Source organism: Juglans microcarpa x Juglans regia, chromosome 1D, assembly GCF_004785595.1.
Source record: "Juglans microcarpa x Juglans regia isolate MS1-56 chromosome 1D, Jm3101_v1.0, whole genome shotgun sequence".
Lineage (NCBI taxonomy): Eukaryota > Viridiplantae > Streptophyta > Magnoliopsida > Fagales > Juglandaceae > Juglans > Juglans microcarpa x Juglans regia.
The window spans coordinates 16121450-16193538 of NC_054594.1; the positions used below are offsets into that span (position 1 = coordinate 16121450).

A 72089-nucleotide genomic window follows, 5' to 3' on the forward strand; every position below is an offset into this window, starting at 1 on the left:
TCATCAACATTCTTCCTTTCAACAATATAATCAAGTACATATTCATTGTCAACATATTTATGGCGAGCTATCCAGATTCCATCTCCAACTGGTAACCGTCTAACCCATAGAAGAGTCAACATTTATGACAAAATTTCAAAGATACATTATGAACTAATAGGTAAGAGGATTCAAGAGAACTCATCTCGATTTTGATTCTGAATTGAGTAAATATATTCTCGATAATGCTGAATTGACCACACGCCTCTGCATGTCCATTCAAGCACTAATTTCTAGGGTTTCTAGTGAAGGTTTTAGGGTGTGTTCAGAGATTAAAGAAGTAGAACAAGAAGAAGAACAAAATGGCACTCAGGCATTGTGACTTATGGGGTCAGGAATGCGACGGGGAATATCATGGTAGATCCTGGAACGGGGGAAAGCGACGGGGGAATGGAAAAGGAACGTTAGGGTTAGGGATCGTTTCAGATGGGGGAGGGACTGCGACGAATTAGGGAGGGGTTAGGGTTAGGGATGGTTTCAGTCTTCAGATTGGGGAGGACTTGGAAAACATGGGGAGGAGATGCATACAAAAACGAAACGCACCGTATAGTTGATTCGAAAATTTTTTCCCTCTCCAGATGCCCCAAAAGTCTCTCTTCAATGAAACGCTCCGTTTCATTTTCCACGTAATCGTTCGGTGCGCAATCGGTCCGCAAATTCGCTTGATTGAAGAGTTTTCCATGGTTAAAAACATGCCCCTCATTAAAACTTTTGTTACATCAACCTCAACTATTCTCAAAAAGTTACCACACCCTATACCTCTCTCGTATCTGTCTGAACTTTTAACACCCTTCCAACCTAGTTTCCAACCTCTAGTGTCATACTACCAAGTGGCATGTTGTGGACTTAGAGCCAAAACTCCTCCCGGTTGAAATGGACTTCATTGATAGACATATGGCCTTCAAAAGCTTGTAAACACAGTAGCCACCTATCAAAGGACCATGGCCTACCTTTTATCACACGTTGCCTATCTTCATCTTTATTGAACTCAATAAGAAATTTATTGGTTCCTACTTCTGAGTATTGAATCCAACCTTCGTTCCTCCACACCTTTGTCCCATGTTTCACCGCATTCTCTATTGTATTATGTGAAAGAATCATCTCCTTTCTTTCCTACTCAGTAAGGTATAACCCTTCCCATTGCCTTACCAAATCTTCCTCCATGACACTCTTCAAACCAACCAACACTGGTCTAAGAGATTATCTAGCCTCTCTTCAGAAGAGACAAGAACCTCACCCCCCCAAGGAGAGGATGCGCCTCCAAACCCTAAAATCGATTGCTTCACTACGTACACATTGCTTAAATGTACTAACCTCAAAGTCATATGGGCGGTAGGAACTGCCACCCCCAACCTTTTAAGGATAGGCTTGGGGGTAGGAAGCGTAAGAGCCACAAGAACCAAAGTGGGAAGTGTTGCGTGGAGCCATTGAAAGCAGAGAGAAGGGCAAAGGTGAAGAGAAGAAAGAGAATTTAGGGTTTAGAGGAGAGTACATTAACAAGAATCGACAAGGGTTTCGAGAGAGAATATGATGGCAGAAAAAAAAAAAATATGAAAAGATAAGTTTAAATATGAGCAATGACGGTTAGATGGTCCCAGTGAGAATGCGACAAGTGTCACTGGTGCAAATAGAAAATGATCAAATCCCGTGACTTGCGTTGTGTGAAAGGACATGGGGAGTGAACCACCACACACCATCCTGAATGTGGGAAGGCATATCGATGAAGTAGGTACTCGAAACCAAAGGGAATAATTAAAGGCAAAATTGGAAAATCCTGCCGCATTCGTGTGACAGGAATTTGCAAGGTAACTTGAAGGTTGAATGGACCAGAGTGGGTCGAACCCATGACCAAGAAAGGCCCATGGGGTAGACAGCCCAAGGCCTCGTGACCCACGAGGAATGGGCCTCCAGTCACAACTATGTGTGTTTAGAACCTATGCAGTGCTTGTATGACATATATTATCTAATTGGATCAAAGCTTATTTATGATCATCCGCTTAATTAGGAAATATATATATATATATATATATATATATATATATATATATATAGCATTTAATTGGCATGTTAAACCTCCATGATTCTCTTCAAAGTAAATTAATCCTATTTAGGAAAAATAGGTCTATTTGGCAACACAACTATTTTTGAATATTCTAATATATTCTTAGATATTTCATTCCCAAACAATACTCAAATACAAAACACTTTTCAATTTTAAAACAAAACACAAAAAATAATACTACTTTTTTAAATTTTAAAACAAAAATTATATTAAAATTTTTTTTTAACTTTATAGTATTTTTATTCAACTTTTTCTTTCTCATTTCTCAAAATCTAATAAAATATTTTAACTCAAATGATTTCATTACTATTTATAGATATAGTAAAATATTCTAAGTATCCAAATAGCCCTAAGATCAAGCTAGGTTTCTTGTTATCTAGGCCACCACACAAGTGATCAATTGGGAATAAATGGATAAAATATATACAAGCTAGCTAGCTAGCTAGGTATATGATAAAGTTGCTGCTACATACTTATTATATATATAGTTCGCCTAATTATATATAGCCATGCACCCTCAACCTTGGGCAAAATCAACATGCTGGATAGTACTTGGATGAGTCGATGTTTAAAAGCAAAGAGTAAAAGGAAGAAGGCAATTACAAATCCCTCCAAAAGAAAAAAGGCAAAAAATTATTGTCTTTTAATAATGGAGGACGCGTGCATAATTTATGGCTTATCTTATAATTAATTGGTCAAATATGTCATCTCAATTACTACATATAAATTAGACACATGCATGCATCATAATGCATTATGCACGTAATTTGCTTTTCAGCCTAATTGGGCATGCATGCGTCATACGTGCACGTACGTTGCTTAAACGTACTTATACTACAAGAAAAATAGATATTTGTGACCATATTTTTGCGACAAAAAAGACTATTTGCGATGACTCATTTAAGTTGAAAATAGTCATTTTACTAGAAATAACTGATCGCAAATAGACAGTTTTCTTGTAATGTTATATGTACTGGTTATGGATTATTATATTTATTCGTATTCTTTTGTGTGAGTAAGAAGGATAAGAGGGCAATCGGAGGTGGCTTCTCTACCTAAATGTGACCATAATTTTATTCTGTTGAGGACACGTTTCGTAGTCTTGCAACTAGTTCTTACAACCCTGCAACTAGAAAATGAGAGTGGCTCGGGGTGGTGAGGGATACCTTTGATGTTTAAGTCAATAGAATTTTATTATATCATTCGGTGATATATTAGCTTAAGCTTTTTAGGTACGTACCTTGGTCGGTATTTATACTTGGCCTGTTGAGTTGCTCCTCTTGAGTTGCTCCTCCATGAGATGGATGCCTTTTGACATGATACATTACCACCCGCATTGCTTGCTCTATTGTTATGGCGGTGTCAGGGTGAAAAGCTTTAGTAACATAGATGTAACATGTAGATGCACTCCCAAATCTCATGAACTAGCGAATCCCTTTTACTCTTGGATCTCGTTCTTGTAGTACTGGAAAGCGAATGGCCCAACATATCCTATCTGCTGAGAACCCTGATAGGAGGGGCCTAGCTAGACGGTGAAAAGCTGCACTCCTTCAAGTCAGAGTTTGAACCATAGCATAAATCCCAATCCCACAAGAAAACTCAATAGATCCTTAGGCAGATCATTAATACTAATTAATAATTTAAGATGAATCTATATTTGGATTTGAACGTAAGACTACTACATGCCAAACTTAAAAACCATTGAGCCATATTAAGGAAACTACCGTCAACGATTGTGACAGCAATGATTGAAATCAAACCAAGCGTGATTGAAGGACCTGCAATATATTGTGCATTGTTATTTTTGTAAACATTTACTTTCCAACATTTATACTTACCTTGTATATCATAGAGACGTTAAGGGACAGCCTGTACTCGACTCCCATTTCTTGTAAACCTTTCTATAAATACATATCCTCTCGATGGTAGTGGCATGAGAGTTTCCAAGAATCTTGGTTTTGTATTATGGTATCCAGAGCCTAAACAAGACCATTGTCCTTTCTTCCAGACCCGATCCCATGGCCTCATCCTCAATCCCTGTCAACCCCAGTAATGTTCACAGTCTTGTTACTGTTAAACTTACCAAAGACAATTATCTCCTATGGAAAACTCAAATCGTCCCGTACTTGCGTGAAGAGATGTTTAATCATCTCCTTGCCTTTGAATTAAGGATTGAGCAGCACCAATTTGCTCTAGAAGCCATGGTTGGTTCCGTAAATGTGGCTACTCGAAATGATGGACACTCGCGAGGTGGCAGATCTAATTCACAGACACGTTCTCCACACCAATAGCAATCTAACGGCTTCAACTCCAACTATAGAGGCCGTGGACATAGCCAACGTGGGAGAGGTGGCCAACCACTGAGTACTTCATCAAACTCACGTCCTACATGTCAGGTATGTGGTAAAAATGGGCACACTGCCGTGCAATGCTTCTACCGGTTTGATCATGCCTACCAACGCACTCCTCCCAACATGGCAGCTTACTTGACCTTGCCATTGTCACCAACCGATGCCAACTGGTACCCTGATACCGGTTCAACAAACCACCTCACAAATGATTTCCGCAATATCACTGTGCACTCTGAGCCTTACAACGACACTGATCAGATTCACGTCGGCGATGGGGCAGGTTTACTCATTAAGAATATTGGCACTGCTACTCTCTCAACACCAAATAAGTCATTTTCTTTGCATCAATTACTTCATGTACTGGTGCGAAGGTACTAGTGCGACATAGAATAATTTTACTCAGCTTCCTCATTTATTGAAAGGCATGTTGAAGACTGACAAGTTGGGCCTCCCGTATTTAAGATCTGGCTAATCTTTTGTCTCCATAATAAGGTATCATTTGATTTATATGTTTTATATTATTATTTTCATTTGCATATGCTGTGGTTTTGTAGGTTATATTGGTTTTCTGGTCCTTGCTTGTTTGATTTGATTGTAATTTTAGACAGTTTTTTTGGGTTAGGATGTTTTAAATTTTGAGGTCTAGGTTTTGGGCTTTTGATTTTGTATCCCTCAGGCCTCTTGATGTAACCACGGTTTTCCTCCGCCACAAGTGAGGGCAATCAATAAAATTGAGGTACCGTCCTCTTTCTAAAAAAAAAAAAAATTACTTCATATACCGCAGATTAAAAAAACTTTAATTTCTGTGAGTTAATTTTCTCGTGACAATAATGTTTACATTGAGTTTCACTCCTCTTTTTTTTTGGTGAAGGACGAGGCACTGGGACTGTTCTGCTACACTGCAAAACTAGGGACGGACTCTACAATTTTCCATCCACTGCCACTCCCACAAGATAGCCTCAAACCTTCATGTCTCAACGTGCTCCTCTTGATGTTTGGCACTGTCGGATGGGTCATCCATCCTATCAGACTGTACGACATCTCATCTCCAAGTTCTCCCTACCTATTTCGTCCAATAAAATGTCGAGTGTATGCTCTGCCTGTCAGCAAGGAAAGAGTCATCGTCTTCCCTTTTCAAATTCTTCGTCTATTTCAAATTCACCACTTGAATTAATTTTCTCTAATATTTGGGGACCCTCTCCTGTAATGTCTACAAATGGAAATAAATACTATGTGTCTTTTGTTGATCATTTTAGCAAATTTATGTGGCTATTCCCTCTCTCAAACAAATCCGATGTTATGAAAATATTTTGCTCTTTTCAAAAACTGGTTGAACGTCAATTTACCTACAAAATAAAATCTGTTCAAACCAATGTTTTGAATACCATACCGGATGGCGTACCGGTCAAGGCACTGGAACGAAATATTTCGGTACCGGTACCGTTTCGTGTACCGTTTCGAGATAGTCGATATATGAATAAATTATATATATAAATATATATAACAATTATATTCTAAAATAATAGTTTATATATGAATAAATTATATATAAATACATACATATATATAAATTATAAATAGTCTAGTCTAAATTGGGGGTAAAAAAATGAATTTGTAGTTTGAAAAAATGAAAAAAAAAAATGAAGGTCGAAATATCAGCCGGTACAGGCCGAAATTTAGGCCGAAACGGCCGGTACTGGCCGATATTTAAGCCGGTACGAAATACAGGTAGTATCTGTACCGGCCCAGTGGCCGGTACGGTAAATATCGACCGTACCGGCCGGTACGAAACGATTTTTAAAACTTTGGTTCAAACTGATTGGGGTGGAGAGTTTCGCTCTCTACACAACTATTTTGCATCAATTGATATTCAACACCGAGTCACTTGTCCCCATACATCCTAACAAAACGGGTTCATTAAACGGAAACACCGTCATATAGTCGAAACAAGACTCTCACTCTTATCCCATAGCAGTGTCCCTCATGCTTACTGGGATGATGCGTTTCTCATGGCTACGTATCTCGTTAATCAGCTCCCAACCACTTCACTTGGAATTTCACCCTTTGAAAAACTTCACAAATGTGCCCCAGATTTTCATCTTTTAAAATTTTTTTGTTGTGCATGTTTTCTTTTCCTTCGTCTATTTAATTGTCACAAACCAGATTTCAGATCAAAATAATGTGTTTTTCTTGGCTTTAACAACATGCATCGTGGGTTCAAATGTCTTGATATTTCCAGTGGCAAGATATTTGTCTCACGGCACATTATCTTCGATGAACAGTCTTTCCCTTTCGCAAGCCCACATAATAAATCCATTGACCTCAATTCCTCGTCAAGCCCCACTATCAATCTCCCTCCATTCTTGTAAACGACACTCTCCCAAATACTCATTTGTCGTCCCTCACATCAAACGACACATCTCATACCAACTTAAATCCCACGACATCGTCTAACTCTTCTTCCTCAGAGTCCTCCATACAAGATCTTCGCCCATCATTGAAACCGTGCCTTCCTTACCAGAAAACACCGACCCCTTTCCCACCTCCACTGCTCCCACGTCTTCTCCTTCTCCGTCTGTAGAACATGTCGTTGCTGCTGCACCCTCGGAAACTCGACTTCATCAAATGACCACCTGGTCTCAGAATAATATAATGAAACCGAAACAGCTCACAGACGGTACAATCAGGTACCTTTTGCCGCAAACCTTTCTTGTTACATGTACTGTTCTTGACGCACCTTCTTCATATTCTGAGGCATCCAAACACTATGAATGATGCAAAGCCATGGACGAAGAATTTACTGCCGTTATGAAAAATGGCACCTGGTTATTAATCCCTGCCAGGCCAGACATGAACGTCATTGATTCCTGGTGAATTTTTAAATCAAAATGCAAGTCCGATGGTTCCCTTGAGTGGAGGAAGGCCCGATTAGTTGTGAAAGGCTATCACCAACAACCAGGGATTGACTTCGACGACACTTTCAGACCGGTTGTCAAGCCAACCACCATCAGACTTGTTCTCAGTTGTGTTGTTTCCAATCGATGGCAGGTTCACCAAATTGATATTCAAAATGCTTTCCTCCATGGGTACTTAACTGAGGAGGTATTTATGCATCAACCCGTCGGCTATGTGCATCCCAACTTTCCAAACCACGTTTGTCAGCTGCACAAAGCACTGTATGGGCTGAAACAAGCCCCGCGGGCATGGTACCATCGACTGCAAGAGCACCTCCTCTCCAATGGCTTTGTCAACTCTAGCTCCGATTCATCTTTCTTTATATACAGACAAGGTTCGAATACTCTTTTTCTCCTAGTGTACGTCGACGATATTTTAATCACTGGTTCCAGTTCCAACTCCATCTCTCAACTCATCACCAATCTAAGCAGTGCTTTTGCTGTGAAAGACTTAGGGAGCTTAAACTATTTTTTGGAAATCAAAGCCATTCATGTTGCCAATGGACTCCTCTTGTCACAAAGTTAATATATTCACAAAGTTAATATATTTACAACCTCCTTCAACGCATGAAGATGATTGATGTGAAGCCAGTATCATCCCCGATGTCTTCCTCCCAAAAACTCTTATTATTTTCGGGTGCCTCACATTCTGATCCTGCCAATTATAGGAGTGTTGTCGGAGCTTTACAGTATCTCTCTTTGACTTGACCGGACATTTCTTTTGCAGTGAACAAGGTTTGCCAATTCATGCACAAATCCATTGAGGAACACTGGACAACAGTGAAATGAATTTTAAGGTACCTAAAATTCTCCATCAATTTTGGTCTTTTCATTAGGCCTAGCTCCTCCACACAATTGTCTATTTACTCAGACGCTGACTGGGCGGGATGCCCCGATGATCGTAAGTCTACTTCTGGATTTTGTATTTATTTTGGTGACAATTTAATCTCATGGAGTTCCAAAAAATAAAAGACGGTAGCACGTTCAAGCACTGAAGCCGAGTATCGAGCAGTTGCGCATGCCATAGCCGAATCCCTCTGGCTACAGTCTCTAATGCGTGAACTTGGCATCTTTATTCCTCAACATCCAATACTATGGTGCGACAATATAAGGGCTATATATTTGACAACCAACCCAGTCTTCCATGCACGTACCAAACATGTCGAAATCGACTATCACTTTGTCCGGAAAAAAGTGCAACAAAAGACACTAGAAGTTCGATTCATTTCAAGCAAGGACCAGCCTGCCGATGGACTTACAAAACCCATTGTCTCGGCCAGATTTAATTTTCTCAGGGACAAGCTCAACGTGCATGTTTGTCCGATGAGCTTGAAGGGGCATATTAAGGAAACTACCGTCAACGATTGTGACAGCAATGACTGAAATCAAACCAAGCGTGATTGAAGGACCTGCAATATATTGTGCATTGTTATTTTTGTAAACATTTACTTTCCAGCTTTTATACTTACCTTGTATATCATGGAGACGTTAAGGGACAACTTGTACTCGGCTCCCATTTCTTGTAAACCTTTCTATAAATACATATCCTCTCGATGGTAGTGGCACGAGAGTTTTCCAGAATCTTGGTTTTGTATTAAGTCACCATATATCCTTGGTGGTCGCTGGCTGCATGTGGATTTAGTTGGGTGCAAGCCACCCTGTTCAAACAATGAAATATGATTCATATATACATATGTTGCTGGGTGCAAATGCAATTTAGACAAACAATGACATTTTATCATTTAATATAATTTATAAACGTTAGTCCACAGAAAAAAATATTTCATATAAAAATAAAATTACTTGATATGATATGTCAAGATTAATATCTATCACTTTTACAATTTAACATACCATATTAAATAATATCAGTTTATAAATCTTCTTTTTTTATAATTTTTGTTTTGTTAGACATAGCACTTATCATGTAATTAGGTGAGCATCATCCACTTTTTATTTTTTTTGAAGTCTCAATCAATCAATTAAGCATCCTCACCAAACCAGTTGGGTTCCCACATTTAGTGCATTAATGTATTGTAAAACCACTTGCATGATTTTGGGTAAATTTCAACAATACGTGGCGATCTTGACAAGAAAGTTTTGGGGACTTGGACTCGAAGATCACTTTGCTTAGTAATTATGAGAAAGACTCGTGATAAAAGGGCATACATGATCTATATATTATATGCAGAAATGGTAGGGCGAAAAGATGGATATATAGAGTGAATTTTCAAAAGTTTATTTTTGCTTTTCTAATCTTTCTAGTTGTCTCATTAACTTTTTGGCTTGTCGACGATTCGATTAAATATGCTTGTGGAGCATGTTCCTTCCCCCCTTGAAGGATGACGCCTATGCTGTCTATGCATGATTTCATTCTGTCAAGCATAGTGATCTGTTGCATTTTCTATTTTTTGTTTCTAGGAATCATATGTGGTACATATATTATATGGTTAACAGCGCCAGGATGTTTAATTTCCACAATACACACTATATGATAAGATTACGGCTTCGTTTGGATAGTGAGATGAGATGAAATGACATGGTTTTAGATGGAAGTTAAATAAAATATTATTAGAATATTATTTTTTAATATTATTATTGTTTTGAGATTTAAAAAAATTAAATTGTTTATTATATTTTATATTAGAATTTGAGAAAGCTGTAATGATGAGATGAGATGAAACTGTTTCTGTAACCAAACGATTCTACATAATCTATCTTAATTAATAATTAGACGTCACACAATTTTATCTCTTTAGATGGAACGCTAAAATCATGATGATGTGAATTATTTCATAAAGTAACGTTTGGTCGTTCCCTAGATATTTATTTTGCTTAATTTTTTTTTATATATATAAAAGAGAAACATTAAATAATATTTTTATTTTAAATTTACTATTTGAACTTTTTAAGATGGGAATAGTTAATTGATCATTTATGCCTTCATGTTCATGTGATCGCAGATAAGTTCATCCAGCTTTGCAGCCATTAAATTCATAAACCATAGTTGAATTACTCTAGCTATAGCTCACACACGCACAAAAGTTGATATATGATATAATCTGTCTTAAATTAAAACTTAAAAGTTGAGATGTGTTAAGTCTACATGCAAAGAAATTTAGACACTGATCACATTTTTAATATAATACGTCAGATCTACTTTATAATAATAAAAATTTTACAATTTGATAGAAAGCTGCGCTAGTTTTTTTATGTAAAATTTCAACGTAGACCAAACATTTTTTTAAATTTGGTGCAAAACCAAACAAGCCCAAATTATTGAGGTTTTTTCTTTTTTCAATTTTCTTGAAAATAGGCCCAAATTTAATGGGCCAAAAATTGGGTAATCAATTTGGGTCCAAGAATTGGATGATTGTACACCCATTGCCCCACAGAAACTATCCCGACCAAAAGAGTTAAATAAAACTTTGTCGTTTTATCTAAACGACGTCGGTTTCCCTTCTCAAGTGGTAACGAAACTTCCACCCATCGTCTGCTTCCTCCTCCCAAAACAACCAGATCACCCTCTCTCTCTCTCGCTCTCTCTCTCTCTCTCTCTCTCTCTCCAAAATGGATTTTCGCATTCGAAGCATGTTCTTCCTGCTTATCCTCTCCTCGCTCCTCTGCTCTCAAGCTAGGGTTTGTTATCTCCCTCTCCCTCTCTCTCAATCTGATATGCACCCATATATACATACGAGTATGTGTCGAAGGTATGGCTTTGGATCTGATAATTCTCTGTTTATGTTGCTTTGCTTTCGATCCAGGCTGAAGGTACTGGTTCCGTTTTCTTCATCGATAGTTCCGCTCGTCAATTTCTTCGCACTCCATCATCTAACGATGCCGTTGAGGTAATTCCTATAATTAATAACCTTTTATTTTCCCTGATTCGTTCATTAATTAATTTAGATCAGTATTTTCTGTTGTGGGACATTGTGTTAATCTTTTAGCTATATCGGTTGCTATTTTCCGGTTTCTGAGGAACTGTAATAATGGTAATAAGAAACTTTAGTTTGAATCTGTCTAAAGAACTCGAAATACATGTATATCGCAGGGTCAGGAACTTTATTAAGTTTTAATTTAGATGCATGTCGGGTCTAGCTACTATTGTAAAGAGCTAGAAATGTAATATTGAAACGAACTCGGATAGTTGGACCTGAACTTAGTTTGATTTTAGTGGTGTTCATGGGATGATTTGAGGGTATCAATTTCATTTCTGATCATTGTGGCGTAGAACATTTTTGAGTATTCGTTTGTTATCGATGATCAATTGTTCTATGCAAACACAATTGGGAAGAGTAATTTTATATTGTAACCTGAACTCTGGACAAGGGTTGTATATGATCCTATATTTAAATGCATTGGTCCCCCCCACCCCCAAAAAAAAAAAAAAAAAAAAACAAATATGATTGTCTCACCATCTGTGCCATCTTTTCCACTTTCACAGCCTGATTCAATGTTGCCCTCAGAAGTTGGAGCTGCTGTATCAGTCTTGCTTGGTTTTTTACCACCTTCAACGCTTTCGTCCGCTGGCTCATCTAAGGTTACTGAAATAATTTTATGAGTAATTCAAAATAGAACTTTTATGTTCTTTTGTGTCTTTGGTATTGGAAAGGTTGGTCTATAACAGTGTTTGTCTTTTTCAGTTAAATGATGTCCTCATGCCTAATCCATTTGATAGGCCTCGTGCTGTTTTTATGCTGGACGTTCAAGGGACAGGTTCTGCACTTGGTTTTAAAATGCATTTTGAGGACTTAACTCTCAGTTATTATTGTGTTATACTAATTTTGTTCGCCTAGTATTTGTTTGAATGCATTTATATGTGCAGATCCTAAGCTTGTGGTCAACTCAGCTAATGCGCTGTTCAGCAGTTCCTCTATGAGAGAGGTTAGTTTAGGTCTGGAGAAAGCTGCTGACATTCAACTTCCAGGTACCTGGTCATTTTTTAACATTTATGATTGGCTAAGTTATTGTGAAAGGATGAAAATCCTTTGCATCTAGATCATTTTATCATTAGATGCTGACATATCACTTGTATGAATTGTTACAGATGAGAATAAAGTCTCTGTCTTTTATCTGGACGAACTCTTCGTTGATTACACTGACAAAGAAATTGGTGAATTCGTGAGTCATGACTGACATTATCATCCTCTACATTTCATTCGCATGCTGTTTATCTCTTTCATGTTGCTGTTTCATTTTGTTCACATCTGAAGACTTAGGTAGTTAGGTTTCTATCTCATTATGTGTTTAGGCATCCACCCATCCCCGTTTATCTCTTTCATGTTGCATTTTCATTTTGTTTGCATCTGAAAACTTAGGTTTCACTTTTCTTTTGTGTTTAGGCATCTTGGATGGGTGGATCTTATGTTGCTGATTCCCTGAAGCCATTAAATGGAGAGTTAACCATCCCTTTGGCAGATGGTACCGCTGTGAATCTTCATATGTCTAAGGTTTACACAGGATTTAATATTGTTTTTTATTCTGTTCTGTTTTTTATTGTGTATTAATTTTATGATTTCTAGATTTGTACTGTATGTTATTTTCTTTAATAACCAAGTTTCTGTGTTTTTTTTTTTTTTTTTTTGAAAAAATAAATTTCAAACATTTTCAGAATGCAGACAGAGAATTCACTGCTAGTCTTCTGTCCCTCATTTGCAATTTCAAAAAGGCACTAGAGTTGCATGAAGATTTGGTGGAAAGCGCTCACAGTCCAGCCGAGTTGATAATGGGCTGTTTTGATGGCATTAAGGTGGTATATATAACCCCCTTTTTTGTTTTGATATATGGATGTTAGGTTATGCCAGCCAATTTGCTGCGTGGTATCATCTTAATTATCATATGAGTCTGAGTCACAAGAACATGGCATAAATATGAGTGTCCAACATGGATTAAGCTTTGGGGTCTTGGACACAGGTTTGATATGCCAGTTCTTCGAGTCCTTGAGACGCATCTTTTAGGACTAATGAAATGAAATGGAAAAACAGCACTAAAAAAGTAAACTTGAGCATCCATTTTAAATTGTGTTGCCTTTTTTGCCTTTTTAGGAGTAATGAAGTCAAACAGAAAAACAGCACTAATTCATTAACTCCCTCTGAATCTTGTGTGACAGTTACGGATAAGCATTCATGCACTTCCTCTCATTGGTGTTAGAATCTGGCTCTTTTTTTTTTTTTTACTCCCAGATCTGCTATCAAATATTTGAGGGCTGCATACAATATTTTTGAATATGAAAATTCAGTGTGAATTTTACCAAAAACTCACTGAAGACTTTGGGTAATCTTACTCATTCTTTTTTCAACCATGATGGTTACCATCTTCTATGAAATATTGATGGTAAACATTTGTCAGCCAAGCCCCTTATAGATGCTTTATCGTGACATGTTGTAGTTGTTAGATTCAAGAGGCTTGATCTTGGAAAAGTCCATTTCAAGGCTACACAATGTTGCACTTATTAAAAAAAAAAAAAGGCTGCACAATGTTGTGCCCTTTCACTTGTTAGGAGTGTCCCTTTGTCCCTTTAGGAAGAGAGGATTTGTGATACATCATAGGTTACTTTGTCCTAGTTGGAAAATTTGACGAAACCCATTTGTTTATCTATATTGTTGATGGCTTCAACTCGTCTTATATATAATTTGGCCTGGGGTTCCTGGATTACGTTGCTCCAATTACCTGCTTGGTTGGCTTATTAAATACTAAATCCCTAAAGAAGACTTCTTCTGCCGTTACCTTGTTCGTAATTATGGAGAAATTTTAAGGAATCAAATGATAGGGGATTCATATTGGGAGGAGCTCAATATCTCTTGGGGAATGTTTTTCACAATTTGGGATGAGCCAAATAGCAGTTTTGGTTGTTGGGGACTGACAGTTCTTTTTATTTTTATTTTTTTGTTTTTTTTTTGTTGGCTGATGTGCTTAAAATATTGAGCTTTTCAGTATTAATAGGAAATTCATTGTATCCCAATGTAGTATGATAAGTTTGAAGTTGAGTTATTCAGATTTTCTTCTTCAGCAAGCTTTTGAGATTATGAGTTCCCTTTTGTTTCGAAAGAAAACAAGTTTTAACAATAAGATTTCCCGGCATTTTGTACAAGAAGGAAACCTGTATGATCTTAAATTCATGGGATGAAAGTTTCTTTTTAATAAGTAACTTGGGGCGAAAGTTAATTAATTCTACAATCTTAAATATGTATGCTTTCTTCATATGTGGATATGTGTGCGTCTCTTACGCTGTAATTTACTAATTTTAACTTCTGCATCTTTTTTATCATTCATGTGTGAACAGGCTTTGCAAGAGCATTATGGATCTGAAGGTTTTGCTAGGCATGGAGTGGGTCTATTACTTGCTACTTTGTCCAAGATGTTTGATTCATTCCAAGAAGCATACCAAGGTCAATTATCTTAGTAATTTGAAAATTACATACTCATAAATATTTAGCATTGTGGCTATTCCGATGCCATGATGCTGTATCTATTCATTGCTGCGATACCAATTTAATTTGACCAAGACTCCTAATTTACATTATGGGCTCCACATGGTAGACACTGTTAGACTTTCTTATTCTGTTTCTACAATCTCCTTGAAGTTCTATTCATGCAGGCAAGTGGAATAGGAAAGTAGTTCGTAAATTTAAGAACCTAAACGTACATTTCATGCATGGTACGCCCTTTTGAAGTACATATTGCTGTTATGCGGAAGATATCAGCTGATTTTGAGGAAGTTTCAGCCATCCTTGGGATTTTTATTGTTGATTACGTCTTTGTAATTAATTGGTTGAAATTTTAATTCTTTTATTGTCATTTAAATTAATGCTAATTGATAATATGGCAGGTCAAATTGTTGGAGTTGTCTTCTTTAGTGGGTCATCTACCACCGAGTCAGACAAGATGTTGAATGTGGTGTATACTTCTCAGACATCTGCACGCTGGTTGGTCGATACAGAAGGATCCCACAACATGACTGATCCACGAGTGTTGTTGGTTAGGCGGACTCTTGCCTGGATCACTGGAATTATTCTTCTCATTTCAACTCTCTTCGGGGTAAGATTGGATATTCATAAAGGCCTAGTGGCACTTTTAATAGAAATAAAGTTTCAAATCAATACTGTCGCACTATGCAACACAGGATCTGTGTGTGCTAAAGGCCTAGCAGCATGCTTTATACAAATTAAATTGAAATCAATGTGTTAAATATGAAATGTGAATCTCCTTCTAGTTCGAGGGTGCAAACTGCAAAGTGTATTTATCCCAAGGAAATAACTTCAGCAATGTACACCCTCCAATGGAGAATTACGACATCAGCTTCACACAGAATATTCAAAAAGGACATCCGTCATGTGGGGTGGCTAGGGGTAGGCCACCACAGAGGGTTATAGGCAAGTAGGCATACCACCTCACGTGAGGTGGTTCTTCAGCCATCCTCATGGCGTGAGCCGTGAAGAGATCCACCAGGTGCAGGGTCATAGGCAAAGCCACCTTACAGGTTCCCCCTTCATGTTGGGAGATCCACCATGCGTGGGGTGTTTCTTGGTGACCGATCCCACCCCCCATCCAAAAAAAAGGGTTGACCACCCATGGGAGTGGCTGGGTGGATGAACCACCCTCTTCGGGTGGCTGGCCACCTCCCTTAAGCAGTGGTTCTTCCACCACCCTTAGTTGTTTCTTTTTTTTTTTTTTTTTTTTTTTTTTTTTTTTGTCAATGTTATTCAATAATTTTGTTTCTAAGTTACCCTTTTAAGAAGAGTTTGGATCTTGAGAGAGTGCTTTTTGGTTATTTTGTGGAAGCTAGCATGGCAGCTTTCCATTGGAGGAGAGTGTAAAAGACCCGGTGTCATTGAAGCTATTCACTATGATAATTTTGTTATGTTTTAACTGAATGGATTAGGTGGATGACATTGTATATTAAGTGGCAACATCATCATTTTTTGCTGCCTTTTTTTGTCTGCAGGTATACTTCCTTCTCAATATGCCCATTGCAAGGGACACCCTCCTGTATTCTAACGTCAAGCTCGACTAAGCTTGAAAAGGAGATGATTGATTAGGCCATGTCTTCCCTGAACCTATTTTACATGGGTGTTTTGTAGATGCATCGTTACCTATGTCCATGTTTAAGTTTATGGATACCATTCCTTAGTTATTATACGGTATTGAACCGGTTGCTCTAGCTAACAAGATCTCTTGGTTTATCTGTGGCGGCTAGATCAATGAAAGAGGGGTTTGTAGCCAAAAGAGAGAAAAAAAAAAAAAATGGTACAGTACAGGTAGCATGGGGTGGGAGGAGGACGGATGAGAATTCTATGATGATGTGCATTTAGGTATTCATGGAGATGATGCGTCGATGTGGTACTTGGTGGGTTATCTTCTGGATCATCTTTCTTGTTTCTGAGATTCTGAATAATGAAAATGCAAGTTTGATTCTTTTCTTATTTCCCCTTAATGATACATAGTCACGTGTGCATGTGCATATCCAAGTGTCTGATGGAGGGTGTCCAACCTATCTATCTTTTTATTACCTGAAACATTAAATTGAATTTCTTAGTAGAGCGTCATGTCATGTTAGCATTTGACCTTTTTCTGATGAGCCAGGTAGGCAGCACACCGGAGAGCGATATATATGAATTTTTCCGACCAGATGATAGATGTTATGCTTGGATATAGGGTTGGTACTCTTTGACATGGCCCATAAATGCGATATGAATAATAGGGTTAGAGTCCAGTATAATTAAACCTGAATCAATCTGAATCTGACACAAATATAATTGATCCAACTAATAATTATGTCACGAGTGGACCCAATTCATCCGTTTATTTGATACACAATTTTCATAATGTATCATTTCCTTTGAATTTCCTCGCAATACTTATAATAATGAATAAATTTTTATCCGAGTCAATATATGGCTCGGACAACCTCCACCCGGAGTTTTTATTTTAGTTGATTCAAGATCATCTTCTGACAAGTAGGTCAGGAACCTAAAGGTATAAGTTTCGATTTAAAGCCAGGAAGGCGAGAGTGTAGGGCAGTTATAGGTTCAAACCCGAGGGCCGAGAGTGGTAAGTTCACAGACCCCTGAGATGTGACGGTCGGTGTTGTTTTAAGACAAAATGAGTTAGATAAATAGATTCAATTCAACAATTAGTTTCAGGTAGGTTATGCCGCCTGACATAGTTAATGAGGAAGACTGTGCTTTTGAAGCATCAAAATCGTCTGTGTTGGGATTGTGGAAGATTCTAAAACTTGATGTTAGCACGATCTATCGAACCAATTGGTTTGAGAGATCTATGCATACACAGTTTTGCGTGCATACTGTTGCACAAACTTATGCTATTTCCAAAACTCAAGAAAAATGTTATTTTTTTCAAGAAAAACAGATAACCAAATTCTTGGAGTAAGGTTTTAGATATATTCATATTGGATCTATCCAAATTGCTGCCAAACCTTTAACAAGGAGAAGCATCAATGCATCCGTATTATTTTGTTTAAGGGATGCTAGATTCAATAATTTTGAAACAAGTATTCTCGGAATGATCCAATCATCTCTAACGGATGGACCAGTCCATTTTAATTGTTATCCTGATTTAACACTTGTTCTTGATGATAAACATATTTTAAAATGTTTGACCTTAAACATTTTAACTTCTGGATATGATATGCTTAAGGGTAGCAAACTCCTTACTTTGATTTACAGGATTTATTATCGTCTTTTAAAAACGAGTTTAAATCCAAAGGCAATTGCAAAACCCATCCAGGGAAAAACTCTTCTGATCCAGAGTTCAACCCCAGGTGTAGATGTTTCAACTCCAAAAATGATTTTTTGGAAAGATATAATTCTTCCCAAAGAATGGATTTTGAAAAGAAGTTCCTCCTATCCCTCGAAACCCTGTTGACGGTTACCCAAGTAACATTCAACAGTATTTGGATGGAACTATTAAAATAAGCTTTGATCAGACTAGATCTCCAGGGCTAAGAAGAAATTCTTTTGCTGGATCCAGTTCTTCTTTTGCAGGGTCAGAAATTCCAGTAAGAAGAGATCAAAATCTCAAATAATTTCTAGAAGATTCTGTTAAAACAGCCCAACCTGTTAATCCTGTTTTAAAACTGAAAGGACTTTCTACGTCCTCTCAGGTTACTTCTGCTTTTTATTCTGCACAGGATACTGGATCCTCTAAAAACCAGCCTATTCATAATGAAGCTGATAAAGAAGATGATAATTCATCTTTATCACTTACAGCTTCAGATATGGTAGCTCCTGTTACACCTCAAATTCATCACAGTCTAACTGTGCTGAACAAACCATTTGCGTTTGATCTTGTTTATCTTTTTGAAGAATATAAACTTTCCAAAAATAGTGTTAGGCGAAAAGCTTATCACTCAAAGTATTCCGAAAAAGAAAAACAACGTGTTAAACAAAAATGGAAAGAAGAAATGAATAAGTAGCAAAAACATATTCTTTTCTTTGATTTTGTTAAAAATATTTATGTTTCTAACAATACTTTAAATGTTGTTAAAACTGATTTTGTCAAGGAAGAAGGTAAAATGATAGTTCAGTCTAGCCATCCACCTTTGGAGACTGTTTTCATCACCCATAAAGGGGTTGAGATATCTGCTTTACCTTTCAAAATCTCGGAAACTGTTTCCAAAGATCCTGAGAATGACAAGATTCTTAAAGAAACAAAAAAGATTATTTCTCAAAATAACTTTGTGAATCTTGCTCTTCATACGATCGGACAACAGTTAGATCGGATTGAAGAAAATGTTGAAAAACCTGATCCTATTCCTTTGGTTTTGACTACAGATCAACCAAAGAAAATAATTGAAAAACTTTTGATCATCTTACCTGAAATTCAAGCCAAAATTGACTTTAAAAATCCACAGGCAAAGACTTTAGAAAAGATTGATCAAATGCTTAATGATCTGAAAAAGGAACAGCCTTCTACTAGTGTTTTGTCTAACAAAGGAATAGAAGAAGAAGTTCTTATTGAAACTACAGATGAGTCTTCTAACGATCACTCTTCTGAAGAAAAGAATCTTGATTTACTTGAAAAGAATTTTCAAGATATTGTTTTAAAACCTGAAATAGCTAGATTTTCTTCAAAAGGACCCAAACCAATGAGTCTAACGAAAAACTGGTATTCCAGGCCTACTCCTCCTGATTTACAGTTTGAAGAAAAAGTTTTTCAAAGCCAATCTTCTTACTCTGCCGACAAGGTCTACGAGTGGAATATTGATGGTTTCTCTAAACAAGAAATTATGAATACTATGAATAAAATATCTCTTGTGGCAAATGCTTATGTAAATAACAATATTAGGCAATTTGATATTGTTAAGATTTTAACACAAGGATTTTCCGGTGTTTTGAGAAACTGGTGGGATAAACACCTAACCAGAGATGCAAAGGAAACTATTCAGAACGCTGTCAAGTGTAATGATGAAGGATTACCTATTTTTTATGAATCCATTGGATCTGCCCAATCTAATGGAGTCAATACCTTGATTTATACAATTTTAAAGTATTTTATTGACACACTATCTGATATAACTAGTCGTATCAGCAACCAGTTAAATAATCTTAGATGTCATCAGATGTCTGATTATAGATGGTACTAAGATGTTTTTATTTCCAAAGTAATACTTCGAGATGATAGTCAGAAGCCTTACTAGAAAGAAAAATTCATTGATGGATTACCTCGCTTGTTCGCTTACAAAGTGAAGGATGAATTTACTATTGCTGGGTCTCTAAATTACGATACATACACCTATGGTGATATCTGTGCTGTAATTAAGAAATTTGGTATTAGTATATGTAATGATCAAAGAATGCTTCGTGAGCAAATGAGAAATAGCAAGAAAGCCAAATATGAAATTAGAACATTTTGTGAACAATTTGGACTTCCTGCTATAGCTCTCTCTAAAAGGAAGCACAAGTTTTCTAAACCTCATGGTGGTATCAAGAGAAAACCCCGTGATGAATTTTATAAGAAAACTTATAAAAAACCATTTTCTAAGCCATTTTCTAAGAAAAAGAACTCTAAAGATTTTTCTCAAGGAAAATGTTTTATTTGTGGCAATCCAGGACATTTTGCTGATAAATGCCCCCAGAAAGCCAGAAAAGACAAAAAACTAAAAAATAGGTTTAATCAGTTGAATATTGATAACAATGATAAAGAAGAACTATTTCAACTCCTAGAAATAGCTTCGTCTTCATCATCTGATATCCTTGAGTTCAGTTCTAGTGATTTAGAATATCACTCAGAAACTGAATCTCCAGATTCTACTGATCCTAAGTTAGGTTGCAATTGTAAGGATACTTGTTGCTAGACAAAGGGTAAGACAATTCATGTCTTATTTAAATTTGAATAACAAGAAAACCTATTGCTAACCTATAATAAATCTTGAGCTTAAGGAAGAATATCTTCTTAAATTAAGAAAGACTATGGCTCGCCAAGAACCAGAGTCTTCTAAGCAAAGGATTAGTTTTCAAGAAACCTTGGAAAGATTTCAAAAGAAAAAATCCAAGGAAATTTCTACAAATGATTTACAATATGAAATAAATCTTGTTAAAAAAGAAATCGTTGAACTCAGATCTGAGGTTAACAACCTTAAGTCTGAAAATGAGATTTTAAAACAAGAATTTCTAGTGTTTAAAATTGATAAACAACTTGATCAGGATATTCTTTCTGATAATGAGCAAACAAACGATTCTGATTCAAGCCAACATAAGTTAGCTACTGATAATCAGATTTATTTGATCCATCATACCATTCCTCCAAAATGGTTTTCTAGGCTCACCATTGTAGTCGTCCATGATTTTCAATTTTCTGTTGTTGCTATGATTGATTCTGGATCAGACCTGAATTGTATTCAGGAAGGACTCAGTCCTAGCAAATATTTTGAAAAATCCTCTGAGAGATTATTTTCTGCAAATGGATCTCAGATGAAAATCACATATGAGCTAAACAATGCTCATGTTTGTCAAAACAATGTTTGCTTTAAAATCCCCTCTGTTTTAGTTAGAAATATGTCTGATAAAGTGATTTTAGACATTCCATTCATTTCTGCTTTATATCATTTTCTGACTGAAAAAGACGGTATTACAACCGACCCCTTTGGTCAAAAAGTCAAATTCAAATTTGCATCTCGTCAAGAGATTGATCGAGATAAAAGTTTGAAATCTTTGCTCTTTGCAAAAGAAAAACATCTGAATTTCCTTCAACAAGAAATCAGATATAAAAAGATTTCTGAACAATTATCTTCGCTAATTTTAATTTCAAAAATTGATGATTTTAACAAGCGTCTTGTTTCTGATGTTTGTTCTGATTTACCAAATGCTTTTTGGTATAGGAAGAAACATATTGTTTCTCTTCCCTATATCAAAAATTTTGATGAAAGCACTATTTCCACTAAAGCCAAACTCATTCAGATGAATAGTCAAACTTTAAAATTTTGCAAAAAAAAAAAATTGCAGACCTTAAGGATAAGGGCATAATTAGAGACAGCATGTCCCCTTGGTCTTGGCCAGCCTTTTATGTACGAAAAAATGCAGAACTAGAAAGAGGTACCCATCGTCTAGTCATTAATTACAAACCCTTGAACAAAGTCTTGCAGTGGATTATGTACCCTATTCCCAACAAAAATGACTTAATTTATAGGTTGAATGATGTTGTAGTTTTTTCCAAATTTGACCTCAAATATGGTTTTTGGCAAATCCAGATAGCCGAGTCAGACTAGTATAAGACAGCCTTTGTTACCCCTTTTGGTCATTTCGAATGGAATGTAATGCCATTCGGTCTCAAAAATGCCCCTAGTGAGTTCCAACATATCATGAACGATGTTTTTAACTCGTTCTCTGCTTTTACCATCGTCTATATAGATGATGTCCTTATTTTTTCTAAATCTATTGATGAACACTGAAAACATTTGAATTCGTTTCTAGACATCATTAGAATCAATGGTCTTGTCGTTTCAGCGAAAAAGATCAAACTGTTTTAAACCAAGATCAGATTCCTTGGTTATGATATTTCTGAAGGGAAAATCACGCCCATCCAAAGAGCCATTGATTTTGCCGACAAATTCCCTGATATTATTCTTAACAAAAATCAATTGCAGAGGTTTTTAGGATCTCTCAATTATGTTGCCAATTTCTACAAGGATATGAGGAAACAATGTCGCCCTTTATTCAAACGACTTCGTTCCCATCCTCCTCATTGGACAGAAATCATACAAAAATAGTGAGGAAAATCAAAGCACACATTAAGACCCTTTCGTGCCTTGGTATCCCACTTCTGATTCTTTTAAAATTGTTGAAACAGATGCCTCAAACATTGGTTATGGTGGCATTCTGAAACAAACTGTTTCACTAGGTTCTCCTGAACAAATTGTTCGCTTCCATTTTGGAACCTGAAATCCTGGACAAGAAAAATATAGTACTATTAAAAAAGAAATTTTATCTATAGTACTATGTATTTTTAAATTTCAATCTGACTTGTTAAACAAGAAGTTTTTACTTCGAATTGATTGCATGAATGCTAAATTTGTTTTAGAACAAAATGTTGAAAACATTGTATCAAAACATATATTTGCACGATGACAAGATATTTTAAGTATTTTTTATTTTGATATTGAATACATCAAAGACACTAATAATTATATCCCTAATTTTCTTACTAGAGAGTTCTTGCAGACACCCAACCATGAGCGTGAGCAAGAAGAAAGGAAAAGAAAAACAGAGAGCAAACCCCCTACCTCCAATACCCAGTATAAAACTCATCAAGAATGAGTCTGGATCCACCACTGTGCCTAGTGCCTCAACAACAGCACTAGATATTGCTAATAGGTTCACACCTCTTGGTAAAATTGTGCAACCAGTGACTTTCACGTCTACGGTTTCTACAACTCTTGATTCATATGCGAAAACAGTGGCATCAAAAACACATGTTTTAATTACTCCTCTGTTTTTCCTCCCAAAAGGAAAATCTGAATATATGAAGAAGTTATTTATTACCCATCTGTTTTATATATAACCTAACCGTTCTAATTTAACAGATCCGTTTAAAATAGCTTCTTCCTATTTTCTCCCCAATTTCCACTGGAAACCTGAAGATTCCTCCAAAAATCTCTAGTATTATTCCAGTATTTTGATTCTCACTAACTCTCTTGTCATAAAACTCATTTATGATAAGAATGATTCCACCAAACTAATCTACCACAGTGCTTATATCCTCCGAGTCATGACAGAGGCCGAATGAGGAACAAACCCATGGACTCCCAAAAGACTCTTAGACTCTGCACTGAGTTATAATTACTTTGATTATATAACTGTCTGGAAACGTTTCATGTTCTTTTAGGTACCTGATATGAGCCATTCATGGTTCATCAATTTTGATACAAGATTCAAAGGAACTTTCCCTTATTGGTTTCTACAATGGTGGGACCAATTTGGATTAATTCCAGACAATCTTCCTGAGTAGCTCGCTAGAGCTTTTACATTCTACCAACAAGTTACTGGTACAAAATTAAACCGGCATTCAATGATATTTCCTTATGAGCTCCATTTCTGCAAGAACTACAAACTAACGTGGATCTTCAAATGGACTTATGAGAAAAATGCTAATATAATTTACCGACCTTACTTCACAAAATGGTGGGATAGGTTCGGATATATTGATAAAGTAATCAACCAGATGATTAAAGATTTTTCTTAAGTCGCCCCTGATTTACAAGACAAAAAGGAATTTCCTGCAATTAAATCTGGTTCACCTGTTCCTGAATACCCTTTAGTGATTCAGGCCTCTAATTTACCAACTGCTTCAGCAAGAGGAAAAGCCACTGGCCCATCCTCAAAGAAATCTTCTAAATCTACTAAAGATAATATCCTCAACAGACTTGGTAAAAAATATTTAATAAAATTGCTTAAACAACAACTGTCTAAGTCCTCGAGTAATAATTCTGAAGACAAAGAGAATTCAGAAGCATCCTTAGAGGTTTCATACAGTAACATATTTGGTCATGATTCAAAAGGCATTCCAAAGCTGGAAGATGATTGACTACTACTTAAGTTCAAATAAGATTAACCAAAGTCTACTTTGAGATAATTGTTGTCTAGTATCCAAAGCAACCGCCTCAAAAGACAGTTGGAAGACAACTAGACGACCAAATGCTATTTTGTCATCTTATGCCCAAAGCAGCTACCTCAGAGACAGCTGGAAGACAGGATGATAACACCACCTATGCCCGTGCCTAAACAGTTCCTACTGTTCACTCACGGATTGATTTACTGTTTTACTTTAATGATTGTAAACAGGAACTGCTTATATTATAAAAGGAGAATCTTACCTTGAGCTAAGGCAGAACTCACATTCGAGAGAAACATTTCTGATCCTCTCTCCCTAATCTTGAGTCTCCTTATTTACCCTGATTTCTGTAAGTACAAATTTGCACTATCTTGCACCTGTAATTACTTTAAACTTGCTAATTTTAATAAAGTTTATATGTTTATTACAACTAATTTTACATAATCATACATGCATATGGTTGGTTTAACCGCCTGTTTATTTTGTACTTGCATAATTTAATTTTTGTGTAATTTATTTTAATTCTTCTATTTATTTCCTTCTTTTCGCTGTTTTGGTATCATATATATATATATATATATGTTTTAAAAAATGAATCGAAAATACTCCATTGATCTTTTGTATTGCAAGATGCCTAAGGTTGAAGAGGAACAAGGAGACTAGCTGAATCAATAAGCATCCCAATTTTACCATCATCTTTTTATAATTACATGATTTGATATTAAATAATTAAGAAATTATTTGTTATCTTTTATTTGTCTGCTTAAAGAAAGGATAACGAGAAAATGATAATAAAATGAGTTTTGATACGTACAGTTATTTTACATACTTTTTATATATTATATTGATGTGAATGGTTAAAATAGTTATTTTATAATAAAAAGAGTGATGCAGACAATTATATTAGTGGAGAGTACAAAGAATATACAAAAATAACTGCATATAAAATTTTTGTAATAAAATTTCTCACTCAATAGACAAGAAGATAATCAATAGTCAGATTTCCTCTCGGGGACATCACGTTATCTATAATGAATATATTAGCAGCTATGCATATTTTAACTGAATTGGATGAAAATGGTGCTGCATTACATTAATAAAAAACTGGCTAAAATAACTGTCAGCTGACTAATTTTTTATTATTTTGCTTGCATTCTAGGTTCTTGAATCATCATTCTAATGGTAAAGTAAAGAAACTATCAAAAAATAAAATAATAAAATTTTAATGATTTAACCAAACTTGTAAATAATCTGTTAAACTTTAACTAGAAAAAACTTGAGTACAAGAGAATGCTACGATGGATCTTCAAAACTTTCAACTAAGAGAAGTGTACACGAATAATAGAGAATATAAAAATAAATTTATAAAATGAAATAATTTTATATGATATATAAAATTAAAAATAATTTTATAATTTAATATATTACGTTAAATTCTATTAACTTTTGTATAATTTTTTCGTAGTAAAAAAAAAAAAAAAAAAAAAAAAATTATCTTCAAACAAAATCGAAAAGTTTGCAATCCCAGGTCGATTAGCTCAGCCATAATAGGTTAGCTTCCCGCCACCTGGTACCAAACATGTGGTTCAAACGCCCCCTTCGGCCCTTCCCCCATCAAACAAAGATAAAAGGACAATGCTACACCCGCTGGAGTTCTAGATGTGTTTTCATGAATTTTTTTTTTTTAGTTATTTTTTATATAGATTTTTTTAATATTTTTAAAAAATAAAATAAATTTAAAATATCATTAAAAACACTTTCTTAATTAAAATGTAAAAGAAAATCATTAAAAAATATTTCTTTAATCGTGATTTTTTTAAGATAATATTTTTTAATAATATTGTAATTTTTTTATTTTTTTAAAATATTTAAAATTGTTAAAAAAATTTATATAAAAAAGACTAAATAAAATATATAATAAAACACATATTAGAGGCCAGCGGGAGTCAAAGCGGGAGCTCGAGCATTGTTCAAAATAAAATTCTTAAAATTCTCTTGATATCTATATCACCCACAACAAACACTAGCGATATCCACTTCTTTCTCTTCTTTTATTCTCACTCACATTTCCATGTATTCCTCTCTTTCACTCCCTCTGAACCCCAGTCTTCACTTCAAACCGTTTGCTCTTCCCCACACCACTCTCCTCCTCCCATTTCCCAAACTATCTTCGCTTTCGCCCTTCAAATCTCACGTTTGCCGCTCCACCAACCACTCTGACTATGACCGCGAAGAGATACGATGGCTCCGCGAGGAGCAGCGCTGGCTTCGCGAGGAGCAACGTTGGCTCCGCGAGGAACGGCGCTGGGCCGGCGAGCGCGACTCCCTGCTCTGCCAAATCGCTGAACTCAAGCTTAGAATTCAACACCTTGAGCACCAGAACTCTACGCTAGGAGGAGGGGCGTCGGTGTCTGAAACTATCTCGAGTATTGCGGGGTTGTTGCAGGTGCTGAAGGAGAAAGGTCTAATCGCGGAGAGCAGTTCGAGTGCGAGCCCGATGGTGTTGTTGGAGAAGGAGGATCTGAAGGAGAAGGAGGAGGTGGTCGTGGTGGATAAGGAGGTGGTCAGGGTTTCGGAGGACGTAGCAAAGAAGACGAGAAAGACGCTGAGGAAGGGATCGGAAGGAGATGAGGTTCGAGCGTTGCAGGTCTGCTTGCAATCATTCCTACTATGAAATTACAAGGCGAGTTTTGTGTTTTGTGCTATGTTTTGTGTGTGTTTATAGATGCATATACTTTTTTTATTTTTTGCGATTATAGTTTTCTTTTTTTGTATAAAAGAGATGTCTGAAGTAACAAGCACATTAAAATATCACGTCACTAGCGCATGTCAAAGTAAGGATTCTAAGGAAGAGTTAAACAACCGCCATGCCATAACTACATGAGGCTGTTATACTTGAAGAACGAATAAATGAACCAATTAAATTGATTCTAATTCGAAAACAGTCATGGTGTATTGTGATGAGGTTGTTATACTTGGAGAACAAGTAAGTGGACTAACTAAGTTGATTATAATTCGAAAACATTCATGGTGAGTTGTTCCCTATAAGAGGTAAGTCAATTGGTCAAGTACATATATTGCCGAATTAGACTGATGCTACATGTATTTGTTTGCTAAGAAGCCACCGCAATGCTTTGTCAACTAAGCTAGGGCCTTGAATTATCTTAAAAATCTATGCGATGGCCTTGGCTTGTATGTAATTGGCATATATGAAAATATTCTTTGGCACCTAATACCATGCTAGGAATTGTCAAATTAAATTCCCGTTTCACTTTTATATTTTTGTTCCTTCTGTCAAATACGAACGTTCTGAGGTGAAGTAAGGTGCCAGAGATTACTTTTCCAGAAAATAAAACGTAAGGTGCCAGAAATTAATATCCCTTTGTTGAAAGTTGGTAGTATCTTTAAATCTGGATCTTTGGCTACTTGGGGTACTAACCAGCAACAGATGAATAATTGATGTTACTAAAAGTTGCCTCCTTAATTTAGAGAGATGAACGCTACAGATTGTTTTAGTTATACTGGACGTAAAATAAAAAGTGTAATGCATTAGCAAGTAGAAAATGTACAGAAAGAGTCCAATCTCAATTGAAAAAGGGAGTTCGGAAAGCCGGAACTGTTCTGAAATGGTAAAAATTATAAATGTTTGCGAAACCCCGAAATGGTAAAACTCATAAATGTGGATTTGTTGCCACTCCTGAAGCCCAAAATGCTCCAATGTGCTGAAGAACTTTGAGTCAAATTGCCTTGACCGAAGATGAACTTGAGAACCATCAATCATACCAGAGAATAATATTGTGATCTCTTGCTTTAATCATCTTGTATTAATATATGGAACTGTCATAAAGAAAGAAATATAAGGAATGTTTGATGTATGATAATTGGCCGGTAGGTTACAGATTAACTTAAAACATCATCCTTTGAACATGATATTATATAATGATTATGTTATTTATTTTTGAAGCTGAACTTTGTGGTTTGAGATTAGTTTAAGTTTCTCTTGCATTGAAAAATCCTTCATTTTTCTCAGGCATCTCATCTTAAAGTAGAGCTGTGCACAGTAAATCCCCAAACCGTATAAATTTGTATTTCAAATTCTGGGTTGTTTGATGCGGGGCGAGTTGTAATGTTCATGCTTGGTTTTCTGCAGTTCTTCGTGTTCTACATCTTGCCCCATGCTGTCACAACTCACTTGTATTACTAAAACTGAAAGAGCATATCTTGTGTTCTGACCTGTGAGCATGACAGGAAGCATTACAAAAATTGGGATTTTACTCGGGTGAGGAAGACATGGAATATTCAAGTTTCTCAAGTGGGACAGAACGTGCAGTCAAGACTTGGCAAGTAAGTTGCAAATTGTCATAACATGGAACTTACATAGACGGAAAAGCTGCAGAATCATCTAGGATTAGATGAAGTTTTCCTAGTAGAATGTCCAACATGTAAATGACTTAATCGTTCATTTTCATGCTGTCTTTCTATTCTGTCTTATGGTTTTGATAATGTGTGGTACTGTTTCACAGTCCACACTAGGCGCCACTGAAGACGGGATAATGACTGCAGAGCTTCTTGAAAGGTTATTTACGGAGCAACAAATTGTTGGTGCTCGTTCAAACACAGATGCAGATCAGAAGGACAGCAATGTGTCTGTTTCACCGAAGGTATGTTGACATCTCTATTGATGAAATACTTTACTATTGTGCTTCTCTTAAGGCACTATGTTGGCTGAGTTCTCATTAAATTGCCACATTTGGCACCAATGCCTTTCTGAAAAATATATAGCTCTTCTTGTGCCCATGTGCCCATATGCTTGGGGATCCACATAAAAGAATGCATATTTGAACTGTTGGGATGATTCAAGCAGCAGGCTGGTGGCAACACACAAGCTGCATGTTGTGATTTCACAGATTAACCAACATTGAAGATGGCATGGGAGCACATGTTAGATGATAATGGACTGCCTTTCAACTACCTTTTATTTTGTGTTTATTTTGTTGGCTGGCTTAATAAGAGATTGATGCTGAAACCATATGGGAATTGGAAGGGAACATTGCTCTGAATTTGGCATAGGGGCCCAAAATGTGCAAAAACATATGCCCCATTTTGGAGTAATCTTCCTGAATGCCTCCCCCCACCTGTGGCCCTCTCTCTCTCTCTCTCTCTCTCTCTCCTTTCCTTTTGGTATGTTTTATAGTGATGGTGGCATGATGAGCAGATTAGTGACTGGCGGGTTAACATCTATTTTTTATTAAACTGAGCAACTCTCTCTAATGACAAACATTTATCATTTTTATTTTCTTTTCACCTATGTTTTCTGAACTTATCATGCGTGCAAAGATATTATTGTGCCCATATTGTATTAATAGGGAATCAAAGAACATATCATGAATTTGTGTTCAGATTTCTATTTATAGTCAAGGATCCTGCTGATTTTCAGGTAGGTGCAAATGGAGCTCCGGTTGCTGCTATAACTGAAGTTTCAGAGTTTCAGCAGAAAGTTGTGAATGAAGAAAGTGTTACAGAAGTAGAGGTATCCCAACACCGAGTTTTTCTCTTAGGAGAGAATCGATGGGAAGAACCCTCTAGAATAGCTAGGAGGAACAAACAAGTTGGTAATAGCAAGACAAAAGATGCCACAACAAAGTGCCTTACCTGTCGTGGAGAGGGCCGCTTATTGTGCACAGGTACATTTTTGTCACTGCCCAGTTGAGTCTCCATAGATAGAACAATCTTTTTCTTCTGAAAAAAAAAACAAAGGTTTGACAATGAAAATACTTTGAAGGGGCTCTTTGTCCAACCATAAATCCCAAATTAACAGCAGATTCATTAGTTGAGCGAATTTCCTTAAAGACTTGTCTGGGTCAAAAGTGATATTTTATGACTAGTATAGTGGGCATTAGTTGATAACTTATGCTTAATATATATATAGGACCAATGGAGAATCTTCAAGTTTGAAAATGATGAAAGGTCAATTGTTAGAAACAGGCTTAAAATTTAAAATTGTGGAGACACTTACCTCCTGCAGATGCTTATCATCTCAACATATGTCCCACCACAGCCATCCGATCCTCTGATGCAGAAGATCAGTTGCCTTCAACAGGCAGTTAATAAGTTGAGTGGGGACAAGTATGATGTTGCAGTGAGACGCTCCCACTATAGTGCATATCCTGTATCTAGGCCATCTGGGTCTGCAGGAAAATCTTTTATTTTCTTTTGTTTTTTTGGGGGGATAAAAAGCTATAATCTACTTGAAAATATTGGAAGCAAACAGTTATTATGTTATTTTTCCCACAACCTGTCAGGTGCGGCCTAGTGATCAAAAGGGGAGTTTGGAATGAGTTGTAGGGGTGGGGTCGTGTATTTAGGATTTGGTTTTCTCACAAAATGAGCTGAAGAAAACAATCCTGTCATGTACGTACATAGGAAATGCCATTAAAGACACTTATTTTTTAAGTTTACCTCTACTTACATGAAAAAAGGTTACAAATTTGAACTCCAAGGTTGGGAATTCTCTTTTGCAGAATGTGATGGAACAGGCGAGCCAAATATCGAACCACAGGTAAGAGGATTGATTACTGAGCCAGATATTGAACCAATATTATTATTTATTGTTTCTGATCTGATACCATCCATCCAGCATTATCAAAGACTATTATTATTATTATTATCTTATGATCAAACTGCATTTTATGATGCAGTTTCTGGAATGGGTAGACGAGGGAATGAAGTGTCCATATTGCGAGGGCGTTGGCTTTACAGTTTGTGATGTATGTGAAGGGAAACGACATACATGATATGCATTGTATTACCCTCATCTCCTATATTAATTATACATATATGTCTTATAGTGATTGTATTGTTTATTTATGAGAATACCATTTTTCCTATGGTAAATATCATACGACATGAGATATTTGAAGTGGAGGGAGGATTAACGAGAGTGTAATGAAAACAGCAGGCCACGTGATTCTGTATCCAACGAGAAGATGCATTTTTAATTTTTCTAAACCGGCAACGAGTGATCCAAACCATTATATATCATATGACACCCAAACCGGAAGGAAGGTGGATCAGTATAATTTTGAAATAAAATGGATGTCTCGTGATGGAGCATTTATTTATTATTAATGATAAAAGTTAAAATGAAGTCACGCAGATCAAGTAATTGTTGTAGCATATAAAGAGGATTGGGATGGAGAATAGAGCTGGAATCATTGAACTTGCCTTCTTTTTTATTATTACTTTTTAAGTTTGCTATAAATATTGCAAGTAGAGAGAGAACAAAATAAAAACCGACGTAACTCCCACCCCAGTGGTGGCAAAGGGATTATTCTTTGGTTATATTATATTAATTATATCTTATCTTATTACAAATGATAATAAAATTGCCAATATTCATTTTTTGGTAGTATTGCATTTCTGATTTCTTTCTTTTTCTTTTCCTCCAGAATTTCCACCTAGTGCTGCTGTACAGTCATTTGTTTTCCAGTGAAAAACATGGCAAACAGTCAAGAAGAGAGAGAGAGAGAGAGAGAATTATAAGTCCAAAAAGTGGGATATTGTTCTCTAGTTTGCCTTGTTCATAAAAATGAGGACTCAAACAAGGTGGCCTGAGTAATAAATAATATTGTAATCCCCATCAATCAGAAGATATGGGATTGTCGATCCAATCCAAAATTCAGCAGATGATAAAATAATCTAAAGAATAAGTAACATGGTTTTCTGCACTAAATTATGTGAACTCACTCACACTGCCATAACGTGGAACCAACACAGCACTTGCATATGCTTGACATCTGATGAACCTTTTATTGGGAGAGCAGCTGAACAGCGTTCTCTGTAAACGAATTCTGTACTCCTAATGAATTATGATTCTATTGCATACGATCATTGAGTATTTTTACCCCTTTCAACTGCATATTATCACTCTTCTTTCCTTCTTCATAGATTCATCATATTTGTATCTTTACAGATTAGTCTTCGGTTTGCCACTGGCGGCAATACGCCTTGTCACTGACCGCATGGTCACAAATTCCTCAGCTGCTGAAGGGTGTATTCCCACCTGTTGGATAAACACACAAAACTGTCTCAATACCAAAGGAGTCATAAATTATGAAATCGAAAGAGCAATTAAAATCAAGGGCCTTCTACATGAAGCCACGGGATTGAACTCTCACGAGAGATGGTAAAGCAAAACACAACGCCCGTGTTTAAATAATAATAATAACTAGAAAAGTCAATCATGACGCTGCGAATAATCATTTTGGTCTAAGCATTTGCTGATTAACAGACTGGAGTCTAGTTTGTTCTTCCCTTGGAGAAGAGAAGTGTTCCTTGGTCATATCTTTAATTCTCATATCTATCAACTACTTCCAGCAAAACACATTAAACATGCAGAAGGGAAATATGAGTAATGGAGTAACTTTGCTAGATAATTGCCAAATCACACTTGGCAAGGGTATACTGCCATGGAGTTGGGTATTAGAAAGGATATGCCCGCTCCCATGGAGCTATTTCAGGCTCTCATTACAATCAAAGATTTATGTCTCAGATGTTACCTAGCCTATTTTTAGAAATTTCTTGCAAGCCCGTCATCTCTCCATCATACCATAATATATTACACAATTAACTTGCACATCCTTTGCCAACATGCGCCGCTATCTTACCTTATAGCGGCCACACCATTTTATGGCTTGTTGCTTTTTAAATGATTCGTTGAGTGGCACACAATGTCATAATATCATCAATTATATCATGACCAGCATCATTTAGCCAAAGGAGAAAATAAGGAAAGAAAGCCAGCTCAAATGCTGATGTCTAAAGCTGTCAATAGAAATGGTTACAAATGGGAGGATACAACTTGTGTTACGAGCTCTCAGAAAGCTTTGAAATGAGAAAACCAAAAAACCGAAAAAAAAAAAAGAGGCTTCAGCTTACCGTGCTGTCAAATTGTTCCTTCGTTGCTCCACACTTAACGGCAACAGCAATGCCCTGTGGACACCCCAAAACAATATCAGGAACCATTTTTTTTTACAAGTAACAGATTTTATTAATCAGACTAGTCATAGTCCAAGGATACAGGGGGTATACAAGAGTTTACACCTAGTTAAGAGGAAGAAATAGATACAATAAAATCATAAAAATCTAGACCATTGCAATCTACAACATTCGCCCATAGGAACAAAATTTTAACAAAGAACAATCTTATCTCCTCCAATGTTCGCTCCTTATCTTCAAAAGCCCGTTCATTTCGTTGCTTCCATAGGCACCAAAGAATGCATATAGGCACCATCTTCCACACAACTGTGATTTGTGGAATTCGGCCCAAATTCTTCCAACTGGCCAGGAGCTCAACCACCATAGCAGGCATAAACCCAAGCTAACTCCAATCTTCTAAAGGCATCATCCCATAGCGATCTAGCAACCTCACAATGCAGTAGAAAATGACCCCCAGTCTCACGATTTTTTCTGCACATACAGCACCAGTCCACAACAATCACCCGGCATTTCCGTAAGTTATCCATAGTCAAAATCTTGACTAGTGAAGTTGTCCAAGCAAAAAAAATCGCCTTAAGAGGTGGCTTATTTCTCCAAATACTTTTTCATGGAAAACTATTGTGTTATGGGTTGATAAGGGTCTTATATATAGGAGCGGACAGAAAAAACGCCTTTTTCTAGCAGGCATCTACCACAATTTATCAATTCCTTGAGTGCTCAATCTCCATGACATACAAGGTTCTGAAAAAATCAGCAAAGCTACCAACTTCCCAATCATGAGCTGCCCTCAAAAAGTTCACATTCTAGTGGATTGAGCCACCGGACATCTCCATGAGATCCACCACTGATGTTTCCTGTTCACGTGCAATCCTGAAAACTGTAGGGAATGTCTTTGAGGGCTCGATCTCCACACCATAAATCCTGTCAGAATTTTATTCTAGATCCGTCACCCATCACGATTCTAGTGTGTCGAACAAACACCCCCCAACCTCTACGTATGTGCTTCCAAACACCACTCACTCCCCCCCCCCCCCCCCCCCCCCCCCCCCCCCCCCCCCAAATGCACATAAAGTAAAAAATATAAATATCCAATAAAAGAAAGAGAAAAAAGAGCGAACTTTCAGATGGAACTCATTAAATATTAATATACTTGCATTCTAAAAAAAAATGCTTTGCAACTTATATTCTGAAGTCTAGTTCCTCTATGAATTATGAGGATTTTATGGATAGAAGGGAGTAACTGGACATACAATAGTGTTGAACTTCCTTTAATTTCATTTATCTCCATGTTTTTTTTTTTTTTTTGATAAGTAAATTATCTCCATGTTTTTAAGATCTTTGCATGACTGAAGGTTATTTGAGAGTGCTCATCGTTTCTTATTTTTTAGAACTCCTTGATTTCAGATTCTTACATCTTGATAAATTTACAATCCACTATTTTTAATGAATTTGTTACCTAATAAAAACTGAGACCATTAAAAGAAAACAAATATATAAACGGCCCTTTACAACCTCCATCCATACAACAGAACCAGCCTCTCTTCTTTTGCAATGTAAAAAAGTTAATTTCACTGATCAAGACGGTCCCTTGGGCATATAAACATGTTTGGCGAAAGTTGCTTTGGCTCTCTCAATGGTTGATGAGCATCTATAGGACTAAATAAAGATTCATACTGCTCTGTGGAACTTATAAAAAAAAATACTGCTCTGTGGAAGATATTAATTGAACAGGGCAACTGTGTGAAGAGACAATGGATGCTTCTTTTCATGTTGTGATAAAATAAATAAGGGTAAGAAAGTGCATCCAAAATGCAGATAAACTTCAATAAACTTCAATAGCCTCTAAAATATGGTGCTACTAATAAGGTAAAAATGTTTCTAGAAACTTATTGCATGATGCCTTCACTTTTCTTTTGCACACCTTCTCGCTCAATACAAATTCAAGAACGATTCTCTGTCACTCAAGGCTGGAAAAACAAGCACCAAAATTGTTTCTAGCACAGTTTTCTACGGCATCTGCAATATCATAGTTCATATCTCCCACTTGAGGCTACCCGGGCCATGCTGTTCAGAGATTTGGAAAAATAGCAGCATAATGTAAAAACTAGTATTGAAAGCTGGTTGCCTTTTGATGCATTTGCTGGTAAAGGACATTTTAAATATCCAAGAAAGGATATCATCTATGCCTATCACTAATAATGACAACTCTAGTTTTACGGACAACTTCTACTCCATTCTATACAGCAATATGTACCTTCAGTGCTAGGTAAATCTGGCCATATTTTTTTTCAATTGTATCCACAGATATCCCTTATTGACTATACTAAAAAGTTCATATAAAAAGAAATGGTCACTACAACATGTATGCACCTATCATGCATGTTACCCTCATTAAAAGAATAATAACCGACATTGAAAATGCACTAGAACTTCATATCTAAACCATCAATGAAACAGAATAGCAAACCCATTGTACCTGTATGACCTCAGGTGCATCTGGTCCGCACATGGATGCTCCAATAACTTTATCTGTCCCAGCATCAACAACTAGCTTCATAACTGTCTTTTCTTGTCGTCTGGAGCACCAAAAATAAGAAAAAAATAGTAAGTAGACATTTATAGAGACAAACCCTTCAAACATCAAAGCCGTATTTGCAAAACTGTTTAAAACAATTTCTCTGTCTGCATTAACTATAAAATGGTAAGTATTCAATTAAGAAGCCGTAGCATGTGTGTGTTTAATGAAACGCCGAGTCATTGTGATGGATTGGTGTTGTATGTGGAAAAAAAGTGGGGAGTCCGTTGATCACCAATTATAGCATTGTGATGTGGCCATGAGCTTATAGAATGGCATCTTTGCTAGAGTGGGGTTAGTTTGGATGATGCTGAGAATGGTGGTTGATCTACTAGCAAGTTGGAGAGGCATCATAGGTAACTCTCACATTGCAGCTATTTGTAAGATAGTCCTGATTTGCTTATGGTGGTGTATACAGAGGGAGAGAAATGGAAGGAGCTTGAGGATTATAAACAGAAATTACTTATCCAAACTTCTGTAAGTAAATACAATTATAAGTCTTCTATTATAAACCTTAAAAGATGACTATCTTTGCTCATGAATCTCGATTCTCAACCATTCAACCATTAGGGTATCTCCTTTCATGAAACCAGTTTAGGAAAATTTATCTTATTTAGCTGAAGAAGAGGCAGCGGAAGGATGGCCTGAATTATGAGGAGAGACTAGATAATAAGATAACAAAGTTCAAGCACTCTAATCTATAACTATTTCATTTTATGGTCAATCGGATGAACGAGTTCAAACTTATCATAAAATTTCAGACTCATAGTAAAATTCAAACAGCTTAAAATTATTTATCTCCAGCATAGAGTTCCATTAGGGGTTTCTTAATACCTAATTCTATCACATACAAGATTCTTATCAGTTTCCACAGAGGAAAGGGATTAATGCTACTTCATAAAATTATAAACTTATGTGGAAACCCTAGGGGTTGGCTCATGTGGTAGGGTTTTCATATTAGTGATATGCTCCCTCCAGGTCTAGGGTTCAAACCGTTGGGTCAAACAATTTCTAGGGGTCATGTCCACCAGTAAAAAGCCAATAATTTACCTAATCCCTGTGATGGAATGTGTTTACATGGGTCCAAAGTTTGACTGGGTTAAAGACATGTTACTTTTGCATGGTCTCCGAGATTCTTCGTTATAAAAAATATACTTTTGTAGTGGAGTAAGACTTCAAATCATGATCCGTACCCAGAGATAGTGTTCTTCATTGGATTGAAGGTTGATGTGAAAACTGAGATGTCACCATTTGCTTGATCAATTGCCTCCTCTTCACTAAGGCCCACTACAGATAGAGGTGGTATGCTGCAAATTGGAAAGAGACGTGCATATTTAACATTCACAAAAGAAATTCAAATGGTAGTTAAGATGTTCTACTTATGTCGCAAGAGTAAAATAAAACAATAAACGATAGATAGGAAATACTTTTGTTACAATGTTGGGTGTCAAATATGAGCCGTTCAAAGCAATGTTAGGTATACAACGCAGGCAATTTTCATCAACTGAATATGGCTATTAGTTCAACCAGGAAACAAATGGCACTTTCTTAACCACTTCTTCCTAATGACCTTTTGATGCTTTAAACAAAGCCCAAACTTCCAAGGCTTCCAAAAACAATCCATGAATGCTAACATGGAAAACTGAAGATATAGATTTAATTAAAAATAATAGAAATAAGATACCAATTTAGCATTCGAAAAATAATGAAAATTTGTAAATATACAAACTGTACAATAGAGATCAAAACTTGGCTATTGCTGAAGCAGGAAATATCCAACCACAAAATCCAGAGGCTCCAATCTAAGCTACATATTTCTCATTAAACCTCTTGAGAATTTTCCACCTTCATAAGATATTATGGTGCCAGTACAAGTAAAATTTTTTGTAGTGCAATTTGAACAATAATCGTGTTCTGGATATTTTAGGTGATTATTAAGAAGAGGGGAAAAACCTACATAAACTGAACAGCACATGGTTGAGAAAGAATAAGGTCGAACTGAAACATATTTGCAACTTTCTCCAGAGGTCGAACTGAAACATAGCTTTTTGGGAAGGACAAGACCAGAAAGGATGATAAATTTAAAAAATTTGGAATAACACCTTTTTTAATACAAATAGAATGTATGAAATAATAATAAGCTATTTTACCTATTAAAAAAACTAATAATAAGCAGTTTTAAGAATATCTAAGAGTCTCAGGAGATGCGTGGCACCTGAACACTGCAACAGGCACATCTTTGTAGTCTGGTTTGGTAGGTTTCCCACCAAAAACAGTTTTCTGCAGATGAAACAAAATACATGAATACATTGAACAACATTGGAAGCAATCATTTGAAGAACAAAGCATACCAGATAAGTTAAATAAAGAAATTCTGAATAAAACTCATACTGCAAAGCATGTTGCCTCCATTAGGGCCACAGGGGTGAGATTCATTCTATTTGTAACATCACCTACAGCCCATACACTAGGTATGTTGGTGCGTGAGTACTCATCAACCTGAAAGAGAAATGGCAGCAGAGACCTCAGTGGCATGAGCAATTCTCATGGTGTATAAAATCGTTTATGTGAGTGGTGAAGGCAATAGAACAACAAAGAAAAGGATCAATGATGTGAGATTGCAAACCTTTAAGTAACAAAGCCAACATTATATGTTTTCATATGTTATTATAATTTTACTTATCAAAAATATGTTATTATAATTTTTCAATTTAACCCAAAAAAAATGGATGAGCATAGAACGCCACGAGCCCATCAGCTAGTTGGATACCAACCCAACTGGTTGCCAGTTGTCAGCCACAGGGTTTGTAGCTTCCAGGCTCCAGTAAAGGGTTTATCAGTGCCTCATTTTTTTTAAACATAGCCTTTCTACGAGAATGCCATAAACTGAATAACAGCATAAATCATCCTCTTTTGTGTATGCACTTACATATTTTGTAACAAACTTGCCCATTACATAATCAAAGAAGATTTCAAATGCCTTTGCACCAATAATCTCAAAGTTCTGTTCAGTGTAGAAATTGAAGTGCATAATAAATATTACTAAACTCAACAAACTGATCCCCAGTAATAGAAACACATTACAAAATGTTCCATAATAACATGCAAGAGAAGCAACTGAAAAAGCTAGTGACCTTCACAGCTCCTGTCTGGTCAAGTTCCACGCCTACAGCTTCCAAATTCAACCTCTTAGTATTAGGAGCCCGACCTGTAACCAACGAGCAATGACTAATGAGAGAATCTTTTCAAGGGTAAAAAAAGAAACTGAAAAAATAATAAAGAAACAGTTTAACCCCATAGTAATTATATGTAGCTTTATAAACTAACAAGTGTGGTGGAAAAGTAGTAGAGAATCGATTCACCATCTGTTGCTTCACTATGAACTAGCTAGTACTTCATGGAATAATATAAATAGATGGGGTAATGCCTTGTGAGTTGGGGGTCTTATAGGGTTAGAGTGTCAAAATTCACAAGGCATTGGGGAAGTTTTCTTATCACACTAGATTTGTGGTGGGAGACAGTGTTAGGATTAGGTTTAGGCATGATGAGGCTCTCAAGGAACTTTTCCTTGATGGATACAACATTGCACAAGCTAAAGAAGCTTCTGTAGCGGACCATATGGAGATATCTACTCAGCTTATCAGAGCGACCCCTGATTGGGAGATAGATACATTTACGACAATCTTTAATATACTATATTCCACTAGGTTGAGACAAGAGGGTGTAGAGACAAGCGCATTGAGCCCCTGCCCAGAGAGAGGTGTTCAATGTCCCCTTTTTTTTATATAATTTCCTGACTCCTCATAACAACCCCTTCCTTGGAAGAACATTTGGAGGACTAGGGCCCTTTCACAGGCTGCGTTTTCTTCTTGGACAGCCTTTCTAAACAAGATTCTCACCATTGGTAACCTATGGAAAAGATATATCGTAGTGGTTGATTGGTGCCATATGTGTTAAGAGTGGGGAGTCCGTGCATCTATTTTTACTCCATTGCAAGATTGCTAGTGCACTGTCAGTGACATCCTAAGACGGATTAGTTTGGCTTGGGTCCTGCCCAGAAGAATAGTGGACCTATTTTATTCTTGGAGAGCACTAGATGGCAGCCCACAATCGCAGCTGTGTGGAAAATGGTTCCTACTTGCATCATATGGTGTATTTGAAGTGAAATGAATAATAGAAGTTTTGAGGAACGTGAAGGAATGCTGAAGGATCCCAAAACTTTCTTCTTCAACATTCTCTTCCTTTGTGAGAAACGAGTGGGAGAAATTATAATTTTTTTCCTTTAAACCCTTCATCTTTAGGTGGTCGTTCAAACTTTTGCTTCTATCCCTAATTTTCATGATTTGTTTTCTTCTTCCTTTTATTGATTAGAAGTATCCCTCGTGTGCTTCCTGTGTACTCGGGTTTGCAGCCCTTTTTGTGTTTGAATAAAATCTTAGGAAAAAAAAAAAAACTGAGCAAGCAAGTAAAAAACCATACAATACAATATTATCACCATGCAGGCATGCTCCAAGTTTTGTGAAAACTTAAACCTTTGCAGGTTTGTAGCAAGGTATAAAAATAACAATTGATTGTGATTGTTCCAACCAGTAAGTTTTTTCACAAAATTGTGTAATATCTCAAAACTCTTAAATTATTGTGACAATGTCTAAGGTTGCATTTGCTTCAACATAAAATGAGAAAACAATAAAAAAAAATTGGTTGAAAAAATTTATATGAAAATCATATGTTTTCCGTTGTTAATGGAACATAAAAGATGTGCCAAGAAAATTTTCAGACTTTTATTGCTATGAAAATTATTTATAGGCCACCATCCACCCTAAAGCATCATGCAACCATTTTCTTGTTCTTCAACTACCACAAAACTGTTGGAAACCGTCCAACCCCGAGTAACATCTTGTCCCAAACGCTTAATTCTTATGTACATGAAGATGTTATCGAGGTGGGATTTGAGTAGGCCAAATCACTACTGGGCGAATCGTGACTTGGTAGGTCAAAAAACTTCATTCAAGAAAAACAAATATCACTAGAAACTCAAACTCAATCAACCAATATGCCTTAAACAATTACCAAAGATCTCTGAGCTCATTGATTCAAAGTGCCTTGTAAATTAAACTGAGTTTGTAATTACCAATGGCAAGGAGTACAACATCCGCAGTCAACTCTTCCCCTTGATCTGTGGTAACTTTTATGCCATCCTCTGTTTTAACCAACTAAAATTCGAGAAATAATAATCAGCACAATGGTAAATGTCAATAAAAAATGTGTCGGTTCATGCAATCCATAAAAAACTAATTTTATACCTGTGTCAAACATGTCCTTGGGTGCAAATTAATTCCCCTGCCTTCAAGATTTCTCGCAACCACTGCTCTCATCTCGTCATCGAAACCTCTGCCAAAGTATTCAGAAACAGTTGCATCAGAAACAGAATGTAAACAAAAAACGAGAGTGATTGTGGTTCAATAATTCCTGGAAAACCTCTTATTTAAGAATCAATGAAATGGAATAGGAAACATAAACTCCCCATTTATCACACAAAACAGAAAACTTCTCTAAAACGCTGGACTGTTACAAAGAGGTAACATAAAATATAAAATTTTGGGCTACTTCTCTTTAGGTCAGGGAATATAGCAGGAAGCAATTGACAGGGATGCCAGGGCAGACGCTTCCTTTGCCAAAACCAAAACCTCATACTACTACTCAAAAGCAAAAGAATAGCTTGAGAATCCCCTAAATCAGACAATCTCAAGATTTATAATTGGTAAATTGTTCATTACTATAGGGTTGATCATTTCCATTTTCAGAAAATTTTAGTCAACTCTTTGTCTCTCTCTTTTTTGAGTTTTATGTATTTGAGTTGACAAAAATTAGTTGCCCAAAAAGATTCAAGCATTTAGTAAAGCAACAAAAGTTTTGATAACCTGCTTCCATACCCAGAGTTCAAAGACATGTCCAGGAACATTTGACCAAATATTGTTCACATGCTTCCAGAACCAAAGACGGGTTCCAAGAACATTTGACAATTTCTTATACCCAAGGATAGATAATTCACAGACTAGGGTCTCAAAGTTGAAGAGAGTCTAAAATTTTTACAACCTTAAAGGAAGTTCCTTTCTGAAACATAGATCCACGGTCAGACCCATCCCCCTCCATATTGAAGCGAATTCGACAGAAATGTACCTGATGACATCAAAGGATGATCATTCTAAAACACTCAGAATGCACAGCTGAAGAGCAATACAGAATACAGATTCAGAGATAGAGAAAAACCCTCCCCCCACTATTACAGCACGCTTGGGTAACTCCTCCAAACTCAAAGCCTCGTCAGAGGTTATGGCTAACTCCTGCAATTATAAAGAAAAAGAAAGTAAAATGCAAGGAGAAAACACCTACAAATTGATATTAGATCTACAATTATATTAAATACTTCAATGAACGTTAACTTAAGTAGTCTATTGACACTTATAAAAAAAAAAGTAGTCTATCGATTAAGACATTGAAATATGTAAATCAACAGTTGCAAGGATGGCAGGCACTTCAAAGATCAACTCCATAAATCTAACTGAGAAAATTAAGGTACAAGACTCAGAAAGTCCAGGAAAAGGTACACAAAGGTGGTTCAGCAAAAGGGCTCATTGAAAAAACCATAAAACTAAGGCTGGTTTGTTTTCAAGACTAAAACCCAAAACTTTAAAAACTTTGAAAACCTCCCATCTCATCATTACAACTTTCCCAAATTCCCATACAAAATAAAATAAACAATTCAACTTTTTCAAATTCCAAAACAAAAATAATATTAAAAAATATATTCTAACAATATTTTATTCAACTTTTTAACTTTAATCTCAACTCATCTCATCTCTGAAAACAAACGAGGCCTAAAGCTTCAAAGAAAAATCAAGAAGTTGGAAAAGAAGGTTGAAAATATAAGTTCAAGAGAACCTATTGCACCTTCTATGTGATCAATATCACTTGGACTTGTAGCAGCACAATGCATTCAATCATGCATTATACAAATACTTATCAACCAAGTAGCAGAAAACTTCCAAGAGCTGTGCTAAACATGGATACAACTACAGCTTAGACACACCATACTAGCCTCTTTTTGTTCCTAGAGTGAATTAGGTATTTCCTTTGTATACTTACTGTGTACTTGGGCTTTGCATATTCTTGGTAATAAAATTCCCTTATTAACTATCAAAAAAAAAAAAAAAAAAAAACACCATATGCCACAGGGCACGAGTCAGGGTGAACTGGCACATGCTAGAGATGCCAAAAACTAAATAACGTTTTTAATGTTGAGAACTTCATCCTTTGATGGAACACATGGTTGACACAGTTTAAACATGTGAACGAGCGTCCATATAATATGATATTTTTACTTTTAACGAGAGTCATTAAACAAGCATCCATCATAAACACAAAGGTTGCAGCCCAAGTACACAAGGATACAAGAGGAGCACCTAACTAGAAATATAAAAGAAACTTGACCCTTTTTGGCTGGGTTAGTTACTTTGACTCTTTCAAGCAAGATTTCAAATAGGGTTGAGTGAGTTCATGCATACTTCCTGTATACTGGGATAATATTCCTTTCCTTTTAATAAAATTTATCTTGCTTATTAAAAAAAAAAAAAAAGAAAAAAAAGAAAAGATTTCAAATAGCTTCCTCTAGTTATAATTTAAACAATTAACCCCCTCCCCCCTCCCTAAATGATTTCATTATCGTTTCCTTGTGGTCCAGTCGTTAATTTGTGTTAGCTGAAGTGGATAGCCATGGCGTAACAATTAAAACAAACACTTTTGTTCTCATAACAATTTCCATTAATGTTTCACACATGCTTGGTAAAAAAAAAAAAAACAATTTGTAAGATATCCAATATGCTGAAAACTAAAAATTTTGGTAAAAATTGGAACTTCACGGTTAGAAGAACTTGGTTACTACCCTGTTGCAATTTACTTATTCAAAAAAGGTTTATAGATGGGACAACAAAAAATTATAAGGGAGTGGTTGGAAACTATAGAACTGGATCAAACATGGATGCCATAACTAGTTTTTAAATTTTGGGGTTTCCTAGATAATGTAAAATATGGACCTGTTTCTTAGTGCTTTTTTTTGGCATTCAAAACAATTTTGGATATATCATCCATAAACCTAAAACATGATTACTATGTACATCAGACAAAATGAATATTTTTTATTTTTTATTTTATCGGCACTGAGTGTCCAGAACAGCGTCCCAACTAATCCCGGGGGTGCACAGGCTCTCGGCAAGGAGTCTCCCGCAAGTGCACCTTGGGTAATTCAAGGGGAAAATCCCCTAGTCCGATGGCCCCTAGAGATTGTTTACACCCAAGGGGATTTGAACCTTAGACCTAGGGGGAGCCTACCCCAAACCCAAGGCCTTCAGCACTTGAGCCAACTCCTAGGGCTGATAAAATGAATATATTACCAAAACCAGTTCTCAGTTGAAGTAGATTTTTCCTTTTTTTTTTTTTTTTTTTTTTTTTTTTTTTAATGCCGAGCTCAGATGCCAGGCATGTAATCCGATTGAGAAAAAAATTGGATAGTGAGATGAGATGAAAATTTAATAAAATAATATCATTATTATTTACTTATAAGAAAAAAAGATTTTTCCTTTTAGGGTCCCAAATTGAACTAGTCTATGGTTTTTCAAAAAGCTAAAAGGTCTTTTACAATGGAAAATGGAAACATACTTTTTTTTTTTTTTTATAAGTAAGAATCTTTGTTGAAGAGAATGAAACTAGGCAATGTCCAAATACATAGGAAGTATACAAAGTATGACACCTAATTACATTCTAGTGAGCGAAAAATAAGACAGAAACTCATGGACATTCCCACCCTTCAGTGCAATAGCAGAAAACCACTATAAAAGAGAGAATACAAATAAATTCCATATTTCCCCCACTGCACGCTCCTTGTTGTTGAAACACCTATCATTCTTTTCAGACCATAAACACCACATTAAGCACAAATGTATCATTTGCCACACTGTTGCCAGTTGAGTGCTATTGTGCCTTTTGTTCCAGCACGCTAGTAGTTCCACCACACTCTTAGGCATCACCCAACTGAACCCAGCTCTATTGAGAATACCAGCCCATAACTCCCCAGCCACCTCAAAGTGTGGAAGCAAGTGATCTATCGATTCCTCATTCCTTTTACACATGTAACACCATTCCGTGACCACCATACCCCGTTTCCTTAGATTATCAACCGTCAATATCTTCCCAAGTGCAGCTGTCCAAGTAAAAAACGCAACTTTAGACGGCACTAAAACCTTCCAAATGCTCTTCCACAGAAAGAATGTGGGATGTTGAACTGTCAAAGCCTTATAAAAAGATTTGACAGTAAACTCTCCCCCCCCGGGCGGGCGCACGTGCATGTATCCACAACATATGATCACCTCCATTACCTCCTAACTTTGCTGAATACAAGTAGCTATAAAAATCTGTCATTTCTTCAAGTTCCCAGTCTTGGACATTTCTAGTAAAAATGACATTCCAGGTTACAATCCCATTTGCACGACACAAAAAATCTGAAACTGCAACTTGATGATTTTCTGCCAAATTAAAAACAACTGGAAAAGTAGTGTAAAGAGGGCTCTCCCCACTCCAAGCATCGAACCAAAATCGGGTTCTTACTCCATCACCCACCTTAAACTTAATATGTTTTTCAAAAGTGTTCCACCCCTTTCTAATATACTTCCATGAACTTACTCCATAAGACTCCCTACCCTTCTTAGAGTACCATCTCCCCCACCCACTACCATATACTTGTGATCAATAACCGCTCTCCACAATGAGTTCTCTTCCATTTGATACCTCCACAACCACTTCCCTAGGAGTGCCTTATTAAAAGTACTCAAATTTCGCACCCCTAGCCCACCATTCGCAATCGGACAACTCACCCTTGGCCAACTTACAAGGTGAAATTTAGTTTCCTCCCCCATGCCACTCCACAAGAATGTTCTAAACAACTTTTCAATCCAGTTTGCCACACACACCGGTAATGGGAATAAAGAAAGATAGTAAGTGGGGAGATTGGAGAGGGTACTTTTGATAAGAGTTAATCTCCCCCCTTTTGATAGACCTGCCAACTCCTCCCACAGAGAGCTTCTATCACTACCCACATTAGGCCCATACACCCCTGCAAAAACCCACCTCCACCCATCCTCAATATTCCTAAAAATTACAGCCATGGAATAAGACCCAGTACAATCCTCTACCATCCCCACCACTCTCTTATCCCACATCACCAACACACCTCCCGAAGCCCCTAATGAAGCTAAGTAGCACCATCCCACAAATGAACAGCCCCACAAACTACGAATAGTGTTTCTATCAATACCTCTCAACTTGGTCTCTTGCAAGCAAATGATGTCAATTTTCCAGCTATGAAGAAGAGATCTAATGCGAAGACGTTTATTCACGTCATTGATCCCTCTTACATTCCAAGACAATATTTTAGGCTTCATTATCAATGGTAAACTCCCTCCCTTTGGCTCTATCTCTCCCCGAAGTTCCCTCCTTATTGTCATAGTTAATAGAGCAATGCAGTCGTCTCAACGCTCTCTCCTTTCAAACTGCTGACTTCATGGCCATGGATTGACCAACTTCTAAAGCTACTAAAAGAGCCATGAATTGTTCTTCATAGCCATCACATGATAGTCCCACCCAACCTTGAAGCTGCTCCACTTTTTTTAACACCCAATCTGATGCTCTAGGTGTAATCTGGGGGGGGAAGCATCTATAACGGTGACGGACTACCCATCTCCTCCTCATCACTGTCTACTGCAAATACCTCCATCTGTAGATCCGAATCTACCACCTCTTTTACAGATTCTGTATGAAAATCTGCAAACACCTCCCAAGATTGTCTGCTGCCCTCAAAATTCAACGAGTGTTTCAACAGGCTAGTACCCTCATCCCCTAGCCTAATCTCCTTTCCCACAGAAGCCACTGGGGCTGTCTTTCCCAGTGATCTTTCCACCAATTCCCCTTCCTCAAAATCCTGCGCATAGGGCCCCACCGCTAGCCCTCCCGAGGCTTCCTCAAAACAAACGGGACTTGCTGAGCCTTGTATGGAACCATCGGCTTGAGAGTACTGATCGCAAGAGCCTCGAGACAACTTGCCGACCCATCGATTCTTGAAAACTTCTCTGCGTGTGCCATATCCGGCAAGTTGGCCCCCGTCGATGGTGCTACATTAATGAGTAACGGTACCATAAAACAGCTTCAAAATTCCTTAATTAGGTAATATTTAACTATTTCAGCCCTTGATAAGCATTAACATAACTACAAGGTAATCATACTCAGGTGTCTCTCTTGTATATGTCCTGTGTACATGAGCTATGCCTATTATTCTCATCAACAAACTATTTACTGCTAAAAAGAATATTATGGGAGAACGTTAATAACCAAACTACAAAGTACAAACCCAGTTCATATGAGCATTTCACAATTCATAGATGCCATAATTTTTTTTTCTTTTAAAAGTAATAAGAATATTCATAGATACCATAAATGAGATCTACATTAATATTCTGAACGGAATAATACACAGAACATATACAAGAATCCTCAACTTAGAGTCTAGCTGCACCGTGTGACCAAGTACTTCTTTGTTTTGATAAGATAGAGATCTTCCTGTGTATTTGGGCTATACCTTTTGGGTTTTTTAATAAAATTTTCATTTACTTAAAGTAAGTAGGGATTTATTTATATTTTCTCTTTTGCGCCTTCTTAATTGGGCATATAGTTGTTCTTGTATTTGTATCGGGCTTTGCCTAATTCTTTGATCAATAAAATTTGTTTACTTATCAAAAAAAAAAAAAAAAAAGTATCGATTTATTTATATGAAAAAAAGGGTGAAACCCTAATACATAGGGAATATACAAGAGAAGCACATAGCTATTGATATTAAAGAGGTCTAGAAAATTCTTGAAACTGAAGCTGGAAAGAAAAGTATGTACAGCCATCAAGTGATTCAGTGTTCTGAAAACTAATGGAACTAGTGCATATAATTTACTTGTTTCTTTTTCAGGTTCCTAGAATGTAATTAGGTGTTTTATTTTGTATACTCCGTGTACTTGGGCAATGCCTATGTCATTCTCTCCAATAAAGTTACTTTTACCATATTGAAATAATGTACTGAATATGTTTACCATATTGAAATAGGATCAAAGCAGAAATCTACCTGGCCAGGAATATCGGGACGTTGAGCCCTACTGCCAGTTGCAATCAATACATGCTTAGCCGTGTAGCTCAATTTAGTGCCATCTAGTTGTGTTACCTCAACTTCATTAGGACCAACAATTTTTCCCGCTCCTTCAAATATTTTAACCCCAGCATTTGTCAATAAGCGCTTGTAAATTCCATTTAACCTGAGTATTTCTTCTGTCTGAAAGTTTAAAGCAAAAAATACAATCACAATAGTACTATTATAAACAATTAACTGCATATCTAATTTCAAACTATCAGCATGACTTAAACTAATAATTGGAGCGATATGGAAGAATATTCAATAATGTGAACAAGAAATTAGTGTCCATGTTCCCGAAAAGAAAACAAAAATCACCTAACTATATTCCAAATATCCTTTGCCACTAACGAGTCCCCCCCCCCCCCCCCCCCCCACCAAAAACAAAAGAAAAATAAATTACAAGTTATGTTGTATTTTTTAAATAATAAATAATTTGTCTAAACATGCCCCTTACATGCTAAGACTTGAGATCAAATATTTAAACCAGAAAGAATTAAGATTATACTCCATCCTTAAACACCCATCGAAAGAAAATCTGGTTCGCTAGCCATTGTCAAACATCCCTCAAGAGCAACTACTATATATTTTCTGCTGAACTGTTAAACTCCAGCAAAAAAACTAGAGAATTCAAAGAAAAGGGAATCAGACCAAGCAAATAGCATTAATCAAGACAAATTATCATTTCCCTTCTTCATTGAGACTACAATGGTTCATCATTGCTAGAATAGAAAAAAAAAACCAAGTTATATAACACCACAACAAAACTTAGCGCTCTAGCAACCACCTATGCCACTAACAAGTTTTCCAATGGATGCATTTATGGTTATCCTAATTAGGTTTTTCTCTCAACAGGGAGTCATGGTAAAAGTGAACAGCATCATATAACAAGATACACCATGAATCTTTGTTTAAAAAAAAAAATACCTTCTTATGCAAAAGTTTCTTCCAGTTGAAGTCAATTTTCTCATTTAGCTCCCACCCAAAATTCCTGGAATCCTACAAAGCAAAAAGAGTACATTAATCATGAAGAGCACACAATAGACCAAAAGAAAAACTCAGTACATCACACTAAAAATGGGACAACTTTTTGTAGGTACTAAACACAAGGAACAACAATCTGCCAGACAAAAATTTCATTGCCAATCTATTGCTAGATAGATCCAAGAACCAATGAGTCTTAAGGCACAGATCACTGTAGGAGTATCAAATAGCTCAAAACAAATTCTGGAGGTCAACTCCTCGCATGTTTTCAATAAGTAAAGATAATAAACCAAATTTCAAGAAAACTTTGAGCTTGAGCCATGTCAATAGGAAACTTGATAAATTAACAACCTAGTTGCAATGAGATGATAACAAAGGAAGACTCCCACAGAAGAAAACTCCCACAAAATGTTATCTTCAATTAAAGTTCTGCCACTTGAAAAGGAGTAACAAGCAGAAGAAAGTATGATTCCAACAGTTTTTACTCATGTATTCTCAAAAGACTTCATGTACTACTGATACTGGATCACATTCTCACCTCAAGTTCACCACCATAAGTAGCTGCATATACCAGAATCTTCTTGGGAACACAACCACGAAGGACACACCTAGAAAACCAAAAGATGAAAAACATGATGTACACAGGCAATTTTGCTGCAGGAGTGCTACTCTCAGTAGGAATCAATCATCTCTTTTTATCAGAAAACAAGTCATCCATATATAGTATAACAGAAAAAAAGGAAAGTTCTGGAATAAACTAACTATATATTCAGATGATCTGTTACCTTACAGCCAGACGCAAAGTAGAAGTCACTACATTTTACCAACAGGTCTAATCATAACTCAATCAAAACTATTCATGCTTCACTATAGTTATGTTGATGTACCAAAAAGGGTAGCAGAAACTAAGTAGTCTATTCGATGTTTTTCTCAACAGAAGTTGTTACTCTGAATAAAAGTAATCCTTATTCAATGAACCGATGATTTGTAGGTCATCAAAACAATATAAATCATGAATTGAAACTTAGGATTCAATCGACCTTTTTGGTAAGATATCTGCCGACTTCTTCCATATAATTACTCTAATTTAGACTCCTGAATACAAATACCACCTTTACAATCAAAATGAACATCCAAATCAAGGAATCCATCAATAAAAAAAAATACAGCTCAGAAAAACTGATTTCTCATTTAGTTTGTGACTCAACTCGATCACTAGCATAAGGAAGAAGATCACCCAATGGTTCAACACTTCTTTTTTATAAGATAATACTGTGTTAAGAAGAAAAAAGGTTGTTAACCTAGTACACAATAAGTATACAAGAGATCCCCCTATATAGGATAAGGGAAAAGTGCTAGCAAATCCTAAAAAGAAGAAACGGAGAAATTTACACTGTTTTGGACCACCATCCAATGAAAGAGGGTGTAAAGGAAAGAAGACTTAGGCCTGGTTTGGGCATTGAGTTGAGATGAGATAAAAGTTGAATAAAATATTGTTAGAATATAATTTTTTAATATAATTTTTGTTTTGAGGTTTGAAAAAGTTGAAATGGTTATTGTATTTTGTTTGGAAGTTTGGGAGAATTGTAATAATTAGATGGGATGAGATGAGATGAGATAGTTTCACTAAACAAACCAGGCCTTAGGGTTTGTTTGGAAACACAACTGTTCTCAAGTATTCTCAGATATTTCCTTCCCAAACATCATTTAAACACAAAACATTTTTCAATTTCAAATCTTCAACTTTTTCATCTAATCATTACCTAATCATTACATTTTTTCCAAACTCCCTAACAAAACACAAAAAAAATACTAATTTTTCAAATTTCGAAATAAAAATAATATAAAAAAATTATATTCGAACAATTTTTTAACTTTACAATATTTTTATTCAATTTTTTCTCCCATTTCCCAAAACCAATAAAATATCTTGACTCAAACCATTTCACTATTATTCACAGTTACACTGAGATATTTTAAGTATCCAAACGGGCCCTTAAGCTCTGACATTGACTTCATATTCTTCAAAACTATGCTCCTTTCTTTCTCGCCAAATACTCCACAATAAGCAAGAAGGGAGCATCCTCCACGATAAAGCGCATTGATGGCTACCAAATTGACCTTTCCAACATGTTAGAAAATCCACTACTCGAGCAAGCATCATCCAATCATTCCTAAATTGGACAAAAACCATATTCCATGACTTGCTAGCAACCTTGCAATGCACTAGAGGGTGATGAACATATTCTTCGTTTTAGTTATAAATCCAAGATCGGTTAATCACAATGATGCCCCACTTCCTCATGTTGTCTAGGGAAAGGGTCTTCCTTAAAGCTACTGCCCAAGTGAAATTTACTCCGGGTGGCCTTTTGCCTCCAAATGAGCTTTCATGGGAAATGATCCCTAGCCTGGGCACGCACACAATGTAAATTGACTGTACTTCAAGCACTCCTTTCCTGGATGACCCCCAAATCATTTTATCATCATTGTTACCTCATAATTCTCAAATACAACGGGTCAAGGAACGATAAGAAGAGATCCGCCACCCAATCCTTAGCCTCCTTGAAAAAATCGAGGCACCATAAAAAAGAGTCTGAAGGTAGTAGGTAAATCTCTACCATGTAAGCCTCCTTGGAGTGACCAATAATGAATAATCATGGGATAGTGTCTTTTAGAGCTTGGTCACCACCACCCATCCTACCAAAAGTAGATCTTGGACCCAACTACAAAGGGAATATATAAGAGAGAACACCTAGTGGAATAATTCTTTCTCTGTTAATTGGTGACTCAATGAAAAAACTTTGTGCATTCATCACCCTCTTTAAGCCTTAATGCCCTCAACTTATGTCCCCGACAAATTTTCTCTATCAGGGTTGTCCTTCCCAAATCACCAATAAGCACCGCCTTCCTTGACTTCTCTTCTCCACTCAAAATCATATGAAAATAGACACATCAGCTAAAAATGCAATATTTTGGTCATTAAGAAATGGTAAAGCCCTCGATATACAGTGAAGGCCAATGGGGAAAAATTTTTCCGGCATCTACTATAGAAAGCAACACCCTTAGATGACATTATGCAAGCAAATTAGAACTAATATAATATCTTGCACAAGCCCACATTCTTAATCTTTAAACCTACTTAACTGAGAGATTGAAAAATAGATAACCACAAAGGTGTAAACATCTCACTAATCCGGCATCCAATTTGCTAAAATACCAAAAATAAGGGGAAATTACATGGTGATTTTTCCTGACGGAGCATTAGGAAAAAGAAAATGGGTAAGTTGCTATTGCAACGTGCAACTAATGCTCTATTCCAATGACATTTATCATGCTATGTTTCAATAGGTCACTGATTGTATACAAAAGGTCAACCTGTATTGTTAACAGTTTTTATATTTATAGGTAACAAACCTACTACAAACTCAACAACAGAGCAGTTTTAGCAACGCCCAATACAAACCAAAAAAGTAAAAAACGAAAATCAGGAACTGTAGTGCATAGATTATGACTCTAGGATCACAAAAATGGCTAGGGAAACCAACGAAAAGAGCATTGAAATTAAGAATTTTTATCAACTCACGTTCCACCAATTCCTCCTTCGACGTCTGAGCTGATTGGATGAAATGGAAGCTCACAAATCCCAACCTTGCAACAGTATTACCAACGTCATTAGGTCATCATCTAGAAATCAAACGCTTCTCATGAAAGAATAATGAATATGACAATCAAGGTAAGAGAACGCAAAGATTTGGATACAGCTAAAAGTATTTCCACTAAAATTTAAAGAATTCTGGCGCATTACTAACACCTAAATAAGCAACAATAAGACAAAAGGCAATCAAGAATACCTTTGAAAATAAGTTATTACTGATTCTTTTACATGTGATGAAAAAAAACTAGCAAACTAATGTGAAAACAGAAATTTGAATCACCCACTGACTATATATGTGATTCTGCAATCAATGAAAACAAAGCTATCAAGAAAACCGCATAATAAGACAATCTAGAAGAAATTTTCTTCTTGTTTAGCCCTCAAATAACCATAATTATGCATTGCTTCTTCCATATCCTAAGTCTATACCTTGGCTCCATAATTAGCAGAAAATCTAGCCGCACGGACCCCGCCACTTCCAGCTCCAATGACAAACAAGTCAAAGTCGTAGTGGTTTTCCTCCGCATTAGGTTGGCTCACCTCACCATCAATAAGCATCTTTCTCGCCATAGCTATACACACAGAGATCATAAAATCAAAATTTAATTAGCCCAGTAAATAAAATAGTCTATCACTCTGTTGGCTGCCGGAAAGCTGATCGGTAGAGAGAAAAGAAGAGAAAGCTTCGAATATGACGCAATTTCTCGCTTTGGTTAACAAAAAACAGAGAACTGCTCAACTAAGACCAATCAGTTGCTCGAATCTAAATTCAGCGTTTCCCCGGGTTCAAAAGTAAGCAACAAAAAAAAAAAACGCAGAAAATATTAAAAAAGAAAAGGCTTATCAAATCCTCCCATTTCCCCACAGCTTTCTACGAACCAAACGGATCCTTTCATCAAAAAAAAAAAAAGAACAGAGACGTCGACAGAGCGAGAGCAGATGATACTCTGCAATAATGTAATGAACAAAGATGGACCTCCGAAATTTACGAGATCGCGGAAGTTAGACTTGGTGGTGGCAAATGCAAATCAGTAGTAGCAGAGCTTAGGGCTATGGAGTATGGAGTCCAGCCGAAACGATTGTGTATTATCGCAGAGATAATAAATTTTTCTAAGCTTTTTGTTTATTTTTCCAACTTCTTAGCTTTTTTCTTAAGCCATAGCATATTTATTAATATTGATAAGAGAAAGAGGTTTACTCCAACAATTAATAATTTAATAAGTGATCGATCGCGGTGAACAAAGATAAAATAATAACAGCTTGTACGATATCTTAAATAAAAAATTATAATTATAATTGTGAGTACAAAACATTGTATATTCATTTTAAAAAAATAAATATATATAAATTTTTTAATAATAAATTATATTAAAATAATTACACTCACTTTATAATTATATATTAAATATATATAAAAATTCTGCTATTTTCTTTCATTTTCCTTAAAATTAGATCCATCATTGCGTAAAATAGAAAAAGTTGGAACGAAAGATAAGATCCGATCTTTTGACCCCATATAAATATTGGTATTGAAACACTTGATTCGTTTTTTAAGGGCTATATAAAAAATTAATTTTAAATGAAATTTAAAAAAAAATAGTATTCATCATATTTTTTTAATTATATATTTTTTATTATATTTTTATTTGATATCAAACTTTCAGATATCAAATAAAATTTATTAATAATAAGCGGCTCTCACACCAATAAGAACTGTTGTGTCCCTTTGACCAGGTAGTGACATGTCATATATGATATGACTTCCATCAGCCATGCACAAAATGATATTTATTAATAAAAAATATTAAAATAAAACTTTTTTTTTTCCACTCTTTACAATTTTATATTAAAAGAAGGATTTTGTAATATTAAAATTTATTTTTATTAAAATTTATTTTTATTAAAATTACATATTTTTATTGATTAATTGTAAAACAAATTAGAAAAGTAAGAGAATGGTATGTATAGCATCCTTTTAATTTTATTAATTTTTCCAACAAAAGTTAAGCTTAACCAGTTACTCTCTAGTTGAGTCTCATTTTATTGGGAAAGTCATAAGTTAAAGTTACAAATTATGATATTAGACTGCTTGCCGAGAAAAAAAAATAAGAGAAAGAAAAAAGAAAGATTTGTTTTAAAGGAAATATAAAACCTCTTTAGCATGTAATAAATTATTTTCTATGCAAATCTTATATATGTAAATCTTATATATGTACTTAGGTATTTTGAAATTATACATATCCATATATTTTTTCAATTTGTCCTAAAAGGTTTATGACTCGTTGTCGGTGAACGGATATGGACCTCATTCAATTTTATAAAATTTTTTAAATTATTTTATCTAATTATTATAATATTTTTAAATTTTTATATAAAATAAAATAAATAATTTAATATTTTAAAATTTTAAAATAAAAATTATATTTTAATAATATTTTATTTAAATTTTAACTTTTATTTTAACTTATCTTTATCGAATATATAAAAATAAACGAGACGCAACTAGTCTCATTACCGCCACTCTGGCAAGAGAGCCCCCGATCCAATCCGATCCGGTGATAAAGTGTACTTTGGGAGAGCCAGGACAAGAAAGAGAGGTGTGATGTGATAAGAAATAATATTTAAAAAAATGATAATGCCAATGAGACAACCCTTTCTTTCCGCACTTTCTCTTTTTCTTATTTATTTTTATAATTATCAGTTTTTATAATTGTATTATTCAACTTCGAATACTTTCCACATAATTTTAATATATCTATATAAAAGGAAAAAATAAATGTTATTTTGAAAACGAAATACAGAGTTATCAAATAAATATATATGGGCACCCTCGTTGCATCTTAATTAATATGTTAGAATGAAATTTGAATTTCTTTTATAATTTTATATGGTATAGAATAAGGAGAAAATTTGGAAGTGGGAAGGTAATATTAAAGTTGTACTTCATTGGACCGAGAAAGTCCCTATATTATATGACTGTAGGTGAAACGAATGTGGCATCACGCCCAAGAGTCAAGACTTGCTAGTTCAAAATTAGTCATGCTGCTTCCAGGCCAGGAGGACGCAAGTCAATTAAAAGAACAAATAAAACAGTTGAAAATTATTTTTGAGTTTACAGTTGATGCAAAATTAGTTCATTAAATTAAAGAGTAATACAAGGTACAAGTTCCAAATAGATAAATATCATACAAGTCCTTATAAAAAAGTGGGTCTCATCTTAAAAAAGTAAAAAAAAAAAAAAAACTATTCTTTATTAGTGAGATCCACTTAGGTGCATAGTGCATTGCACAAGGCATGACGGGTGCACGTTGCCGTGCACCAGGGGCCTCACGTCACCCCGTCACAAGGTACATTGACTTGCTAGCGGTTGCCACATCGACTACCAGCAGTTTTTGTCTATGCAGCGGCAGCTCCCGCCCAAGAGGGTCGTGCACAGTAGGTAGAATAGGAAGCCCATGGCTTCGCCTCTGTGAGCTTAGTGAACAACACCTGAGGCCACCATGTGGTCTGCTAAAAGTTTTTGCCTCCATCGCAACGGTCTTTGGCCAAGGAGGTCGTGCACACATTGCCCAGTGGTTGCACGTCCTCGTGCACCCAAGGTGGACCTACACACCATGGGCCCAACTGTGAAGACCAGTGGCCACCACGAAGGCCACCAGCATTGTCTACCACGGTTGTGGTGGTCACCAGAGTTGATGGTCATGCAAGTCGTGCACGGAGGGTAACTCACGTGCACCCGAGACCAACCACGGGCCCACACTGTGAGCCCACAGGAGAAAGCTCTCAACCACCACGAAGGACTGCCAGCGTTGTCTACCGCGGTAGTGGTGGTCACCGGAATCAATGGTCATGCATGGTGTGCACGACGGGCAACTCACAACTGGTGCATTGCCGTACACCCGAGGCCAACCACGAGTCCGCACTGTGAGCCCATAGGAGAAAGCTCTTAGCCACCACAAAGGATCGCCGGTGTTGTCTGCCGTTATCGGTGGTGGTCACCGGAATTGATGGTTGTGCACGTCATACACAACGGGCATCTGCTTAGCATTGCCTCACAAGCACCCGAGAGGCTCACGGGGCCCTCCACAGCCACCCCTTGACAAGCACTTCCCCTGCACCTAGCTCTCCACTTCCATGGGACTTGGGCACCACTAGTTGGGCTTGGACAGTCTCCACCCGCATGGGACTAGGACACCACTGGTTGGGCTCGGATAGTCTCCACTTGCATAGGACTCGGGACTCGGGACGCCATTGGTGGGGCTCGGACGGTGTCCACTTGCAGGGCCCTCCTCCGCTCCTCTGCTCAGGGCTCTCTTGTGCTCCTCTGCTCAAGGCTCTTCTCTGCTCCTCTGCTTGGGGCTCTCTTCTGCTCAGGGCTCTCTACCTACACCGAGCCCTCAATTGCACAAGCTCTCCAATTGCGCAGAGCCCTCCACCTGCTACGGTGTAACGCCTCATACACGGATAAATTGGAGAATTACTACCTGTCACTTAGAAACATGTCTCCCGACACATCTAAATTCTCCAAAGACTTCATAAGCATAAATCAATCTCATATCTTCTAAATAAACACATTATAAACTCCACAAAGTCATTACTGCAACAATAATAAACCAAGGGGTCCAAAATCTCCCGATAGTCATATCATACCAAACTGATAAATTCATAAGTCCTACTAAACCAAAAACATAATTAAATCTAAAAGACATTATAAATCTTTCTTTTTAACGGTAGTACCCTAGGGTACTAGACATCCTTTCTTCAGCTTAGTCATGCTCACAATTCCTAATCCAGATCCTCAGTTGGACTCTCCATATCATCTGAAAAATATTATGAAGATAAGGGGGTGAGTTATCAACAACTCAGTAAGTAGAGGACATATGCTAATGTGCAAACATGAGCATTTAAAAGTACAATATGCAGAACAAAATATTTTACAGAGTTATTATGCAGAACAAAACATGTTTTCAAAAGTAACAGAACGATGGTTTTAAGACAAGTAAAACCTAGAGTACTTTGGCATAACATAACCTGAGCATCATCATCACATCAAAACAAAGCATCTCACAGAGCAGAGACCATGTTTCACCCCCGTGGTAGGGTTGTGCTAACCCTGGTGGTCAAACCGAGCAGAGACAAAGGTGAAATCTTTTTCTTATTCTTCTTAGAGCCCCGAGTGTGCACACAAAAAAGACTACAATAAAATCACTTTGTTTTCAAAGTGGGTGCACTCAGAAACAGAGAAGTTGGTACCAACCCAAACAAAGTAGAGCAGAGCAGAGCAGAGACAGAGTCAGATACAAAATCAGTACACCATGCCAAAGGTTTTCAGATGCCATATCAAAATAAAACAGAGTACCAAAACATAATCAGATCATTCTCACATATTGAAAACAAAAGTCGGAATATATTTCTAAATCAATGCACAATTTTTCAGATTCTCAATATCGTTTTTCTCAAATTTCAGAGATAACATGACAAAATTTAGCTCATGTCTACACAATGCATCTCAGAAAATATTTTTCATTTTTTGTAAAAATTTCATGAGTAATGCAAATAAGCGACCGATGTTGATTTTTCCCAAGTTCTCATTTCCCAAGTTATCAGAAATCTAATAAATATATTATCATTAAAAATAATCTTCAACTTATTCTAATATAATTTTATCATGGCAAAACAACTTAAACTCATTTCGAAAATTAATATAATCATAATTAAAACTCATATCTCGATAAACTATTATTAAAACTCTAACTTAATACTGCCAACATATAATCTAGTAGGAAGTCATAAATTTCTTAAGCAATATTAATTCATAAAATATTCTTAATAATGCTTATATAAAAATCATCGTAAATTACTAATCATACCTAATTTAAAACTATCTAAGATTTATTTCATATAAAAGGCTTTAAAGTGTTTTTAAAAAAAATAATTTTAAACACTTACAATTTTCTACCAAATTAAACCATAAAATTAATACTCGATAATATAATTAAAGTCTTTAAATATTTTCTATGAAATCAAGTTTAATATAAAAGTATGCGTTTTGGACCATCTTATGACAAGGGTGTTTAGGGAAATAAAAAATTATATATACAAGGGCTCTTCGGGTAAAGCATGCATGGTCACAACAAAGAAAGAGCTATGAGATTGAAACTTCCAGAATCAAACGATGCGTAAGGATCATTCCATACTCACCGAGAGGGATGGCCAGGGACGACGGAAGCTGTGGCTGGACAAGATCTACGGTGTACGAGTTGGCTGAAGTGAACTGACAGCGAGAGAGAAAAAGATAGAATCCAAGAGAAAGAGGGAGATGGAGTTACGAACCATGCAACGTGGGGCTGCAGTTCAACCATGGAGTCTTGCCCGTGATCAGTGGTGGCTCCACTTGCAGGTTCACTGCTGGGCTATGGCGCATGGACGACAAGTGACCGTGCGGCTAGCATGGAAGCTGTGGTTAAAGGAACCATGCTCTTGGTGATGGGTTGTTGTGGCAGTTTGGTGATGGGTGACAACATGGTGGTTGAGCAACGACGGCGACCTGCAATCATCTGGAGTGGAGGGACAGCGACGACAGAGAGATGAGGAGGGGGAAACTGAGAGAAACCAAACACAGAGGGGGGCAATGTTTGAGAGAGTGGGTGCTCTGTTTTGGCTTGACCAAAACAGAGGTCCTTGTACATGTATTGAGCCGTGTGCCTAGGTTGTTTCCATGGTGGTCAACGACGAAGGGAGAAACTTCGGTTGGGGTATAAAGCAAGGGGGAGGTGACCACGGTATGAAGGGAAAAGAAGATGACGGCTTATACTCGGTGATGCATGGTGTTTTTTTTTTTTTCGGGTAACTGCGCAGTGTTAGTGCAAGATGGCAACAGTGAGAAGAATGTTGACGTTTCAAGGCGACTATCAGAGGGAGAGAGTCTGTTCTGAAGAGGGGAGTTGTGATATGGGGATAAGGAGTAGAAGAGAAACCGTAGAGACGTGGAGGTTTTGGAAATTGGGGTAGAGTAAACTTTGGGAGTAAAGAAAATTGAAAGGGGAGAGAAGAGATGGGGGAAAGCAATTGAAATGTGAGAAGGAAGATCTTGCTAAAACGACGTCGTTCCCTCATGAAAGGTTGGGCTTCCATACTGACTGGGCCTGGATTTCAGGGCTAGGTATTACATACGAGCTCTCCAACTACGCAAAGCTCTCCTCCGCTTGAGGCTCATCTGCACGGGACCCATCTGATCAGGCACAATACCCACCCTTCATCAAAACTATGTCCCTAGACACATCGTGACACAACGGTCGAATACAAGTCCCTCGACTTGTCGACCCTTATGCTACAAGCCGAGTCCCTTGGCTGATCACGATGCATTGGCTAAGGGCCAGAGCCCCAAGCTCTACCCGAACAACTGCCAGTCGGAACACAAGTCCCTTGACTTACCGACCTTTATGCTAAGTTGCTGCCAGCGGTGCATTGACTAAAGGCCTGAGTCCCCGAGCTCTGCCCAAACAATAGCTAGTTGGAACACAAGTCTCTAGACTTGTCAACTTACGCGGGATACAATCCTAGTCCCTTGGTTGGCCACAATTCATTGGCTAAGGGCCAGAGCCCTGAGCTCTACCCCAACAACAGCCATTCAGAACACAAGTCCCTTGACTTGCCTACTTTCGTGCTAGGTTGCTGCTCGCGATGCATTATCTAAGGGTCAGAGTCCTCGAGCTTTGCCCAAACAACATCTAGTTGAAATACAAGTTTCTAGACTTGCCGACCTTCGTGGGGTACAAGCCCAATCCCTTGGCTAGCCACGATGCATTGGCTAAGGGCTAGAGCCCTGAGCTCTCTTCTAACAACAGCCAGTCGGAACACAAGTCCCTTGACTTGCCGACCTTCGTGCTAGGTTGCTGCCCGCGATGCATTGACTAAAGGTCAGAGTTCTTGAGCTCTGCCCAAACAACAGCCAATCGGAATACAAGTCTCTAGACTTGCCGACCTTCGCAGGATACAAGCCAAGTCCCTTGGCTAGTCATGATGCATTGGCTAAGGGCCAGAGCCTTGAGGTTTGCCCAAACAACAGCTAGTCGGAACACAAGTTTTTTAACTTGCCGACCTTCATGCTATGTTGCTGCCCGCAATGCATTGGCTAAGTACCAGAGTCCTCGAGCTCTGCCCAAACAATAGCCAGTCGAAACACAAGTCTCTAGACTTGCCAACCTTCATGGAGTACAAGCCCAGTTCCTTGGCTGGCCACGATGCATTGGCTAAGGGTCAGAGCCCCGATCTCTGTCCTTACAACAACCAATAGGAACACAAGTCCTTTGACTTGCCGACCTTCATGCTAGGATGCTGCCTGCGATGCATTAGCTAAAAGCCATAGTCCCCAAGCTTTGCTCAAACAACAGCCAGTCGGAACACAAGTCTCTAGACTTGCCGACCTTTGTGGGATACAAGCCTAGTCCCTTGGCTGGCCATGATGCATTGGCTAAGGGCCAGAGCTACCCAAACAACAGTTAGTCGGAACACAAGTTTTTTAACTTGCCAACCTTCATGCTAGGTTGCTGCCCGCAATGCATTGGCAAAGGGCCAGAGTCCCCTAGCTCTTCCCAAACAACAGGCAGTTGAAACACAAGTCTCTAGACTTTCTGACCTTTGCGAGGTACAAGCCCAGTCCCTTGGCTGACCACGATGCATTGGCTATGGGCCAAAGCCCCGAACTTTGCCCGAACAACAGCCTGTCTAAACACAAGTCCCTTGACTTGTTGACCTTCGTGTTAGGTTGTTGCCTGCGATGTATTGGCTAAGGGCTAGAGTCCCCGAGCTCTGCCTAAACACCAACCATTCGGAACACAAGTCTTTTAGACTTGCCGACCTTCGTGGGGTACAAGCCCAGTTCTTTGACTGGCCACGATGCATTGGCTAAGGGTTGGAGCCTGTCGAGCTTTGCCCCATTGATAGCCAGTCAGGCACAAGTCTATTGACTTGCCAACCTTCCTGCTACAAACCGAGTTTAGATTCACTATAATATATAACCGTTGCCAGCGGGTTACCTTTGGGGACAAGCCTTCGGAGTTAACGAGCATCAGAGCTCCACAACAGCCTAGTGCGGGTTACTTACAACAACTGCCTAAAGTGGACCCAGGGGGTCAATGGGCCCTCTGACCGGTTTGCATGGGTTACTTCACACAAACTCCAACACTAATAGTAAATCGAAAACAAAAATATTGAACGAACATACACCTTTCAAATGACAATAAACATACGAATGATGCACTGTCAAACCACACATCATACGTGGTCGAGTACACCTCCGACCATGTCCAAGCTTTGCGCTTGCGTCATACATGGTTGAGTACACCTCCCTTAAGGATCATGGTGAAGCTCCGCGCTCATGTCACATGTGGTCAAGTGCACCACCCGCCTAAATTTGCCTCTAGAGATATTTATCGCTTAACACAAACGGAATGGAGAACGGAGAACCCATTTTTGAAATTTGTTTCTTACTAATGACCTATGTTGCATATTTTATTTTAAAGATTCTCAAGGTCTTTGTTGGAACAAGTTGCCTTTAAAAATCACGGGCTTTTGTGAAGAATAAAATATATGGCCCATGGCTAGAATCCAGCCCACCGTGCCAAGCCAGAAGACAAGGTAGAGAGGAGACAAGGGAGAATGATGTTAGGAGTAAAGGAGTGGTGTCAGGAGAATAGTGTTAGGAGAGCAAGGGAGGGGTGTTAGAGAAAGGTGGGAAAAGAAGGGATGCTCAGACATGCGCAGGGTCAGGCCTCACTTCTGCTGACAAACACGCAAATGGCCAGTCACATCATGGCAGGCAGGCACCCGCAATAAGGAGTGAGATAAAAGGTAGACAAACTGACTCTCTGGATCAGATCATCTTTTGCTTCTTCTTCTTTAGCAACCTTCAGAGGAAGACATCGACTCGGCGGGAAGAGCTACAGCTTTCTCCGTACAGTGAGAAATGAGAGATCATGAGTGACTGTAAACATATACATTATAGTGGACTCCTCTTCCTAAACGCCTGTGGACGTAGGCAACATGCAAAATTACGTAAATCTGTGTGTCCATCATTCTTTATTTTTTTTGTATTTATTTTTTATTCACTGTCATGGACGTATGCACCAACACCGTATAGCAGTACCGGAACATTGCCAGGGCTCCAAACAACACCTATCAATGCCCAGTTGACTTATTAGTCCGAGAATGACTATTTCTCTTCTTCTGACTTGTTGTGTGATTTTTTCAGCATCAACAAAGAATATAGAAAATACTGGAGACAAAACATGAATGCTTTAATCCTATGTTTTCTTAGCCAATCAAGTACCCGAAGGCATTGAGATAGATATGGTCTATTTGAGATGAGAGATATGACATTAATTAGGAAGATCGTGGGGCATGGATTAGGGAAACAATAGCAACTTGTCTTAAAGGCTTAAGGTCAATTAGGCTATGTCTTGATGAGAAACGATCGGAAGCATTTAAATTCCATTTTTTTTTCTCTTTGACTATGGAGGCGGGCACGTGCCTTGATGTTTTGGTTTATCAATGATTTAGATGTTTTTATTTTTATTTTATATATATATATAGAAATTGCTTCACTTCATTCAATGAAACCGAAGTTACAATTGTGACTTATCAATGCAGGAAAAACCAGGACTACAAGCCAAACTACGCATCTGCTCTGGGGTATCCCCGCACACAAATTCCTTTGTGGTGGATATTATCTTAACTTATATAAAACTCTCTCCTACTAGAAAAGAGCGCTCTGTGAAAACGGATATAAGCGGCCAATCTTCCAAGGAAGAGAAACACTAGCGTTATGGACACTAGTCCAATAGACTATTTCCTTTTTATTTTTACTAAAAACAAAAATACAAAAACATATTAAAAACTACATAAAACACATAAAACTACAAATAGGAAGTAGGACTTCATCTCATTCTTTGCCCGCCGTCCCATTCTATTATCTTTATTCTTTTTTTCCTTTATTCTTTTCCTTTTACTATATTCTTCTTCTCCTTCCTACCTCCGCCACTCTCATCCTAGCCCGTCCCCCTTTCTGTACCACCACCCACCATGAGAACCGGCATGAACCCAGACGGCGCGCCCACCACAAACATCAGTTTCCTAAGTCCAGACGGCATGAGCATCCAACTCGCATGAACACCAGCCTCCACTACGCAGAAGACCCTCCTACGCATGAGCTTCACCGCACGACATCAGCAGTAACAACGCCCACCCCTTTGGACTAGCTCTTGCCCCAACTGCGTCCATTCTAGGCCTTCAAACTGACCATTCTACTCTAGCACTCCTCTTCTCTCTCTCTCTCTCTCTCTCTCTCTTTCCTACCTCCTGCTATACTTGTGACCCCCTCCCTTTATTGTTTTTCTTATTTATCATGAACACCTGCCAGCCGATGACCATCGCACCAGGTGGCACTCATCATAAGCCTGACCATTGTATGACCTTCCGATTGCCATCGCACAACCACCCATTGATGACCATCACGGCCACCCAGAAAGCTCCAGTAGGTTGCATCGTTGCATCCATCATGAGCACCGGCGTCCATCGCACAGAGCACGACCATCATGGCCATCGTGCACTGCACGAGCACCATCATGCCAAACCCAACCGGCACATCCAAAAACCTTCGAACAAAATACATTAGGCGGCACTTCCAAACCCAGAGGATTTGTGGGTTTGTGATGAAGAACATAGGAGAAAAAAATTGTCGAGAATGGATCACCTCCTTTATTAGACTTTAATAGACCTAATAAAAACATAGAAAAAAGAACAAAACACAAACTAAAAACTGGAAAAATAGGAAGGGAGTGAGGGGGCAGGAGCCAAGCTCCCACTCCCTCAAGCTCGTTGATGCTTGAGGAGGGTTTTTTTAGAGAGAAGGTGGAGGTTCTCTCTAGACCCACGTGCAACTTAACACGAAAAAAACTCCAGTACATTGCTTCTTGTCCGATTTAGATGATTTTAATTTGAAAGAATTCTGTCCAAAATTACTTTCCATCCTTTTCTATCTCTTCATTTTAGCTTTATTTATATGAATAAATAAAAGAAAAGGCTTTATCATTTTGTCTCATGTATTTAGTTCCAAGAAATTGACGCCATAATTAATATTGCATTGGATTAGTACATAAACCTCACACACACAAATGGGCAATGTTCAAACCAAAGAATTGCCACACAATTACTAGGCTAAACTCAGCAAAAACAGGAAGGTCCAAGCTGGGAGGTGTACGTAGACAATAGAAAATGACAAAAATAATTCTTTTGAGAAGTCAACAACTTTGGATATAACTACTACTGCACATTAAAATATATATTAATATTTTTTTACTTTAATTCAAAATTTCTTTGGTTTGAATTAAAGTAAATGAAATAATACAAAATTTCTTTGTACCTTGCATGCTGCAGTTCAAAGTAAATAAAATAATAATTTTTTTATACTTAGTTATAAACAAATTTTAGTATAGTTGTTCTTATAATATCATTTTCCTTAAATTTACATAATTTGATTTACATCGAGCAATCCTATATTTAATTATATATATAGCCCATTAATGTTTGTTTTTCACTTTCTTTAAACCTCAGATGAATTAGCTTGAAACCAAGATGATTGTTCTTCGAAATTCTAGTTTTTTTTTTTTTTTTTCAATTTTTTACCATTTTTATATTGTTTTTGAAGGGTAGATCCATTAAGCTCATGCCAAGGGGCAATCCTTTATTAATATATCTTTATCTTGAGCAGAAATTCTCTCTTGTTTTTCTTTCTAAGGATATATATATATAAAGGATGAAGGAGTGAATAGTTTCATTGAATGCTCTCAAGCAATTAATCAAGTTTATTTTACATTAACCGTTGTGGCTTTCAACTATATATAGTAAAAGAGAAACGATAGTTGCAGTCGTGAGTGTCTAAACGCCGTATAATTATTTTGAAAAAATTAGATAAATGCGGGATTCATATAAAAAGAAAATTAATTTTTTAATAATAGACTCCATTCTTTTTCAAAACGTCTATATAATACTCGCGCACTCCAAGACTATATTTAGTATTACTCATAGTAAAAGATTAATACTTCAACATGATTAGAAAAACCATTAATCTTTTACGGCGCTCTTTTCCTCATAACATGGACTCAAGCAAAAACTTTTAGCTTTGTTTCTAATTTTATTCATTATATTTGCGATCCTTTGGTATTTCTTTTTAAATTAATGAAACGTTTTCCCATTAAAAAAAATGATAGTGAAGAAACTTTTGGTCATTTCTTTGAATGCATTTAATGCCTTCAAAGAAATCCATTGATTCCTAGATTATTAATTTTTAGAACTGATGATTATTGGTCATCATATACTAATTAATATGATTAAAGCATGTGATAAAAAATTTACGGTTCCTAGGCTGTGTAGAATGTGTTTTGATTGTTAAACCCAATTCAATATATCTTAAATGAATCATACCTATTATTTTTTTAATTTTTTATAAAAAAATTTAATTCATCTTAACTTATTTTATATATTTTAATCTAAAATATTAAACTCATTCGTACTTAAAAAAAGTTAAATTTATCTTATTAAAATATATAAAATATTATTATTTACAATTTAACTCAACTAATCTCAACATCTAACATAACGTTGTGGTAGTCTATCTTGAGTATTGGCTCCCCAACATATATAAATTAAAAGTACTCATATGGTCATCATGCCTAGTCTAGATAGCTAGGGTCACAACCTCCTTTTATCCCTTTCTCTTAAAAAATTAAATAAAGAAAACTCAAATTCTCGATCCCCATATATTAAACCGGAACTACTTACACTTTAATTAATATATTCAAATGCAATAAATACTAGTAGCTATGCCGGTTGCAAGGAACTTTCGTTAATCTCAATCGATTTGGTCTTTATCAACTAATTATTAATCATGATCAGCACCACTAAAATCAAGTATTTTTTATATACATACAATTATTTTAAAATTAACCAACTAATTATGTGATAGTGTCACTTGATAAAGGAATGTTAAATTGAGTTGAGTTGAGATGATAAAATATTATTATAATATTATTTTTTAATATTATTATTATTTGAAAATTTAAAAAATTTGAATTATTTATTATATTTTGTGTTGAAATTTAAAAAAATTATAATGATAAGTTAAGATGAAATATTTAGTACCATAAGGAGCTCTCTCTGGCCGTAATCTTGGGACTAACTAATGTGAAAAGCAATATGCGAGGCATGGAAATTCAACACGTACACGAGTTTCTAAAGCACTCTTATATATACCTTTGAATTTCATGGGAAAAGAACATATATATACTTGAACAGTTTTTATTTTTACTTGAAACAAATGAAAAAGAAGATCATCGAGCAAAGCATGCAATATCTAAACATTTTCCTTCGTGAGCCGACTTTGAGTACTAGCTAGTGCATGGGGATTTCGTTGCTTTGCCTACAAGCTAGCTAGAAGAATAAAGCTTGGTTTGGCCGGTGAAAATATCTGAGAAGTGTTGAGAATGTTTGTGAATAGTAGTAAAAAATAATAAAAAAATAATAATAAAAGATTGAATAGTGGTGAAAAATAGGTGAAAAGTAATGAATAGTAGAAAAGTAAGTAAAAAATAAAAAGTAATAATAAAATAAAAAATAGTAGTGACATTATCTCAAGTACTCTCACTACCCAAACACACCCTAAGACATGCACGTCGATCGGTGCCCATGTAATTTTCCTAGAAATGGTTAATTAATTTTAATGAAAGGTCCACTTCCAATATTATTTGTTTTATATGTACTACGTACTAATATTAAAGAATTTACTATATCATTGAAGACTTGATGAAGCTCAATTCCCATGCACACAAGTTTTGGAAATTATAATTAGTAATTAACTTAATAAGTAACTAGCTAGTACTACTATTTCTCGACTCAAATCATATTAATCCACCTCACGGCCGGCCTCTTGACTATTGGCTTCAATATTACGTACGTGATTGCAAAATGAAGAAAAAATAAATAATAAAGAAAACGTGTTAATATACCTAGACATGCAAACAAGTCCTAGCTAGTACTGCAGATTCTTTGATCTTATCCTCTAACTACATATGTAGTTAACAGTACGTTTTCTTTATAATTTATTTTTTCAATTATAACTACACGTTATATATATCTCAATTATATATTTGTATAGATGAACCGAACAGGCTGGTGGATTTCTGATCGATAGAGATATAACGCGTAAATTCTAGCGTCCATGATGCATGATGTTGTAAATGATGATCTCTATCTGAATTCGACCGTCCAATTAATAAATACATATAATTGAAGAAAATCATACTATATACCTACAATATTATATATGATTTTCCAGGGCAGAAGTATATATCACCAATGGCCAAAATTGGTGAGGCCTAGCACAAGAGAAGCATGAACTATAAGGCAATATCATGATCTAATGGCAGGAATTAATATCACTTATTGTATCATGGATTACGTAATATGGAGGCCAGGCTTTCATAGTTGCTATCTGATCATCATTTAATTAGGAATAGCATGCAACAACTCTAGATCTACCCATTATTAATTATAAGAATTCAACCAATAAGACCCTAAACACAGTCAGAGACAAATCTTAATTTAAACAGCTAGCTGGTACGCTTGGAAATTAATATAATAAGGTTGCTTTGTTTCTTAAATTAGCTTTTCATGACATGAATTGCTTGTTAACATTAACGGTACTTATGATGATCTAAGGCTGCATTGTTTTACATAAATTAAGAAGCTATTTATGCTAAAGCATTAATTTTAAATAACATTGACGGGTCAACAACCTATTATCAAAGGAGTGGGATGAATTAAAGGAGGAAAGAACCAATGAATAATATCGACATGATGATAGCCTCATAGTTCAACAAAACTACATGACCACAGCATTGGCAAGCCGAAGAGTATATATCTCACAGTTAAAAGTGGAGATGTCTTCAGATCTTTTTGGAGAGATTATTAATTAAGTTTAACATTGAAGAGAAAGAATTAATGGCAGATAGTGCTGTTGGCTGTCTGCTTGACAAGCTTGCTCGCTTTGTTGAAAATGAGGTGCAACTCTTGAGAGGGGATCGGGAAGAAGTTCTGAACCTGAGAGGAGAACTAGAGCGTATGAGAGCTTTCCTGAAGGTTGCAGATGCGTTGGAAGAAAGTCATGACGTAGAACTCAAAGTGTGGGTTAAGCAAGTAAGAGAGATCGCTCATGAAACTGAAGATGCTCTCGATGAATATTTCATGCTTCTTCAAGCAGATGATCGTGCAGATGGATTCTATGGGGCTCTCCACAAATTCTCTTGTTGTATCAAGAACATGAAAACTCGTTATCGTATTATTTCAGAATTACAAGACATCAGATCCAGAATAAAAAATCTTTGCCAAGTTCAGGAGAGGCTGCTTCCCAAATTCACAAGAATCGAACAAGGTTCGGGCTCCACGAGTGTAGGAAATACATGGCAAATACCGTCGAGGCGATGCTCTTCTTCTAGACAAGACTGATTTGATGGGGATCGATGAACCTAAGCAACAGCTAGCTGGTGGAGTGGCTGATGAAGGGTGGCAATAGACGTGAAGTGGTTTCTGTGGCTGCAATGGGAGGAATGGGGAAAACTACGTTGGCAAAGCAAGTCTTTGAAGATGAAGAAGTGAAGAAACATTTTGAAAGGCGGGCTTGGGTCACTGTTTCTCAATCTTTCAAGATAGAAGAATTCCTCAAAAACATGATTAAACAATTCTTCAGCGTAGTCAGCAGACCAGTTCCAGAAGGATTGGACAGCATGAACAACGACCTGAGACGAATAATCAAGGACTTGCTCCAGAAAAGCAGGTACTTAGTTGTTCTAGATGATGTGTGGCACTTGAATGAATGGGATGTTCTCAAATATGCCCTGCCTACACGTAATGCTGACGTAGCCTTCAGTACCTCTTCTGGTGTGGAATCTGTAGGTAGGGTTTACAACTTGAAGCCCTTGTCCCCCAGTGGAATCTTGGGATCTTTTCTGTAAGAAAACCTTTCAAGGGAATGCATGCCCTACTTATTTGAAGGATATCTGTCAATATACTTTAAGAAAGTGTGAGGGACTACCCCTTGCAATTGTAGCAATCAGTGGCGTTTTGGCATCGAAAGACACGCTAGGATTGATGAGTGGGATATGGTTGGCCGAAGTCTTGGGGATGAGCTTGATAGCAATGACAAACTGCAGGATCTGAAAAAAATACTTTCGCTAAGTTTCAATGACTTGCCTTGCTACCTAAAAGATTGTTTCTTAGTATCTTCCCAGAGGACTATTTGATTGAGCAAATGAGGCTGATTCGATTATGGATAGCGGAGGGATTAATCGAAGCCAAAGAAGGGAAAACACTGGAAGAAGTTGCAGTTGACTACCTCAACGAACTCTTGAATAGAGGTCTATTGTAAGTGGCATCCATAACCAGTTGTTATGATAGGTGTCAATCATTTTAAAAGGAAAGCACATGTGCACATGACTGCACATGAGGGAAGACTTGAGTACTGGCCTGTTTATAGGAAGTAGAAACTTATTTCTTTGTTACTACTTTATGCTATAAATAGAGGCTTCAGTTTGTACTTGAGTTTTTAGTTTTTTTGTGCTGAGAAATACAAGAGAGAAATAGAGAGAACAATCTGTGAAAAAGGCTCCCAGAACTTGTGAGGTGTAAATGAGAGAGTGTTCTTGTAATCTCAAGATTGTATTTTGATCATCAATAAAGATCTTGACTGTTGCTGCCGTGGATGTAGATCACTAGGATCGAACCACGTAATTCTTGTGTTACTTGTTTACTGCATTCTGTTTACAAACATTAATCAAATCTGTGTGACAAATCTTGGCATCTAAGATTCTGATCTTGGATCTACAAGCAAGTCAGAATTACAACAAGTGGTATCAAGAGCCCAGGTTCCAATGGGGACTGCCAAGTTCGATGTAGAAAAGTTTAATGGAAAAAATGATTTTGGTCTATGGAGAATAAAGATGAAAGCACTGCTAGTTCAACAGGGCCTCCAAGATGCACTTCTTGGTGAAAAGAACTTAAGTTCTTTATCTGAAAAAGAGAAACTGCAACTCTTGCAGAAGGCTCACAGCACCATCATCTTGTCCCTTGGTGACAAAGTCTTGAGGGAAGTTGCCAAAGAAGACACAGCAGCAGGTGTTTGGCTAAAATTAGAAAGCTTATACATGACTAAATCTTTGGCAAATCGACTCCACAAGAAGACCAAGCTCTATACTTTCAAAATGACTCCAGGTAAGTCTATGGAAGAACATCTTGATGAGTTTAACAAGATCATATTGGATCTTGCAAACATAGACATAAAAATTGAGGATGAGGATCAAGCTATTCTACTTTTAAGTTCTTTAGATTCTTCTTATGCAAACTTTAAAGAAACCATGATGTATGGTAGAGAGAGTTTGTCTTTAGAAGAGGTTCAATCTGTATTGCACTCGAGGGAACTACACAAAGAGGCAGAGATCAAAACTGAAACTGGAGAAAGTTTGATAGTTAGGGGCAGACCAGAAAAGCAAAACCATAAATGGAAGAATAAAAAGGAAAGATCAAAGGAAAGATCACAATCAAAAGGGAAGAAATTAAAATGCTTCACATGCCATAAAGAAGGACACTTCAAGAGGGATTGCCCTGAAAGACAACAAAATGTGGGAAATAAGTCTAAGGAAGATGGAAATGCAGCAGTGGTATTGGATGGGTATGATAGTGCAGAGGTCTTGAATGTTTCAGAAGTTGACTCAGGAAAGGAATGGATCCTAGACTCAGGATGTTCATTCCACATGTGCCCCTCTAGATCATGGTTTGAAACATTCATAGAATTGAATGAAGGACATGTAATTCTTGGTAACAATAAAACATGTAAGATTCTGGGAATTGGGACTGTTAGGCTAAAAATGTTTGATGGTATGGAAAGATTACTACAAGAAGTAAGATACATACCTGAACTGAAGAGAAATCTGATTTCTCTGGGAATGCTTGACAAATCTGGCTATATTTTCAAGTCAGAATCTGGAACACTGAGAGTTTCCAAGGGTGCTTTGATTGTAA

The 72089-nt window shown here is 36.8% G+C and overlaps 3 protein-coding genes and 1 pseudogene across 7 annotated transcripts; 3 read left to right on the top strand and 1 right to left on the bottom strand.

Moving 5' to 3' along the window:
* Positions 1–10841: 10841 nt before the first annotated feature.
* Positions 10842–16828, top strand: LOC121239386. Of its 2 annotated transcripts, XM_041136651.1 has the most exons (12): positions 10869–11045; positions 11171–11254; positions 11851–11946; positions 12050–12122; positions 12232–12333; positions 12454–12527; positions 12749–12856; positions 13018–13155; positions 14689–14794; positions 15235–15443; positions 16351–16443; positions 16557–16828. In XM_041136651.1, the coding sequence occupies exons 1-11, from the start codon at positions 10977–10979 to the stop codon at positions 16417–16419; spliced, it is 1128 nt and encodes a 375-aa protein (XP_040992585.1). In that variant the 5' UTR covers positions 10869–10976; the 3' UTR covers positions 16420–16443; positions 16557–16828. The 2 variants fall into 2 exon arrangements, with proteins under 2 accessions (XP_040992577.1, XP_040992585.1); XM_041136643.1 differs by having other exon boundaries at positions 10842–11045; positions 16351–16828.
* A 9629-nt stretch (positions 16829–26457) lies between these two features.
* Positions 26458–32176, top strand: LOC121239369 (protein disulfide isomerase pTAC5, chloroplastic). 3 transcript variants are annotated; one of them, XM_041136622.1, is made up of 7 exons: positions 26458–27120; positions 28722–28817; positions 28997–29134; positions 29911–30157; positions 30953–31032; positions 31172–31270; positions 31922–32176. In XM_041136622.1, the coding sequence occupies exons 1-6, from the start codon at positions 26545–26547 to the stop codon at positions 31265–31267; spliced, it is 1233 nt and encodes a 410-aa protein (XP_040992556.1). In that variant the 5' UTR covers positions 26458–26544; the 3' UTR covers positions 31268–31270; positions 31922–32176. The 3 variants fall into 3 exon arrangements, with proteins under 3 accessions (XP_040992556.1, XP_040992550.1, XP_040992566.1); XM_041136616.1 differs by lacking the exon at positions 31922–32176 and having other exon boundaries at positions 31172–31481; XM_041136632.1 differs by lacking the exon at positions 31922–32176 and having other exon boundaries at positions 26462–27120; positions 30995–31032; positions 31172–31481.
* On the bottom strand, positions 32008–54085 carry LOC121239354 (glutathione reductase, cytosolic-like). Of its 2 annotated transcripts, none has more exons than XM_041136607.1 (17): positions 53951–54085; positions 53391–53533; positions 52890–52954; positions 49845–49914; positions 49250–49321; positions 48260–48463; positions 42316–42389; positions 42142–42225; positions 41349–41436; positions 41177–41258; positions 39180–39253; positions 38437–38544; positions 38261–38325; positions 37239–37352; positions 35947–36046; positions 33411–33464; positions 32008–32535 (listed from the first exon to the last, which is right to left on the bottom strand). In XM_041136607.1, exons 2-17 carry the CDS (start codon positions 53529–53531, stop codon positions 32440–32442), a joined length of 1491 nt encoding a protein of 496 aa, XP_040992541.1. In that variant the 5' UTR covers positions 53532–53533; positions 53951–54085; the 3' UTR covers positions 32008–32439. The 2 variants fall into 2 exon arrangements, with proteins under 2 accessions (XP_040992541.1, XP_040992533.1); XM_041136599.1 differs by having other exon boundaries at positions 53938–54079.
* Positions 54086–69017: 14932 nt separating this feature from the next.
* Positions 69018–72089, top strand: part of LOC121234501 — a 7165-nt pseudogene continuing 4093 nt past the window's right edge.

What these genes read in the sequence shown, in the direction of transcription:
- LOC121239354 (XM_041136607.1), bottom strand. Translation starts at nt 53,531, where the DNA reads ATGGCGAGAAAGATGCTTATTGATGGTGAGGTGAGCCAACCTAATGCG. An exon ending in AGAAACTTTTGCATAAGAAG is followed by an intron (nt 48,464 to 49,249) that starts GTATTTTTTTTT and finishes TTAAACTTTCAG; the next exon opens with ACAGAAGAAATACTCAGGTT. An exon ending in AGGAACAATTTGACAGCACG is followed by an intron (nt 32,536 to 33,410) that starts GTAAGCTGAAGC and finishes TTTATCCAACAG; the next exon opens with GTGGGAATACACCCTTCAGC.
- LOC121239386 (XM_041136643.1), top strand. Translation starts at nt 10,977, where the DNA reads ATGGATTTTCGCATTCGAAGCATGTTCTTCCTGCTTATCCTCTCCTCG. An exon ending in CGTCCGCTGGCTCATCTAAG is followed by an intron (nt 11,947 to 12,049) that starts GTTACTGAAATA and finishes TGTCTTTTTCAG; the next exon opens with TTAAATGATGTCCTCATGCC. An exon ending in ACAAAGAAATTGGTGAATTC is followed by an intron (nt 12,528 to 12,748) that starts GTGAGTCATGAC and finishes TTTTGTGTTTAG; the next exon opens with GCATCTTGGATGGGTGGATC.
- LOC121239369 (XM_041136622.1), top strand. Translation starts at nt 26,545, where the DNA reads ATGTATTCCTCTCTTTCACTCCCTCTGAACCCCAGTCTTCACTTCAAA. An exon ending in ATGAGGTTCGAGCGTTGCAG is followed by an intron (nt 27,121 to 28,721) that starts GTCTGCTTGCAA and finishes TGAGCATGACAG; the next exon opens with GAAGCATTACAAAAATTGGG. An exon ending in GTGCAGTCAAGACTTGGCAA is followed by an intron (nt 28,818 to 28,996) that starts GTAAGTTGCAAA and finishes ACTGTTTCACAG; the next exon opens with TCCACACTAGGCGCCACTGA.